The following is a 70,413-nucleotide window of genomic DNA, read 5'->3' on the forward strand; positions in this document are numbered from 1 at the left end:
TATGGGTCGGCACAACATGGAGGTCTGAAGGGGCTGTACTCTGCTGTAATGTTCTACGTTACATTGGTTCTATTGCAAAACCGTTGATTGGTTTGTTTTCAGTTACTCTATTGTTGGCTTCTTTATAATTGCACAGTTAGAGCGGCAGGGGTCACTGGCAAGAGAGTTGAATGTTCTTCTTGCAGGACATGGGACGGAAGAGAGACCTCCAGTCACAGCGACGACGTCACCTGTGTGAAGTGCATCCAACTGGAGCTTCTAGCACTCGGCGAACGCTAGGGGGCAGCACATTCTCCCGCCTGGTTGCCTCGCCACACCGCCCCACGTTGCACAGCCACTTCACTTTCCCTCCAAGCGAGTCACCTCTCAGTTTACACCTGAACTGGAGTGGAGATAACACCCCAGCGGGAGGTTTGCATTAAAAAGGAGGAGTGGTGGTGTTTAAATTACAGTTGCAGGTGAATGAAAACCAGACTGACACAACAGAGAGTGGAGTGGTTTTTGGGGCAGATGTTGGTAAGTCCTCAGACAAAGTCAGGAAGCAAAATGTTGACCCTGCTGGGTCTCACTGAGCTGCGAACGTTTCAATGCAGCAAGTTTTGTACGAAAGGCAAATGAGCTCAGGACTGGGACAAAGTCTGGAATTATGATATTGCAGTCATTAGAGGAGGTGTTTGCAGGGCGGGCAGGGCAGTTAGCTCAACATTCCGGATTTTGGTTGAAGAGGAAATAATTCAAGGGAGATAGGCGGCTTTAACTGTCATATCAGATGCATTGACAAACACAGGGGAAGAGGGGTTCAAGTGGCTGTTTCGCTCTGAGTCTGACTGATGGATTTTTTTTCATTGGGACAGCGTCTCGCGTTTCGTTGAACCACAAAAAATTAGGGAATCGGATTCATCAGCAAGGACAAAAATTTAAGAAGGTGGCCAACCTCTGATGGATTTGTTTTCAGTTTATTTATTGTTTCCTTCAGTTAGAGCAGTAGGCAATGCCTATCAGGAGAGTTGAATGCTCCTCTTGCAGGACGTGGTACGGCAGGGAGTCCTCAGTGTCTCTGACGACTTCATCTGTGAGAAGTTCATCCTGATGCAGCTTCTCGGAATCGGCATTAAGGGGATGGAACTGGATGAAATCGGTATCATTCGGGAATCTGAGGGGTGATAGGGAGGACATATTGGGAGGATGCTATTCCCAATGTGCAGTTAACAGGATACTGGGTGACAGTCAGTCGAATGAAAGTTGTTAAAAAGACCTGCCCAGATTAGAGCTCCCCCTGTGGCCAACCCTCTCAATAACAGGTCTACCACTTTGTTATATTTTGGATGGGAGGAGAGGGGTGAAATTACCAAGTAGAGGGAAGTATCTCAGGTCAGGTCTCTGGCATTGATTGTGTCTCTGTGGTTCAGAAGGGAAGGGGAAGGGCGAGATGAGGCGAACTGTAGTAATAGGGGATCATTTGTTAGGGGATTATAAAGGAGGTTCTGTGTGCAATTGAGAGATTCCTGGATGGTATTTGGCCTCCCGAGTGTCAGGAACACTACCACTCTGATGGGATCTTCAGCAATCTTTAGGTGGGAGGGTGAGCAGGCGAAGTTCGGTACGTGCTGGTGAGGCCTGAAACAGGAAGACAACACCGATTAACACGTGGCTAAGGTGTCGTGATATGAATGAGGGCTTCTGATAGTTGGATCATTGGGTTCTCTTCCGTGGAAGGTGCGACCAGTGTATAAGTCCTATTTCAATACAATGAAAAGTTTAATTTTCATTCAATCTTACATGAATAGCCATTAATACAGCTGGAAGAAACAGCGTTACTCCAGGACCAAGGTGCAAAAACACCTATAATATATAAGGCGCCCCACACCATGTTGCGCAGTCCCTTCATTTTCTCCGCTACTGAGCAAATCTCACCGTTTCCCACGCGACTGGACAGGACTAATATCCCAGCGGGAAGCTCTGCCAAGTATTGTACGAATGACCGATGAGCTCAGGGCAGGGGACAACGGCTGGAATTATGATATTGTAGACATTAGTGAGACGCCGTTGCTGCGGGCTGGAGCGTCAGCTCAACATTCCTGGTTTCGGTTGTATTAGTCGTGATGAAGCGGGAAGTATTCAAAGTTGAGGGGCGGCTTTACTAGTCACATGGGATTCATTGACAAACTTAGGGAGAGAGGGGTTCATGTGCCTCTTTGACAGGGACGTTAATGTACGGGGAATGAAGGGAGATGGTTGTTGTGCAGTCAGAAGTGAATTAGAGCAACTGGTATAACACATCATTGTGGGCCGAAGGATCTGTTCAGTTCGGTGACTTACGTTCACTGCTCTGCAGGAGCGGCAAAAAGACAGATTTAAACTCATCGAGTGGGCAGAGAAGGGAGTGGGGTAGGTCAAGGACTTTGACGATAGATTGCGAAACACAGAGAACAGCAACTTCACAGACAGCATAGGCAGTGAGCGAGCCACACAGCTGTCACTGTGACACCGACACATCCCTCACCATGACATAGACACAACCCCGACCGGACGCTAAGCGACTCCACACCGTGACACCCACACGCATCTCGCCGTCATACTCTGTGTAACAGCGTTGGAACTGGAACTGGATGAACTCGGAATCATTCGGGAAGCTAAGGGGATGATGTGGAAGACATGTTTTCAGGTATTTACAACCACGGTGTCGGATACAGAAAACTGGGTGACAGACAGGAACGTGAAAAGGGTTAATCAGCCAGGGCCAGTGCAGAGACCCCTTGTGGCCATCACACTCAATAACAGGTAGACCACTTTGGATAAATCTGGATGGGAGGAGAGAGGTGCAAATGACCAAGCTGGGGAAAGTCTCACCGGTCAGGTCTCTGACACTGACTATGGTTCTGTGGCTCAGCAGGGAATAAGGTGTGAAATCTGGCGAGCTGTATCTATAGGGTTGTCTTCGTCTGGGAACGGAAAAAAAGGTACTGTAGACGGGAACGAGATTCCTCAATGATATGCGGTCGTTAAGGTCACCAGTGTATAGGTAGGAAATGGGAGTCCATTCTCCAAACTTATGTATGGGCAAAGTTATAGAGAACATTCAGTTTAAAATGGGGCTAAAGGGTTTGGGTTGCAGCGTTCAAAATATGTATGAAATATAAAGATAGCCAGTATATGGAGGTTATCAGTAAGTACATTCACCCATTATGTACACACAGACAAGCTCACAGACACACATAGAGACACACACAGACACACAGACACACACACACACACACACACACACACACACACACACACACACACACACACAGACACACATACACACACACACACACACACACACACACACACACACACACACACACACACACGCACACACACACACACACACACACACACACACACATTTATGCAGCTTGAGGCCCTCTGGGCATCTTGAATGCCACAGTAATCTGCAATTGTTCACAACTGAGATTTTATTCTGCCGAGCGAACACTGAGGAGCAGCACAGACTCCTGCCTGGAGGCGGCGCCTCACCGTCTCCACCTTGCTCAGCTCCGTCATTTCGTCTCCCATGAGCAACTCTCTCAGTTTACACCTGAACTGGAACAGAACTAATATACAACAATATAACGATATAACAATTACAACACGGAAGCACCTTACTCTCACCTAGTCCCACTGACCCGCATTCAGCCCTTAACCCTCCATTTCTTTCCTGTCCATATACCTATCCAGTTTTCCCTTCAATGGCATACCGAACCTGCTTCTACCACCTCCACTGGAAGCTCGTTCCACTCAGCTATCACTATCCCAGCGGTAAGGGTTGCAATGAAAAGGGGAGAGTGGTGGTATAAACGAAAGTTTCAGAGGGATGTAAACAAGAACGCAATTACAGATAGTTGAGTGGCTGTTGGGACAAATGTTGTTAAGACCACTGACAAAGTGAGGAAGCAAAAGGTTGAGCCTGCTGGGACTCATGTTCTGAGCTGCCTCCGTTCCAATGCAGGAAGTGTTGTGCGAAACACCGATGAGCTCAGGACAGGGGTCAACGGCTGGAATTATGATATTGTAGAGACGCCGTTGCAGGGCGGGCAGGAGCGTCAGCTCAACATTCCCGGTTTCGGTTGTATTAATCGTGATGAAGCGGGAAGTATTCAAAGTTGAGGGGCGGTGTTGCTGGCCACATGGGATTAATCGAAAAACTCAGGTACAGAGGGGTTCATGCGCCTCTTTGACAGGGACGTTAATGTTCAGGGAATGCAGGGAGATGGTTGTTGTGCAGTCAGAAGTGATTTACTCAATTGGTATATCACAACATTGTGGGCCGAAGTGTCTGTTCTGTTCGGTGATTTACGTTCACTGCTCTGCAGGAGGGCAAAAAGACAGATTTAAACTCATCGAGGTGACAGATAAGGGGATGGGGTAGATCAAGGACTTTGACGATAGATTGCGAAACACAGAGAACAACCACTTCACAGACAACATAGGCAGTGAGCGAGTCACACAGCTGTCACTGTGACACCTACACACCCCTCACCATGATATGGACACAACCCCGACCGGACGCTAAGCGACCCCAAACCGTGACACCCACACGCATCTCGCCGTGACGCTCTGCATAACAACGTTGGAACTGGAACTGGATCAACTCGGGATCATTCGGGAAGCTGAGGGCGTGATAGAGAAGACATGGAGGGGTATTTACACCCACGGAGTAGGATACAGGAAACTGGGTGACGGACAGGAAGGGGTTAAACAGTCAGAACCAGTGCAGAGACGCCTTGAGTCCAACCCGCTCAATAACAGGTAGACCGCTTTAGATACTTCAGGATGAGAGGACAGAGGTGCAAATGACCAAGCAGGGGAAAGTCTGACCGGTCAGGTCTCTGGCAGTGACTATGGTTCTGTGGCTCATCAGGGAATAAGGGATGAAGCTTGGCGAGTTGTATCGATAGAATGCCCTTAGTTAGGGGAACAGAAAAGAGGTACAGTAGATGAGAACGAGATTTCTCAGATTGTCTTCTGCCGGGCGAACAGTAGGGGGCAGCACAGACTCCTGCCTGAGGGCAGCGCCTCACCGCCTCCATCTTGCGCAGCTCCTTCATTTACTCTCCCATGAGCAACCCTCTCACTTTACACCCGAACTTTATTGGAACTAATGTACGAAAGACCGATGAGTTCAAGGCAGGGATCGATGGCTGGAATTGTGATATTGTAGACATTAGTGAGACGTCGTTGCAGGGCGGGCAGGAGCGTCAGCTCAGCATTCCCGGTTTCGGTTGTATTTGTCGTGATGAAGCGGGAAGCATTCAAATTTGTGGGGCGTCTTTACTAGTCACATGGGATTCATTGACAAACTCAGAGAGAGAGGGGTTCATATGCCTCTTTGAAGGGATGTTAAAGTGCAGGGCATACAAATAGATGGTTGTTGTGCAGTGAGAAGTGATTTAGCTCAATTGGCATATCACAACATTGTGGGCCGAAGGGTCTGTTCTGTTCGGTGATTTACGTTCACTGCTCTGCAGGAGGGGCAAAAACACAGGTTTAAACTCATCGAGTGGGCAGATAAGTGTCTGGGGTAAATCAAGAACTTTGACGATAGATTGCGAAACACAGAGAACAATCACTTCACAGACAGCATAGGCAGTGAGCGAGCCACACAGCTGTCACTGTGACACCCGCACACCCCTCACCATGACATGGACACAACACCGAATGGACGCGAAACGACCACATACCGTGACACCCACACGGATCTCGCCGTGACACTCTGCGAAACAGCGTTGGAACTTGAACTGAATGAACTCGGGATCGTTCGGGAAGCTCAGGGGGTGGTAGGGAAGACATAGAGAAAGGCATTTGCACCCACCGTGTCGGGTACAGGAAACTGGGTGACGGATAGGAAGGGGTTAAACAGAACCAGTGCAGTGACCCCTTGAGGCCAACCCGCTCAATAACAGGTAGACCTCTATGGATTTTTCTGGATGGGAGGAGAGAGGTGCAAATGACCAAGCAGGGGAAAGTCTCACCGGTCAGGTCTCTGGCACTGACTATGGTTCTGTGGCTCAGCAGGGAAAGGAGTGAAATATGGCGAGTTGTATTGATAGTGTTGTCTTTGTTAGGGGAACGGAAAACAGGTACTGTGGACGAGAACGAAATTCCTCGATGGTATGCGGTCGTTACCGTCACCACTATACACGTAGAAAGAGGGGGCCGATATGCAGGTGTGCACAAAATTAGAAAAAAAAATACATTCAGTTTAAAATGTGGCTAAAGAGTTATGGTTGGAGCGTACATAATATGTATAAAATATCAAGATAGCAAGCATATGCAGGATATCAGTCAATACATTCAAGCATTATGTATACACACACGCACACACACACACACACACACACACATACACATTTATGCAGCTTGAGACCCCCTGGGCATTTTTGATGACACGGTAATCTACAATTGTTCAGAGCAGAGATTGTCTTCTGCCGAGCGAACACTGGGGGGCAGCACAGACTCCTGCCTGGAGGCCGCGCTACATCGCCCCCACCTTGCTCAGCTCCTTTATTTCCTCTCCCATGAGCAACTCTCTGAAATTGCACCTGAACTGGAATCGAACTAATATCCCAGCGGTAGGGTTTGCCATTAAAAGGGGAGAGTGGTGGTATAAACTAGAGTTGCAGGGACATGTATACAAGAACGGCATTACAGATAGTTGAGTGGTTGTTGGGACAGATGTTGCTAAGACTTCTGAAAATTCAAGAAGCAAAAGGTTGAGCCTGCTGGGACTCATGTTCTGAGCTGCGTACGTTTCAATGCAGGAAGTATTGTTTGAAGGGCAGATGCGCTCAGGTCAGGGGTCAACGCCTCTAAGCCTGACACGGCAGATATTAGTGAGACTTGATTGCAAGTGGGACAGTACCGTTTGCATAAGCTATGAACGAGGCACATAACCCTCACTGTGACACGGAGATGTTCTTCAATGGGACACTGAAAGTGTTTCGATGTCAATGCCACAACCCACATCTGACATGAACAAGCCCCTCATCGTGACACTGATACACTGACAGGCTCTGCACCACAGCAGGATCTCACCACTCAACGATACCAACACAGAGTCAGGCCCTGCACTGTAACTCGAATACAGTCTTCCCCGTATGCATAACACGCTCCCTCTCCAAAACCACACTCCGACTCCATCACCCTACTCCTACACTATTCCCAGTCACTGTCACACAGACTGCAGTGCACCACTCCCGTCTCCGTCACCCATCCCTCGCCTACAAGCAACCCCGTTTCGTGACCCACATCCTCTCCTGTACAACACACACAAAGTGCTGGTGGAACACAGCAGGCCAGGCAGCGTCTATAAGGAGAAGGACTGTCAAAGTTCCGGGCCGAGACCCTTCGTCAGGACTAACTGAAAGGAAAGATAGGAAGAGATTTAAAAGTAGTGGGGGGGGGGGGGAATGCGAAATGATAGGAGAAGACCAGAGGGGGTGGGATGGAGCTAAGAGCTGGGAAGGTGATTGGCGAAAGTGACACAGAGCTGGAGAAGGGAAAGGATCATGGGACGGGAGGCCTCGGGAGAAAGAAAGGGAGAGGTGGGGGAGCGCCAGAGGGAGATGGAAAACAGGCAGTGTGATCGCAGACAGAGAAAAAAAAACAAATTAATATGTCAGGGATGGGGTAAGAAGGGGAGGAGGGGCATTAACGGAAGTTAGAGTAGTCAATGTTTATGCCATCAGGTTGGAGGCTACCCAGCCGTTAATGCCCCTCCCCTGCTTACTCCATCCCTGATACATTTAGTTGTTTTTTTTCTCTCTCTGTATTACACCTCCCCCCGTTCCACGGGATTTCGATCGCCAGGATCTGAGCCTCTCCACAACTCTGCATGCAGAGGCCGGTCACGTGCTTCCACACCACTTGCATCAGTGTTTGCATTCTCACCACCCTTTCCTTGGCCTCCTCTCTCCTCCCCTTCCTTCCTCTAACGGCAGCACACAGTCCGCTCACACACACACACACCATCTCCGAGAGACACACACGATTCAAGACTACTGGAAAGCCGAAAGGCTGGGTATTGGTGAGTGGGGAGACCGGAGGAGGGAGAGGGCTGCGCACTTTTGCTGACTCCGGTAGGGTGTGTTGCTGTGGTGCGGGAGGTATTTCACATGTCTGAGTACGGGAGTGTGATGGGATAATATTTAGGGGGATTCGCTGGTTATCCGACCCAGGAACTGCGTGTTTGGACGGTGTGGACGAGCTTCACTCTGTGTGTGATCCCGGAGTGCGTGTTGAAACAATATGGAGAGAGTTGCACTCTGCGTATGATCCCGGAGTGTGTGTTGAAACAATATGGAGGGAGTTGCACTCTGTGTATGTTCCCGGTGGTGTGTGCTGGATCGTTGCGGAGGGAGCATTACTCAGTGTATGTTTCCAGGAGTGTGTGATGGGATTTTATGGAAGGTTTCTCACTCTGTCTGTGTCTCCTGGCCAAGGGTCAGTGGATTTCGGCGTTTAAACAGACTCAGATCAGAGATAGGGAGCAAGAAAATGGTGCCTCACACGTTCTGCTCCAACGGCTGCAAACTGAACACCCTTTCTGTGGCCCCACTCTCCTCCCCTTCCTTCCTCTTTTCTCTATGATTCTTTTTTATTTGTAATATATGTTATATTGAAGAAAGGTCACTGTACAGAATAATAATGGATTACATTTTCCTCCATTTTGCTTTTGTATCTGACCCCGAAACAAACCTCCCCTCACCCGCCCTCCCCGAACATACAATGACAGCTAATGTATTTACAATACAACACTTCACAAATACAAGTACGGACATTTCACAGCCATACCCCCACACTACTTCAAGACGAAGTCCTACACACATCTACAACATCTCAGATGATCCAGAATACACTCATATTACAATTCATCAACCACCCTGTGAGGTAAACCATATGCGTGTTAAAATGGAAGCAACTTCCCAAGTACAATCAAATGTCCTCAACTAGTAGGTAATTCCTTAAGACTCTCAAAGTAGGACAAGAAGGGACCCCATTTCGAATAGAACTTTCCCACAGACGCCTTCAGTGTGAATTTAATCTTTTCTATTTTTTGAAAAAAAACATTCCGTCCTCTAACCAAGCAGCGGCAGATTGGGGAGTGGCAGATTTCCAGACCAGCAAGATTCTCCTACGGGCCAAAAGCGATGTAAGTGAAATGATATCCAACTGGTTTGCATTTAAACACAAAACATCATCTGCCAGATCAAATAAAGCTATAAGCGGGCAAGGTCTCAGTGTCAGCCCCAAAACCTCCCTGATAATTTTACAAACCAGTGCCCAGTAGCCATCAAACCGAGGGCAAGACCAAAATGCATGCACTAAACCAGCCGGAGAGCAGGAACACCTGTCACAGCCAGCGTCTGTCCCAGGATATATGTCAGCACGCCTGGCTTTACTTAAGTGTACCCTGTGTAAAACTTTAAAATGTATGAGCCCGAGTCTAGCACATGATGACGAGGAATGAACCCTATTCAGTACTTTTGCCCAATATTCCTCAGCCAGATCTACACCAAGGTCATCCTCCCACCTGGTCTTTGTAAGGTCAGGGATTTAGCTTCTAAATTAAAGGACAGGACCTCCACCCGTCCCAGTGTGCCCAGACCTAGGAAGACCATACAGTTTAGCACGTGGCTCAAGCTACGGTGCAGATGGGAGGGCGTCAAATTTCATTGTGTTTATTCCAAGGAACGTGAGATCTGTACAGAAGAGAACATAGTCAGTTTACATATAAACTGGAGTGCAACTGATATCCTAGCCAGAAGGTTTGACAGCACTGTGCATGAGAGTTTTTGGGAGAGTTGCTGAAGTCGAATTGCAGGGAGGATGGGATTCAGATTTCGAGAGCAGACAGCGGATATGTTTCTCAGCCCAGTTTTGCATCTATCAATGTCCCGGTGTAACTTCTGACAGCCCGCCACTCTATCCACAACACCTCCAAACTTTGTGTCATCAGCAATCTTAATAACCCATCCCTTCACTTCCTCACCCAGGTCATTTATAAAAGTCAGGAAGAGTGAAGGTCCCAGAACAGATCCCTGAGGCACACCGCTGATCTCCGTCCTCCATGCAGAATATGACCCGTCTACAGCCACGATGGGCGACCGCTTCTGTGGGCAAGCCAGTTCTGGATCCACAAAGTAAGTCCCCTTGGATCCCATGCTTCCTTAGTTTCTCAATATGCCTTGCTTGGAGTACTTTAACAAATGCTTTGCTGAAATCCATATACACTGCATCTACTGTTCTTCCTTCATCAATGGGAATGAGAAAATGAGGAATCAGAAATGCATTGGCATGACATTGGAGCTACATTGTAGACCTGCGAACAGTCTGCTGGAAGAGGAGGAACAGATCTTCAGAGAGATCGCAGTCTGTTAGAACCATAGAACCATAGAATATTACAGCAGAGAAACAGGCCTTTAGGCTCTTCCTGGCTGTGCTGAAACATTTCTCTGCCTAGTCCCACTGACCTGCAGCTGGACCATATCCCTCCATACACCTCTCATACATGTACCTGCCCAAGTTTTTCTTAAATGTTAAAAGTGAGCCCGCATTTAACACTTCATCTGGCAGCTCATTCCACACTCGCACCGCTCTGTGTGAAGAAGCCCCCCCCCCCCCCCAATGTTCCCTTTAAACTTTCCCCCCTTCACCCTTAAACCACGTCCTCTTTTTTTTTCTCAGCTAGCCTCAGTGCTTGCATTCACTCTATCTATACACATTATAATTTTATATACCTCTATCAAATCACCCCTCATTCCCCTCCAGGGAATAAAGTAATAACCTATTCAACTTTCTCTGCAACTCAGATTCTCAAGTCCCGGCAACATCCTTGTAAACCTTGACAGCCTTTCACCCTTATTAATATCCTTCCTGTAAGCTGGTGATCAAAACTTTACATAATACACCGAATTCGGTCTCACCAATGTCTTATGCAACCTTCCAATACCACTCCAAATCTTATACTTAATACTTTAATTGATAAAGGCCAAGGTACCTAAAGCTCTCTTTACGACCCTGAGTACCTGTGAAGTCACTTTTACTGAATTTTGTATCTGTATTCCTAGATCCCTCTGTTCTACTGCACTCTTCAGTGCCCTACCATTTACCTGGTATGTTCTACTTTGGTTTGTCCTTCCAAAATGCAATACCTCACACTTGTCTGTATTAAGCTCCATCTGCCATTTTTCAGTCATGTTTTCCATCTGGCCGAAATCCCTCTCCAATCATTGATGCATCAGCAAATTTGTTGATCCAATTTACGACATTTTCATCCAGATCATTGATATAGATGACAAGCAACAATGGCCCCAATACTGATCCATTTGGCACACCACTAGTCACAGGCCTCCGCGCAGAGAAGCAATCCTCCACGACCACTCCCTGGCTTCTCCCTCTCCGTCAATGCGTAATCCAATTAACCACCTCATCATGTATACCTAGCGACTGGATCTTCCTAACTTATTTCCCATGCGGGACCTTGTCAAAGGCCTTACTGAAGTCTATGTAGACAACATCCACTGCCTTCCCTTCATCTAATTTACTGGTAACCTCCTCGATAAAATCCAATAAACTTGTTAAACATGACTTATCACAAACAAAGCCACTGAGACTCTGCCTAATAATTCCCTCTATATCCAAAGACTTGTAGATGCTATCTCTTAGTACTCCATCCCATAATATACCTACACAGACGTCAGACTTTCCGGCCTATAATTTCCCGGATTACTTTTAGAGCCTTTTTAAACAATGGAACAACATGAGTTCTCCTCCAATCCTCCGGCACCTCAGCCGTAGATACCGACATTTTAAACTTATCTGCCAGGGCCCCTGCAATTTCAACACCAGTCTCCTTTAATGTCCGAGGGAATACCCTGTCAGATCCTGCGGATTTATCTACTCTGATTTGCCTCAAGATAGCAAGCACCTTCTCCTTTTCAACCTGCATATGTTCCATGACTTCACTACTTGCTTTCCTTAATTCAATTGATTCCATGCCAGCTTCCTTAGTAAATGCACATTAAAGAACATTTAAAATCTCCCCCATTTATTTTTGTTCCATACGTAGAGGACCACTATGATCTTTAAGAGGACCAATTTTATTCCTGTCTATTCTTTTGCTCTTAACATAGCTGTAGAAGCTGTTTGGATTATCCTTTACCTTGATTGCCAAAGCAACCTCACGTCTTCTTTTAGCCCACCTGATTTCTTTCTTAAATATTGTTTTTTTTCAATTTTTGTACTCGTCAAGTACCTTATTTGCTCCCTGTTTCCTATGCATGATTTATATCTCTCACTTCTTCTTTATCAGTGTACCAATATCCATTGAGAACCAGGTTTCCTTATTCGTATTCAATTTGACTTTATTCCTGACAGGAACATAGAAACTGAAAATTTCCCCTTTGAAGGCCTCCCACATACCAATCACATTCTTGCCAGAGATCAACTTGTCCCAATCCACGGTTTTACATTCTTATTTCTTCAAATATGGCTTTTTTACAGTTTAGAACTTCAGCCCGAGGACCAGATCTGCCTTGTACATGATCAAGTTCAAACTAAAGGCGTTATAATCTCTTTAACCAAAGTGCGCCCCATACACAATTTCGTCACCTGTCCAAACTTGTTTCCTAATAAGAGATCTAATATTGCATCATCTCCAGTTGGTACCTCTATATAATGATTTAGGAAAATTTCCTGAACACATTTTACAAACTCTAACCCGTCTGGACCTTTAACAGTATGGGAGCCCCAATGAGTATGTGGAAAATTAAAATCGCTTACTCTCACAACTTTTTATTTCCTGCTGTTATCTGCTATCCCTCTGTAGATGTGCTCCTCTAATTCTCGCAGACGATCGGGTGGTCTATAATACAACCCATTTAATGCGGCCATACCTTTCCTGTTTCTCAGCACCACCCATATGGCCTCGGTAGACAAACCCTCGAATCTGTCCTGCCTGAGCACAGCATTAGCATGTTCCCTGACTGGCAATGCCACCGCCACACCCACCCTTCATTCCTCTGCCTCTATCACCTCTGAAACATCGGAACTCTGGAACGTTGAGCTGCCAGTCCTGCCCCTCCTGTATCCAAGTTTCAGTAATGTCTATAATGTTGTAATTCCATGTGTCAATCCACGCCCTCAGCTCGTCATCCTTTCCCCCAATACTCCTAGCATTGAAATAGACACACCTCAGAAGATTATTACCACCACACACAACCCTTCTATTTGTGACTTTGCATGAACTTTTAGCATCATATATTTTTTACCGCCGCTCCGCTACCTACCCCGGCACTCTATGTGCCAGCCCCTTGCAAATATGGTATAAACCTTCCCCAATAGCACTAAAAAACATTCCTGCAAGGATATTGATCCGCTTGTAGTGTAATCCGTCTCTCTTGTACAGGTCCCACCTGCCCCAGAAGAGGGCACAATGATCCTGAAATGTAAACCTGCCGCTGGACTAGTTCCTCATTCACGTGTTCATCCTCCAGGGCATCCTACTCTTACATTGATTGGCACGTGGCATTGGTAGCAATCCTATTACTACCCTCGAAGTCCAGCTTTGTAACTTCCTACCAAGCTCTCTATACTCAGTCCTCAGGGCCTCGTCACTCTTTCTTCCATTTTCATTGGTACCGACGAGGAGCATGACATCTGGCTGATCACCATCCCACTTCAGAATGCTGTGCACGCGATCGGAGACATCCCTGACCCTGGCACCCGGGAGGCAACAAACCATCCGGGAGTCTCTGTCACAACCACTGAACCCCTGTCTGTACCTCTAACTATCGAGTCCCTTATCACTACCGCTCTTCTCTTCGTCCACCCTCCCTTCTGCACTGCAGAGCCAGACTCAGTGCAGGAGATCCCGCTGCCGCAGCTCGTCCCAGGTAAATCACCCCCCACAACAGTATCCAAATCGGTATATTTGTTGTTGAGGGCAATGACCACAGGGGAACACTGCTCTGTCTCATCTTTCCTCTTCCCTCGCCTGACGGTATCCCGATTACCTGTGCCCTGCTCATTTGGGGTAACAACCTCCCTGAAACTACTATCTATAAACTCCCCATTCTCCCGAATGATCCGGAAGTATTCTTGCTCCAGATCCGGAAAGCGGTTTGTGAAGAGCTGCAGCTGGATGCACTTCCTGCAGGTGTCGCTGTCAGGGACACCAGAGGTCTCCCTGACTTCCCACAGCCTGCAAGACGAGCATTCCAAGATCCTGCCTGGCATTCCCTCTACTCTAAACGCACAAATCAAAAATTACCGGAACCTACCCTCACCTCGAGGTGTTCACGCCGGAGCCTGTGAGCTAATGCCATGCCACTCTGCTCCTTCTCATTCCATTGCCCGCTCTCAACGCTGCCCGCTGTATATGGCGGTCTTTTTTTAAAAAACCTTTGGCGCTCTACGTCACGCACCTACGCAGTTTAGTCTCATTTCCCCGAGCAGTAAAATACAAGATTTCTCTCCGAGATGCCTTTACTCCTTCACTCTCAGCCTCTTGTTTCGGTTTATAAAAGATTTTGGGCTTCATTGCTAGAGGGATTGAATTTAAGTATAGGGAGTTTATGCTGCAACTGCACAGGGTAGTGATTAGGCGGCACCTGGAGTACAGCATGCAGTTCCTGTCTCCTGACTTGAGAAAGCATGTACTGATTTTGAAGGCGGTGCAGAGGAGTTTCACCAGGTTAATGACACAAATGAGGGGGTTAGAATACGAGGAGAGATTGTATCTTCTGCTACTCTATTTGCTGGAATTCAGAATAGGAGAGGAGATCCTGTAGAAGCAGATAAAACAGGAAACGTGAGAGATAGGATAGAGGCAGGGAATGTTTTCTCTAATAGTAAAAACGAGCTGGATGAGTGGAGGGATGGATTAGCAAGTTTGCTTATGACACAAAGGTTGGAGGTGTTGTGGATAGTGTGGAGGACTGTCAAAGGTTACAGCGGGACATTGATAGGATGCAAAACTTGGCTGAGAAGTGGAAAATGGAATTCAACACCGATAAATGTGACGTGGTTCATTTTGGTAGGTCAAATATGATGGCAGAATATAGTATTAATGGTAGACTATTGGCAGTGTCGAGGATCAGAACGATCTTGTGGTGCGGGTCCATAGGACGCTTAAAACAGGTTGACTCAGTGGTTAAGAATGCAGATGGTTTAGTAGCCTTCATGAATCGTGGAATTGAGTTTAGGAGCCGAGAGGTAATGTCACAGCTATTTAGGACTCGAGTCAGACCCCACTTGGAGTACTGTGCTCAATTTTGGGTCGCCTCACCACAGGTTGGATGTGGAAACCATAGAAAGACTACAGAGGAGATTTACAAGGACGTTGCCTGGATTGGGGATCATGTCTTATGAGGATAGGTTAAGTGAACTCGGCCTTTTCCCCTTGGAGCAACGGAGGATGAGAGGTGACCTGATAGAGGTGTATAAGATGTTGAGAAGCAGTTACCGTGTGGGTAATCAGAGGGTTCTTTTTTTTTCCCAGGGCAGAAATTGTTGCCAGAAGAGGACACGTTTTAAGCTGATGGGGGGCAGGTACAGAGGAGATGTCATGGGTAAGTTTTTTTTTTACTCAGAGAGTGGTCAGTGCGTGAAATAGGCTACCGGCAAAGGGGTTGGATGCAGATAATAACTGTTGCTGAATTTGGTGCTGTGGCTCCACAGGCTCCTGTACCTCATTTCCGATGTCTGAGGGGTAATAACTGTTTCTGAACCTGGTGGTGTGGCTCCTGAGGCTCCTGCACCTCCTTCCCTGCAGTTGAGGTTGCTAAAATAGTCCTGAACATTTCGGTGTGGGTCTTGAGACTCTTATTCATTCCGCCCTGATGGTTGAGCGTTAGTAACTGTTCCTGAACCTGGTGATATGGGTTCTGAGGCTCCTGCACCTACTTCACGGTGGATGAATGGTAATAACTGTTCCTGAACCTTGTGGTGTTGCTAACGACACTCCTGTAGCTACCTCCAAGATGGTTCGGAGGCAATAATTATTCCGGAACCTGGTGGTGTGGGTCCTGAATCTCCTGTGCCTCCCTTCCGAAGGTTGAGGGGTAATAGTTTGTACTGATCCTGTGATCTGGGTCCTGATGCTCTTGTTACTCCCTCCTGATGGTTGACTGTTTGTAACTGTTCCTGAACCTGGTGGTTCGGTTCCAGAGGCTCCTGGATCCCTTCCTGCCGGTTGAGGGGAAATAACACTTCCAGAACATGGGTCGGAGAGGCCTGTGGCTCCTTCGCCAATTTCCTGATAGTTGAAGTTTAATAACATACCCTGAACCGGGTCGAGAGCGATTAGAGGCTCCTGTACCTTCTATCAGGTGGTTGAAGTATAATAACTGTTGCTTAACCTAGTGGCGAGGGTCCTGAAGGTCCTGTAACTCCGTCCTGATGATTGCAGTGTAGCAGCTTTTACTGAACATGATGGTGTGGGTCTTGAGGCTCCTGTAGTTCCTTTCCGATGGTTGAGCCGTAATGACTTTTTCTGATCCTTGTGGTGTAGGTCCTGAGGCTCCTGTAACTCCCTACTGATGGTTGACTATTTGTAACTGTTCCTGAACATAGTGGATTGGTTCCAGAGGCTCCTGGAGCTTCTACCCGATGGTTGAAGTGTAATAACGGTTCCTGATCCTGTGGCGTGGGTACTGATGATCGTGTTACCCTCTCCTGATGGTTGACTGTTTCTAACTGTTCCTGAACCTAGTGGTTTGGTTCCAGAGGCTGCTGGACCCCTTTCCTGCTGTTTGAGGCGGTCTAACTCTTCCGGAACATGCTGGTGATTGCTCTGGGGCTCCTGAAACTTCCTGATGGTTGCGAGTTAATATCTCTTGTTGGAGAGCGATCCGAGGATCCTGTACCTTCCTCTGAAAGTTGAGTGGTAATAGCTGATCCTGAACCTGGTGGGGTGAATCCGGAACCTCCTGTACCTCCTTCCTGATGGTCAAGGGGTAGAAACCATTCCTGAACCTGGTACTATGAGCCCTGATGGTCGTGGAACTACTTCCCGATACTTAATGGTGAATAACTGTTCCTGAACCTGCTGGTGTGCCTCCTGAGGCACCTCTACGTGCATCCTGATGGTTGAAGGGAAATAACAGTTCCTCAGCTTGGACTGTGTGTCTTCAGGCCAGTTATCTACAGTGAACGATTCTGTTAAAAAAAAAATGGATGGTTGCAGGGTAATCTCACGTCAGTGATGGTACCCGTGACTATTTATATCAGCGATGACATGACGTCTTTCTGTGGGTTCAGAATTTCTCTGTCAGCAAATCTCAGATCGTCACTCACTGTTCTCTGCTCTCCATTTACAGAACAATCTTGTAGACAGGGATGGATCAACAGGAAAGGCGCTTGTTATCTCATCAAACCTCACGTTGAGGCGAAGAAAGAATGTTAAAACAATGGTTCAAAGCTGCTGGAAATGAGCTCAATCGAGGAGGAGGTTTGTGCCGGAACATGTGAGGATGACTGCACACTGTCCGGGGCCTGACAAAGTGAATCTCCCTCCACACCGTCCCATCACACACTCCCGGGGTCAGACACAGAGTGAATCTCCCTCCACATCATCCCATCACACACTCCCGGGGTCAGACACAGAGTGAATCTCCCTCCACACCGTCCAATCACACACTCCCGGGGTCAGACACAGAGTGAATCTACTTCCACACCGTCCCATCACACACACCCGGGGTCAGACACAGAGTGAATCTCCTTCCACACCGTCCCATCACACACTCCCGGGGTCAGACACAGAGTGAATCTCACTCCACACCGTCCAATCACACACTCCCGGGGTCAGACACAGAGTGAATCTCCTTCCACACCGTCCCATCACACACACCCGGGGTCAGACACAGAGTGAATCTCCTTCCACACCGTCCCATCACACACTCCCGGGGTCAGACGCAGAGTGAATCTCCTTCCACACCGTCCCATCACACACTCCCGGGGTCAGACACAGAGTGAATCTCCCTCCACACCGTCCCAGCACACACTCCCGGGGTCAGACACAGAGTGAATCTCCCTCCACACCGTCCCATCACACACTCCCGGGGTCAGACACAGAGTGAATCTCCTTCCACACCGTCCCATCACACACACCCGGGGTCAGACACAGAGTGAATCTCCTTCCACACCGTCCCATCACACACTCCCGGGGTCAGACACAGAGTGAATCTCCTTCCACACCGTCCCATCACACACTCCCGGGGTCAGACACAGAGTGAATCTCCCTCCACACCGTCCCAGCACACACTCCCGGGGTCAGACACAGAGTGAATCTCCCTCCACACCGTCCCATCACACACTCCCGGGGTCAGACGCAGAGTGAATCTCCCTCCACATCATCCCATCACACACTCCCGGGGTCAGACACAGAGTGAATCTCCCTCCACACCGTCCAATCACACACTCCCGGGGTCAGACACAGAGTGAATCTACTTCCACACCGTCCCATCACACACACCCGGGGTCAGACACAGAGTGAATCTCCTTCCACACCGTTCCATCACACACTCCCGGGGTCAGACACAGAGTGAATCTCACTCCACACCGTCCAATCACACACTCCCGGGGTCAGACACAGAGTGAATCTCCTTCCACACCGTCCCATCAGACACACCCGGGGTCAGACACAGAGTGAATCTCCTTCCACACCGTCCCATCACACACTCCCGGGGTCAGACACAGAGTGAATCTCCCTCCACACCGTCCAATCACACACTCCCGGGGTCAGACACAGAGTGAATCTCCTTCCACACCGTCCCATCACACACTCCCGGGGTCAGACACAGAGTGAATCTCCCTCCACACCGTCCCAGCACACACTCCCGGGGTCAGACACAGAGTGAATCTCCCTCCACACCGTCCCATCACACACTCCCGGGGTCAGACACAGAGTGAATCTCCCTCCACACCGTCCAAGCACACACTCCCGGGGTCAAACACAGAGTGAATGTCTCAACACACTGTCCCATCACACACTCCCGGGGTCAGACACAAAGTGAATCTCCCTCCTCACCGTCCCATCACACAATCGCGGAAGTAGAGACAGAGCGAAGCTCCCTCCATATCGCCCAGTCAGACGCATCAATGGCCGGACACAGAGTGAAGTCCGTACATAATGTTCCATCAAACACTCTTGGTGTCAGACACAGGGTGAAACCCACTCCACAGTGTCTCATCACAGACTTCTGAGGCCAGATTAGGAGAGATGCTCACTGCACACCTTCCCATCACATTCTCCCGGAATCAGACATTGCGTGAATATCCATCCACATCATCCCAACAAATATATCCGATGTCAGGCACCGGCATTGTGAAGCATTGTACACACCGTCCCAGCACTGACTCCCGGAGCAGACAATGAAAGAAGATCCCACCACATTGTGCAATCACACACTTCCGATGTCATACTGAGTGAAACTCCTTCCACAACGTCACATTCACACATATTATGATCAGAGAGTGAACGAAGCTTCCTCCGCACCGACCCATCACACACACCCGGAGTCATGCACGAACGAACGCCCCTACACAGCATCCCATCACACTCCTCATCACACTTTAATGGGATCAGACAGAGTGGGATGCTCCCTCTGCACTGACCAATCACACCCACCCGGTGTCCGACAAGAGTGAATCTTCCTCCACACTGCCCCATCACTAAACTAGACTTGTTGGGAGGTGGAAACCCAACTGAAGTGACTAGGGAAGAGGAGGTTGTTTTACAGATAGAGAAAGCTTGGAGACAGTGCGAGATGGAGGACAGGGAGGTGATAGAGTAGCGACGCGCTCGGACCGAAGGTTTGAGATGCGTCTGTTTTAACGCAAGGAGTGTTGTGAACAAAGCGGATGAGCTTAAAGCGTGGATACGTACTTGGAAATATGATGCAGTGGCCATTACGGAGACTTTGATAGCTCAGGGACAGGATTTGTTAATTCAAGTGCCAGGTTTTAGATGTTTCAGAAAGGACAGGGAAGGAGAGAAAAGAGGTGGGGGCGTGGCACTGTTGATCAGAGTTAGTGTCACGGCTGCAGAAATGGTGGACACCATGGAAGGATTGTTTACGGAGTCTCTGCAGGTAAAGGTTAGGAAAACGAAGGGAGCATTAACTTTACTGAGTGTTTATTTTTTTGGCCGCCTAATAGTAAAAGGGATATCGAAGAGCAGAGAGGGGAACAGATCCTGGAAAGCTGTAATAATAACAGAGTTGTCGTGATGGGAGGTTTTAATTTTCCAAAAATCGATTGGCATCTCCCTAGAGCGAGGGGTTTAGATGGGGTAGAGTTTGTTAGGTGTGTTCAGGAAGGTTTCTTGATACAATATGTCGATAAGCCTACAAGGGGAGAAGCTGTACTTGATTTGATATCGGGAAATGAACCTGGTCAGGTGTCAGATCTCTCAGTGGGAGACAATTTTGGATATAGTGATCATAATTCCATCTTCTTTATAATGCCATTGGAGAGAGATACGAACAGACAAGTTAGAAAAGGGTTTAATTGGATTATGGGAAATTATGAGGTTATCAGGCAGGACATTTGAGGCTTAAATTGGAAACAGGTTTTCTCAAGAAAAAGTACGGATGAAATGTGGCAAATATTCAGGGGATATTTGTGTAGCGTTCAGTACTGGTACGTTGGAATGAGAGACACGGAAGTTATAGTAGGCTACTAGAACCATCGTGTACAAAGGCTGTATTAAATCTAATCAAGAAAGTAACGGAAAGCTTACAAAAGGTCTTCACATTCCCACATTCACATTCGGATTTTTCCATGCATGGCCTCCTCTACTGCCACGAGGAGGCCAAAGTCAGGTTGGAGGAGCAACACCTGATGTTCCGTCTGGTTAGTCTCCAGCCCGTTGGTATGAGCATCGAATTCTCCAATTTCCGGTAATTCCCTCCCTCTCCCGTCCATCATGCCACTTTCACTCTGCCTGCTCTTCCAGCTGCCTGTCACCTCTCTCATGGTTCTGCCTTCTTCTACTACCCATAGTGTTTCCCCCTTTCATTCATTCTTCACATCTCCGGCCTATCCCCTCTCTGCTTCCACTCCCCCACCACTTGATCTTTACTCTGATTGGTTTTTCACCTGACACCTTCCACACTCCCCCCACCACCTTTATAGGGTCCCTGTCCCCTCCGTCTTCAGTCCTGACGAATGGTCTCGACCCGAAACGTTGACTGCTCATTTCAACGGATGCTGCCCGACCTGCTGAGTACATCCAGCCGGTATGTACATCTTACAAAATGTCTTATAATCTAGAAGATTATAAGGCTAACACGAAGAAGCTCTAAGAGAAAATTAGGACAGACAGAAGTGGCCATGCGAAGGCCTTGGCGAGCAGGACTGAGGAAAACCCTAAGGCATTCTTCGAGTGTGTCAGAGGAAGGGGATAAAACGTTCACCATTGGGAAAGTTTGTATGGAACTGGAGGAAATAGCAGAGGTACTGAATGAATACTGTACTTCAGCATTCACAATGTATGAACATATTAGTGATTGTAGTGATGACTTGCAGCAGACTGAAAAGCTTGATCGTGTAGATGTTATGACAGAGAATGTGCTGGAGCTTTTGGAAAGCTTTAAGTTCTATCGGTCGCCGGAACCGCACGAATTGCACCCCAGTCTACTGTGTAAGGCGAGGAGGGAGACTGGTGAGCATTTGGCGATGATCTTTGTATCATCAATGGGGACGGGGGAGGTTCGGGGGGATTGGACGGTTGCAGATGCTGTTCCTTTATTCAAGAAAGGTTTAGAGTTAGCCCAGGAAATTATAGACCAGTGAGTCTTAACTCAGTGGTCGGTAAGTTGATCGAAAAGATCCTGAGAGGCAGTATTTATGAACATTTGGAGAGGCAAAATATGGTTAGGGATAATCAGCATGCCTTTGTCAAAGGCAGGTTGTGCCTTACAGATCCTGTGCTGCGCTGTAGATTTTTTTTCTTTTAATGTTTTCTTTTCTTTCCTGTTTAATGAAACAATAACTGGGGGGCAATGCCAAACGTCTTACCATTAATACTATATTCTGCCATCATATTTGACCTGACAAAATCAACTACTTCACACTTATCTGGGTTGGACTTCTTCTGTCACTTCTCAGCCCTGTTTTCTACCATATTAACGTCCCGCGGTGACCTCTGGGAGCCCAGCACACTATCGAAAACACCTCCAACCTTAGTGTTATCAGCAAAATAGATAATCCATCCCTCCGCCTGCTCTTCCAGGTCATATTTAATAGGGCAAACAAATTTACTGCCTCTATCTTATCTATCCCTTTTCATGGAGATAGAGGGCTTTATGTAAACTTAGTAGTATCTGATGTACGGTCATGTGGGGCACAACTTCCTGAGCTGAAGTTGCTGCTGGTTTTCTATTTTTTCTATATTTCTAAAGGAACTTATAAGCTAGTTAGACTAAGGTCAGTGATTGGGAAAGTTTTGGAGTCTATTAATAAAGTTGAGTTAAAAGTTGGGATGCACTTGGTGACTCATATATGTTATTCAGATTGGTTTCTGTCAAGAACTATTGCTGGCAAATCTGTAGGAGTTATTTGAGGAAGTAACCAGCAGCTGGACAAAGGACAGACAGTTGATGTCATTTACTGGACTTCCAGTAGGCGTTTGGTAAAGAGCCATCAATGAGTTTGTTTAACAAGATAAAATTCTATGACGTTACAGGAAAGACGCTGGCATGGAGAGAGGAATATCTGACAGGCAGGAGCACATATCTGTAAATGATTGCGTGGAATAGATGGCTTTTTGGCAAAGTTTGCCGATGAAACGAAAATAGGCGTAGGGGTCAATACCATTAACAGCATCTTAGTACAAAATTCCTATCTAACGGTCTGTTAAAAAACCCCATTGTATCCGCCTCGACCACCATCACTGGAAGTGCATTCTCGCTCTGTAGCAACCCACCACTCACTGTGTAAAAAAACATTTCTCCGACACCCCTTCTACCATCATCCAAGCACCTTCAAACTATGACCCTGCACCTCCAGAAAAGATTTATTATCAGTCGCAAACAACGTGAAACAACAGGAGGACGTCGAGGGAGTTTCACTCTGTGACTGACCCCAAGAATGTGTGATGGAACGGTGTGGAGGGAGATTCACTCTCTGTCTGACCCCGGGAGTGTGCGCGATGGGCTGATGGGGAGGGAGTCTCACTCTGTATCTAACGCAGGGAATGTGTGTTATGTTTGTCAGGAGGGAGATTCACTTTGTCTTTAACCATGGGAGTGTGCGATGTAACGGTGTGGAGGGATTTTCACTCTCTGTCTGACACCGGGAGTGGGTGATAGGACAGTTTGGAGGGAGATTCACTCTGTGTCTGACCCCGGGAGTGTGTGATGGGACGGTGTGGAGGGAAATTCACTCTGTGTCTGACCCCGGGAGTGTGTTACGGGACGGTGTGGAGGGGGAATCACTCTGTGTCTGACCCCGGGAATGTGTGATGGGACGGTGTGGAGGAAGCTTCACTGTGTGTCTGACCCCAGGTGTGTGTGATGGGACGGTGTGGAGAGAGATTCACTCCGTGTCTGACACCGGGGGTGGGTGATGGGACGGTTTGGAAGGAGATACAATCTGTATCTCACCCTGGGAATTTGTGTCGCTGGACGGTGTGGAGGGAGGTTCACTCTGTGTCTCACCCCGGGAATGTCTGTGATGGGACGGTGATGTTGCAGCTATAGTGTAACCTTGTCAGCCACAACTTGCAGTACTCTGCTCAGTTCTGGTCACCTCACTACAGGAAGGATGTCGATACCATGGAAAGTGTGCAGAGGAGATTTACGAGGATGTTACCTGGATTGGGAAGCATGCCTTAAGACATAGCTTGAGTGAACTAGGCCTTTTCTCCTTGGAGCGACAGATGATGAGAGGTGACCTGATAGAGGTGTACCAGATGATGAAAGACATTGATCATATGGATATTTTTTCTCCCAGGGCTGAAATGGCTGACAGTAGATGGCACAGTTTTAATCTGCTGGGAAGCAGGTACAGATGAGATGACAGAGGTAAGCTGCAATTTTACACAGAGAGCTGTGAGTGTGTGGATTGGGCTGCCGGCAGCTGTTGTAGAGACGGATTCGATAGAATTCTTTGAGAGACTCCTGTGCATGTACATGGAGCTCAGAAAAATAGAGCGCTACGTGTCACCCTACATAATTTCTAAGGTAGGAATACGTTCTGAACAGCATTCTGGTCCGACATTCCTGTACTACGCTGTCGGTGTTTTTTTCTTTTAATGTTTTCTGGTTTTGTTTTTCTGTTTATTGAAACTATAACTGGGGGAGAATGCCAAAAGTCGTTCCATTAATACTATATTCTGCCATGATATTTTATCTGCCAAAATGAACCACTTCACCCTTATCTGGGTTGATCTTCATCTGCCACTTCTCAGCCCTGTTTTCTACCCTATCAACGTCATGCAGTAACCTCTGGGAGCCTTACACAATATCGAAAACACCTCCAACCTTAGTGTTGTCAGCAAACTTGCTAATCCTTCCAGGTCATCTTTAATTGGGCAAAAAACTTTCCTGCCTCTGTCTTATCTATCCCCCTCCATGGTGATAGAGTGCTTTATGGAAACATAGTAGTTTCTGATGTAGGGACATGTCGGCATAACTTTCTGAGCTGAAAGTATTTTGCTGTAGGTTTTCTATTTTTTTCTCTATTTTTAAAGGAACTTATAAGCCAGTTAAACTAACGTCGATGATTGGGAAAGTTTTGGAGTCTATTAATAAAGTTAAGTGAGGTTGCGAGAAATTTGGTGACTCATGAGGAAATATGTCAGTCAGATTGGTTTCTGTCAAGTTGGCAGAATCAGTTATAGTTCTTTGAGGAAGTAACCAGCAGCTGGACAAAGGACAGTCAGTTGATGTCATTTACTGGACTTCCAGTAGGCGTTTGGTAAAGAGCCATGAATGAGTTTGTTTAACAAGATAAAATCCTATGACGTTACAGGAAAGACGCTGGCATGGAGAGAGGAATGTCTGAGCACATATCTGTAACTGAGTGAGTGGAATAGAAGGCTTTTTGTCAAAGTTTGCCGATGGAACGAAAATAGACGTAGTGGTCAATACGATTAACAACATCATAGAACAAAATTCCTATCTAAGGGTCTCTTAAAGGGCCGCATTGAATCCGCCTCGACCACCATCACTGGAAAGGGCCATAAGGATTAAGGAAACTTAACGAATACTTTGCGTCAGTATTCACTATGGAAAATAATCTTGGTGATTGTGGCGAATACTTGCAGCTGACTGAAAAGCTTCAGCGTGTAGGTATTAAGAAAGACGATTAGCTGGAGATTTTGGAAAGCATCAAGTTTGGGCGTCGCCGGGACCGGAAGTGATGTACTCCAGGCTACTGTGGGAGGCGAGGGAGGAGATTGCTGAGCCTCTGGCGATGATCTTTGCATCATGAAGGGGGACGGTAAAGGTCCCGGAGTATTGGAGGGTTGCAGATGTTGTTCCTTTATTCAAGAAAGGGTTAGACATAGCTCAGGAAATTATTGACCAGTGGATGCCGAAGATCCTGAGAAGCAGGATTTATGAACATTTGGAGAGGTATAATATGATTAGGGATAGTCAGCATCGCTTTGTTAAGGACAGGTCGTACTTTACAAGCCTGATTGAATTTTTTGAGGATGTGACTGGACACATTGATGAAGGAAGGGCAGTAGATGTAGTGCATATGAAGTGCAGCAAGACATTTGATAAGGTATCCCATGGGAGGATTATTGAGAAAGTAAGGAAGCACGGGATCCAAGAGGGCTAGTGAAGGGGTAAGTGAAGCGGGTGTGGAAATATGAGGGAAGAGGAGGAAAGAAAGCGGTTAAATCGTTAAAACAGTGATAGTGTAGAGGGGAGAGGAAGGGGAGCGGGAAGCTGCGTGATAGGGAAGCCGTGGAGGGGGGTGTGGTGAAGCCTGTGGGCGGCGATGGTGGGAGAAGAAAGTTAGCTACTGAGGGAGACGAAAGGAAGAGGAGGAGTTCGAAAGGAAAGGAGTAAGGTGTGGTGGGAGAGAACGGGAAGCCCGGAGGGAGGATGGGAGGAGGGGTGAAGACGGGGCGGGGAAGATGGGCCGTAGGAGAGGAAGGTGGACATTGGGAAGGGTCGGGGGAATACAGAAAGCATCTGTGAGTGTGTAAGCACATCTGCGTGTCAGGGCGACAGGAGTGTTTGGGGAAGAATAATAAGAGAGGAGCAGATGGGGGAGAGTGTTGAATAAGATAATGCGGAAGAGGAGACAGTGGGGCAAAGGTGAGCGAGAGGAGGTAGAGATAAAAGACAGGGTAGAGGACGGGAGGAAGATGGGATAGAAAGTGAGAGAGAGAATGTTGGGAAGGAAAGTGCTGCCTTGTTCCATCCTGATCTCACTCTCTTGGCTCCGTTCACCGACCCTCTCTCCCCAATCACTCTCCAACTCTCCGGCCTTCATTTCTCTAAGTCTCACCCTCTCCGCTCACTTTTCCCCATCTCCATCACAACTTTCTCCCTATTCTCTCCACATGCAACTTCTCTCCATCCCTTCTCCCGAATCTGTCCATTGTCACCCACCTCTCTATCTTTACCCGACCCTGAATCCTCCCCGCTTACTCCCCACTCTCATTACTCTTCGCTCAACCACTCTCATTTCTCACGACCACCCTCTGCAACACCCTCAAGCTCTCTGCTCCCCGCACTTCCTCCCCCTGCTCTCGGTTCCTCTATTCTTCAGCTCTTCATCCGGCGTTGGTTGGTACCGGTCCAACCCACTTGCTAACACAGGCTTCCTCTGACAACGGTTGCTTCCCCTATCTGAGTTCAGAGACGCAGAGAATCCTCGGCAGGATGGACCGGAACGAGAGTCACATGAATGTGAAGTTGGGAAAAACGGACTCACGGTCTCCTTCCCGAGGTGAGTGCGGCAGAGAGACAGGAGACAGCTCTATTCTGCAGCTTATTCCCGGTGTGTGTGATCGGACGGGTGGAGGGAGTTTTTCATTATGTCGGCCCGGGAGTGTATGATGAGTGAGTGTGGAGGGCACTTCACTCTGTGTCTGACTCTAAGAGTGTGTGACGTGACAGTGTGGACGGAGTTTCACACAATGTCTGACCACAGGAGTGCGTGGTGGGATGGTGTGGAGGGAGCTTCACTCTGTGGCTTACCCCGGGAGTGTGTGATGGGACGGTGTGGAGGGAGATTCACTCTGTGTCTGACCCCGGGAGTCTGTGATGGGACGGTGTGGAGGGAGATTCACTCTGTGTCTGACCCCGGGAGTCTGTGATGGGACGGTGTGGAGGGAGATTCACTCTGTGTCTGACCTGGGAGTGTGTGATGGGACGGTGTGGAGGGAGATTCACTCTGTGTCTGATCCCGGGATTGTGTGATGGGACGGTGTGGAAGCTGATTCACTCTGTGCCTGACCCCGGGAGTGTGTGAAGGGACGGTGTGGAGGGAGATTCACACTGTGTCTGACCCCGGGAGTGTGTGATTGGACAGTGTGGAGGGAGATTCACTCTGTATCTGACCCCGGGAGTGTGTGATTGGACTGTGTGGAGGGAACTTCAGTCTGTCTCTGACCCTCCCTGTTCTGTCCCCAGCTGAACCTGATGTATCGTACGCGGAACTTAATTTCAAAACCCTCTCGGCGCCCCGGGTCCGGACAGATGGAGGTCAGTTTCATCTTTGTTAGCTTGACCCTGTTTAGCTGACGTGTCCAATCCTGTCGAGAGATCTCAGGGAAAACGTACAGTCACACTAATGATTACTTGTTTGAGCATAAGACGCGGAGGGAACGCGAGGGAGAGACGATGGGTGGGTGTACTTTGTGGGAGGGACGGTGGGGAGTGTGCCTTTAGGTGTGAGCGCCCAGGGAGGGACAGTATAGAGGGAGCGCCGTAGGATGTTTTGAGGAGGGTGTGCTGAAGGGTCGGTGAGGAGAGCTAGCATTGGGTGTGCCGTGTGGGGGAAGGGGCGCTGAGGAGCGAGTGTTAAGGGGAAGGGTGTGCGGAGATGAGTCAGCGCCGCGTCCGTGTGGTGAGGAGGGACGCAGTGGGAGAAACGTTGAGGAGGCGCGGTATAAATCCATAATCGCTCTCTCACTTTCCTTATCCCCACTCTCTTTCCCCTCTTTCCCCTTCTCTCCGCTCCCTCACCTTCTCACATACTCTCCGCTCTCCGTTTCTCCCTTCCTCTCTCCCCGTTTTCCCTACTCTCTCCCACTGTCCCCATCTCTTCGTCCTCTCTCATTGGCCCCCTCCCTCCCGTCCCTCCTCTATCACAGTCACTGTCTCTACCACTCTCGGTCTCCCTCGCGTCCTTTCCATCTCTGTCCGCTCCCTCTCATCCTTCCCCGTCCGCCCCTCCGGTCTTCCAACCTGGCTCTGTCCCTAAGTTTGCCCCTGAAATCCTCTCACGCCCTCTCCTCCTGACTATCCATGGGTCATGCCCTTTCTCCTACGCTGCCTCCCCTCGCTCTTCGCTCTCTCTCTCAAGTTTTCTTCTTCTCGCTTCTCTATCCCTCCCACTTTTCTTCTCTCCTCACACTCTCTTCTCAATCCCCCTCTTTCGCCCTCTCTCACACCTCTCCCTGCCCTCTCACTGTTCTCGACTCTCTCCCCTGCCCCTCCCACTCTTTTTCCGCCTCTCTCACCCCGTTCTCCCTTCCCATTCTTTCTCTTACATCTTCTCGTCCAGCACCCCTGTCGCTACCTCCCCCTCTCTGTCCATCGCTCTCCTCTGCTGCCCCCGTGAGCCTCTCGACCTGACACTCTCCCTGACCCTCTCGAAATCTCACCCATTCTCTCTCCCTCACTTGCTTCTCTCTCTCTTCTCTCACCCCTCTCCTCTCTCTTCCAGACAACCTCCCCCACTCTCTACCGCTCTCACTCTCTTGCTTATCTGCTCTCTCTCTCTCTCCCCCAGACGGTCTGAACTCCACCTACTCAGATCTGAAATTTCGGAAAGAGGAACCCCGCATTGATGAGGATGACGATCCTCCCATTGCCTCGGGACCAGGCGGGTTGTCAACCACTGAACAAGCAGGTCAGTGATGACGTCAGCCTGGAGTGATCACGTGTCATACTCGCAATTGTCCACGTTTCTAATGCATCTGCTCTCGACCACTTCCTCTGTCTCCCAAAGACTGACCACCATCTGGGTAATAAAACGTTGTCACTCGGCACCTCAATTAATCCCTGTCTGTGAGGTATATAAATGATCTGGATGAAATTGTAGATGGGTGTGTCAGAAACATAGAAACATAGAACACATACATCACAATGCAGGCCCTTCGGCCCACAAAACTGAACGCTCATGTCCCTACCTTAGATCAACCTAGGCTTTACCCATAGCCCTCTATTTTTCTAAGTTCCATGCAGCCATTAGGAAGTCTCTTAATAGATCCTCTCGTTTTCGCTTCCACCACCGCCTCCGGCAGCCCATTCCATGCACTCACCACTCGCTGCGTAAAAAACTTACCCCCGACATCTCCTCTGTATTTACTTCCAAGCACCTTAAAACCATGCCCTCTCTTGCTAGCCATTTCAGCCCTGGGGAACGCCTCTGACTATCCACACAATCAATGTCTCTCATAATATTATACTGCTCTATCAGGTCACCTCTCATCCTCCGTCGCTCCAAAGAGTAAAGGCGAGATTCACTCAAACCTCCTGATGAAGGGTTTCGGCCCGAAACGTCGTCACTACTCCTCCCATAGATGCTGTCTGGCCTGCTGAGTTCTGCCAGCATTTTGTGTTTTTAGTCACTCAACCTATTCTCATCAGGCATTCTGTCCAATCCAGGAAACATTCTTCTAAATGTCCTCTGAACCCTTTCTATGGTTTCGACGTCTTTCCAAGGCGAGCAGAACTGAGCATAGTACTCCAAGTGGGGTCTGAACAGGATCGTATAGAACTGCAAGATCACCACTCGGCTCTTAAATGTATATAAATACTCTGCATGAAATTGCAGATGGGTGGGTTAGTCGCTTTGCTGATGATACGACCAGAGGTGGCGCTGTGCAGAGCGGAGAAGACCGGCAAAGTATTCAGTGTGACACAGATCAGTTACAGATATGGTTTGGAGACCGGGAGTTGGATGGAGTTTAACAGGGACAAGCCTAAGATGTTGCACCTTGCTAACTCAAATGAAAGAAATGACACACTGTCAAAGCCAAGACCCTGAACAATGCTGCAACATAGAAACATAGAGAACCGGCCCTTCAGAGTACAATGCTGTGCTGAACATGTCCTTACTTTAGATGGGCAGAGGATCTTGGGGTCCATGTTCACAGCTCAGTGAACGTGGCTGCACAGTTTGAAGGGGTGGTTAAGAAGTCCGATGGCATTCTTGCCTTTATTAGTCGGGACATTGAGTACAAATGTCAGGGAGTTACGTTGCAACTTTATAAAAATCACCATCTCGGATTAATCAGGGGTATTGTATACAGTTCTGGTCTCCCCATTATCGGAAGGATGTCAGGGCGTTGGGGAGCCTCCGGAGAGGTTTAACAGGACTCTGCCGGGATTCGGTGGCATGTGTTACAACGAGAGGTCGGACACCTGGGTTGCTTCCTCTGGAGCGGAAGAGGCTCAGGGGAGATCTGTCTGATCTCTAGGATCCGTCAGACACCTGTCAGCCTTTGCCAAGTCAAGGAATTTGGAATTTGTTGAGGTACCAAAAGGCACTCGTGAGAACACACTTAGAGTATTGTGTTCAGTTCTGGGCTCCTTATATATTCTGACATTAGAGAGGGTTCAGAGAAGATTCATGAGAATGATTCCAGGAATGAGAGGTTTGCTGTATGAGGAACATCTGGCAGCTCTCGGTCTGTATCCCCTGGGGTTCAGTAGAATAAGCGAAGATCTCACAGAAGGTTACGAATGCTGTAAGGCTTGAACAGACTAAATATGGAAAAGTTCCTTCCGTTGGTAAGCGATTCTAGGACAAGAGGTCAAATCTTCGGGATTGAAGGACGTCCTGCTAGAACTGAGTTGCGGAGAGATTACATCAGTCAGAGGGTGGTGAATTTGTTGCCACGAGAAGCTGTGGAACCCAAGTCATCAAGTGCATTTAAGGCAGAGAAAGATAGGTTCTTGATTAGCCAGCGTTTCAGAGGGTCTGGGCAGAAGGCAATGGAGTGGGGATGACAGAAAGAATTAGATCAGCCCATGATTGAATAGCGGAGCGGTGTCGATGGCCTGTTCGCACTACTTCGGCTACTATATCTTATGAAACATAGAAAACCTACAGCGCAATACAAGTCTCTTAAAATACCCTGTCTTATCCGGCTTCATCACAGTTGCCGGCCGCCAATTCCACGCACTGACCACTCTCTGAGTAAAACACTTACCCCTAACATCTTCTCTGTACCTACTCCCCAGCACCTTAAACCTGTGTCCTCTTGTGGCAACCATTTCAGCCCGGGCGAAAAGCCTCTGATTATCCAGACGATCAATGCCTCTCCTCATCTGGTACACCTCTATCAGGTCACTTCTCATCATCCGTCGTTCCAAGGAGAAACGGCCGAGTTCACTCAGCCTATTCTCAGATGGCATGCTCCCCAATCCAGGAAACATCCTCGTAAATCTCCTCTGCAACCTTTCTAAGGCTTCCACATTCTTCCTGTAGTGAGGCGACCCGAACTGAGCACAGTACTCCAGGTGGGGTCTGACCAGGGTCCTATATAGCTGCAACATTACCTCTGTGCTCCTAAATTCAATTTCACGATTGATGAAGGCCAATACACAATATGCCTTCTTAACCACAGTGTCAACCTGTGCAGCTGCTTTGAGCTTCCTATGCACTCCGACCCAAAGAACCCTCTGATTCTTCACACTGCCGAGAGTCTTACCATTAATACTATATTCTACCATGATATTTGATCTACCAAAATGAACCACTTCACACTTATTGGGTTGAACTCCATCTGCCGCTTCTCAGCCCTGTTTTGTATCCCATCAATATCCCGCTGCAACCTCTGACAATCCTCCACACTATCCACAACATCTCCAAACTATGTGTCATCAGCAAACATACTAACCCATCCCTCCACTTCTTCATTCGGGCCATTTATAAAAATCACGAAGAATAAGGGTCACAGAACAGATCTCTGAGGTACTCCACTGAGGACCTTCATGTACACTGTGATCCGTCTAAAAATCACTCTTTGTCTTCAGTATGCAAGCCAGTTCTGGATCCACTAAGCAATATCCCATTGGATCCCATGCCTCCTTATTGTCTCAATTGGCCTTGCGTGGTGTACCTTATCAAAAGCCTTGCTGAAATCCATATACACTAGATCTACTGTTCTTCCTTCATCAAAGTGTTTAGCCGAATCGTCAAAGAAATTCAAATCGTTCATAAGTCTTGCCTCTCAGGATCTTCTCCATCAACTTACCAACCTCTGAGGTAAGACTCACTGGTCTATAATTCCCTGCGCTATCTCTACTCACTTTGTATAATCATGGAAGAACATTCGCAACCCTCAAATCCTCGGGAACCTCTCCCGTCCCTATTGATGATGCAGAGACCATCGCCAGAGGCTCAGCAATCTCCTCCGTCGCCTCCCGCAGTAGCCTCCATTACATTTCGTCCACTCCAAGCGACTTATCCAACTTGAAGTTCTCCTAATCCTCCAGCACATCCTCTTTCCGAATATCTACATCGTCAAGCTTTTCAGTCTGCAGCAAGTATCACTACAGTCACTAAGTTACTGAAGTGAAGTATTCATTAAGTAGCTCCTATGGATTTATAATTTATATATTATGGTCTTATGGTTGTATGGTCTCTCCGCAGCGGCGCAAGAACAGGAGTCGAAAGTGAAGATCGGAAATAGACCGTACCATCTGATCTGCCTACTCTGCCTAGTTACATCCGCCTTCGTCGTGACAGTGGTCGGTCTCTCGATCCATGGTGAGTGGAACGGTCTCCGGATGGAGACAGACCATAAATAAAGAGAGTGGAATAAAGTGTTATTGTAAAACACAACAGTGAAACCAACACCGCCCCCCACCCCCTTTACGGTAACACGGATTAAAAACAGCTCACCATAGGGAAGTGGGATAAGGTCCTGAATTGTGAGTTTAGGGCAATAGGCAGAAGGCTGAAGCACAGGACCTTAAGGGTGGTGTTCTCTGAATTGCTGCCTCTGTTGCGTGATAGTGATGGTAAGAAATGGAGGAGATGACCGTTGAATGTGTGGCTGTGGGGTTGGTGCAGGGGGCAAGGTTTTAGATTTTTGGATCATTGGGATCCCTTTTGAGGAAGGTGGGAACTGTACAGATTAGATCAGTTGCACCTGAACTCGAGGGGAAGCAATATCCATGCTGGTAGGTTTGCTAGCATGGTTCGGGAGGATTTAAACTAATTTGCAAGGGGGATGGGACCCGGAGTGATAGAGCAGTGAATGAAGTGCATGGAATAAAGCCAGATCTAACATATAGAGAGGCATTGAGGAAAGAGAAGACGAATAAAGTGTGTAAAGGTAGTAAGGAAGAAGGGCGAAAGTGCGTCCACTTCAATGCAAGAAGCATCACGAACAAAGGTGATGAATTGAGAGTTTGGATACATACATGGAATTATGATGTAGTGGTTATTACGGAGACTTGGCTGGCACCAGGGCAGAAATGGATTCTCAATATTTCTGGAAGGGGTGGAGGAGTGGCATGACTGGTCAGCTGCAGAAAGGGTGGGTAATGTAGCACTATCCTCTTTTGTGTCAGAATGAGTGGAATTCAGGAACAGGAAGGAAGAAGCTACTCTATTGGGAGTATTCTATATGCCCCCTGGTAGCAGTAGAGATAGCGAGGAGCAGATCTTGGAAAGGTGCAAATTTAAGAGGGTTTTTATCATGGATGACTTTAACGTCCCGAATTTTGATTGGGAATTGATTAGTTCCAACGGTTTAGACGGGGCAGAGTTAGATAAATGTGTCCAGAACGGATTCTTGTCACATTGTGTTGACAGGCCGACTGGGGTAATGCCCAACTAGATCTAGTATTAGAAAACGAACTGGGTCAGGTCACAGATCTCTCAATGGTGGAACATCTGGGGGACAGTAACCACCGCTCCCTGGCCTTTAGAATTATCATGGAAAAGGCTAGAATCAGAGAGGACAGTAAATATTTTAATTGGGGAAGGGAAAATATGAAGCTATAGGAATAGAATTTGCGGGTGTGAATTGGGATGATAATTTGCAGGGAAATGAACTATGGACATAGAACCGCAGAACATTGAGGCACAGAAACTGGTCTTGTGTCTTTTCTTGGCTGTGCCCAAACATTTTTCTGGCCAGTCACACTGACCTACACTTGGACCATATACCGCCATACACCTCTCATCCATGTACCTGTCCAGGATTTTCTTAAATGTTAAAAGTGAACTTTTCCCCCTTCACCCTTAACCCATGTCATCTGTTTTTTTTTCCTTTCCTGGCCTCAGTGGAAAAAACCCACTTGCATTCACTCTATCTATACCCATTATAATTGAATATACCTCTATCAAATCTCCCCTCGTTCTTCTACGCACCAGGGAACGCACACTCCTAATCTAAACTATATAACAATTAAGCAATTACAGCAAGGAAACAGACCAGCTCGGTCACTCTAGTCCGTGCCGAACGCTTACTCTCACCTAGACCCACCGACCTGCACTCAGCCCATAACCCTCCATTTCTTTGCTGTCCATATACCTCTGTAATATTACTTTCAATTACAATATCGAACACGCCTCTACCACTTCTACTGGAAGCTTGTTACACACAGCTACTACTCTCTGAGTGAAGAAGTTCCCCCTGGTGTTTCCCCTAAACTTTTACCCCTTAAATCTCAACTCATGTCCTCTTGTTTGAATCTCCCCTGCTCTCAATGGAAAAAGCCTATCCACGTCAACTCTATCTATCCCCCTCTTAATTTTAAATATCTCTATCAAAGGCCCCCTCAATCTTTTACGCTCCAAAGAATAAAGGCCTCACTTGGTTAACCATTCTCTGTAAGTTAGGTGCTGAAACTCAGGTAATATTCTAGTAAATTTTCTCTGTACTCTCTCTATTTTGTTGACATCTTTCTTATAATTCGGTGACCAGAACTGTACACAATACTCCAAATATGGTCTTACAATGCCTTGTACATTTTTAACCATACATCCCAACTCCGATACTCAATGCTCTGATTTATAAAGGACAGCATACCAACAGTTTTCTTTACCATTCTATCGACTTGAGATTCCATCTTCAAGGAACTATGTACCATTATTCCTAGAACACTCTGTTCTACTTCATTCTTCAATGGTCTACCATTTACCATGTATGTCCTATTTTGATTAGTCCTACCAAAATGTAGCACGTCACACATCAGCATTAAACTTCATCTGCCTTCGCTTAGCCCACTCTTCTAACTAGACTAAACCTCTCTGAAATCACTCTGCAAGCTTTAAAAACCTACTTCATTGTCCACAACGCCACCTATCTTAGTATTATCTGCATACTTACTAATCCAATTTACTACTCCATCATCCAGATTATTCATGTATATGACAAATAAAATGGTACCCAGTACAAATCCCTGAGGCACACCACTGGTCACCGGCCTCCAACCTGACAAAGATTTATCCATTACTACTCTCTGGCATCACCCATCCAGCCACTGTTGAATACATTTACTACTTCAATATTAATACCTAACGATTGAAACTTCCTAACTAACCATCCATGTGGAATCTTGTCAAATCTATTCAAACTTTCTTTGTAACTCAGTTTCTCAAGTCCCGCCAACATCCATGTAAACCTTCTCAGCATTTTTACCTTATTAATATCTTTCCTGTAATTCGGTGACCAAAACGTCACGCAATTCTCCAAATTCTTCCTCACCAATGCCTTATACAACCTCATCATAACGTTCCAATTCTTATACTCAATACTTTGACATATAAAGACAATGTACCAAGAGCTCTCGTTACTACCCTATCTACCTGTGACGGCACTTTTAGGGAATTTTGTATCCGTATTCCCAGATCGTTCTGATCTACTGCATTCTTCAGTGCCCTACGATTTACCTTGCATGTTCTACCTTGGTTTGCCCTTCCAAAGTGCAATAGTTCACTCTTGTCTGTATTAAACTCCATCTGCCATTCCTCAGCCTATTTTACCAGCTGGTACAAATACCTCTGCAAGCTTTGAAAATCTTCCTCACTGTCCACTACACCTCCAATCTTTGTATCATCAGCACATTTGCTGATCCAATTCACTTACTTATATTCCAGATAATCGATATAGATGACAAATAAAAATGGACCCAGCACTGATCCCTGTGGCACACCACTAGTCACAGGCACACAACTAGTCACAGGACATATGGTCGATGTTTAGGGATCTCTTGCAGGATGTTAGGGATAAATTTGTCTCGGTGAGGAAGATAAAGAATGGTAGGGTGAAGCAACCATAGGTAACAAGTGAGGTGGAAAATCTAGCAGGTGGAAGAAGGCAGAATACATGTTGTTTCGGAAGCAAGGAACAGATGGGTCTATTGAGGAATATAAGATAGCAAGAAATGAGCTTAAGAGGGGGCTCAGGAGAGCCAGAAGCGGACATGAGAAGGCCTTGGAGAGTAGGGTAAGGCATTCCTCCGTTATGTGAAGAATAATAGGAAGACAGGAGTGAAGGAAGGACCGATTAGAGATAAAGGTGGGATAAAGTTGTGCCTGGAGAATGCGGAAGAGAGCGAAGTCTTCAATTAATACTTATCTTCGGTATTCACCAATGAGATAGAACTTGATGACAGTGAGGACAATATGAAGGTCGTTGAATGTGCTGGAGCATGTTGATTGCAGTGGAGATGAAGTGTTGGAGTTGTTAAAATTCATGAAAACGGGTAAGTAAAGGGGCCTGACGGAATTTTCCCCAGGCTGCTCCACGAGGTGAGGATAATGATTGCTGAGCCTTTGATTAGGATCGTTATGTCCTCGTTCTCCACCGGAATGGTACCGCAGAATTGGGGGGAGGCGAAAGTTGTCCACTTGCTCGAAAAAGGTAGTCGGGATAGTCCGGGTAATTATAGACCAGTGAGCTTTACGTCGCTGGTGGGAAAGCTGTTGGAAAAGATTCTTAGACAGAAAATCTATGAGAATTTAGAGAATAATGGTCTGATCAGAGACCATCAGCATGGCGTTATGAAAGACAGATCGTGTCTAACAAACCTGATAGATTTACTTGAGGAGTTGACCAAACTTACAGATGAGAGTAGTGCAGTAGATATGATATAGATGGCGTTTAGTAAGGCGTTTGACAAGATTCCACACTGTAGGCTAATTCATAAAATGAGAAGGCATGGGATACAGGGACTTTTGGCCAGGTGAATGCGGTATTTATTTTTTTCTGAAGAAAACAGAGGGTTGTGGTGGGGGGAGTACATTCAGATTGGAGGGTTGTGACCAGTGGTGTCCCTCAAGGATCTGTTCTGGGACCTCTACTTTTCGTGATTTTCATTATCGACCTGGATGTGGGGGTAGAAGGGTGGATTGGCAAGTTTGGAGACGCCACAAAGTTTGGTGGCCTTGTAGATAATGTCGATGATTGTGGAAAATTGCAGAGAGACATTTATTGGATGCAGAAGTTGGCTGAGAAGTAGCAGTTGGTGTTCAAAACGGAAAAGTGTGAGGAGATACACTTTGTAAGGACAATCTCCAAGGCAGTGTAAAAAGTAAATGCCAGGCCAGATGGTAGTGTGGAGGATACAGAGGGATCTAGATGTACAAGTCCACAGACCCCTAAAATTTGCCTCACAGGTAGATAGGGTACTTAAAAAAGCTTATGGGGTATTAGCATTCAAAAGTCGAGGGATAGCGTTTAAGAGTGGTGAGAACATAGAAAATAGAACAGTACAGCACATTACAGGCCCTTCAACCCACAATGTTGTGCCGACGCTCAAGCTCTGCCTCCCATATAACCCCACACCTTAATTTCCTCCATATACCTGTCTAGTAGTCTCCTAAACTTCTCTCTTGGATCTGCCTCCACCACTGACTCAGGCAGTGCATTCCACGCACCAAACACTCTCTGAGTGAACAACTTTCCTCTAATATCCCCCTTGAACTTCCCTCCCCTTACCTTAAAGTCATATCCTCTTGTACTGAGCAGTGGTGCCCTGGAGGAGAGGTGCTGGCTGTCCACTCTATCTATTCCTGTTAATATCTTGTACACCTCTATCATGTCTCCTCTCATCCTCCTTCTCTCCAAAGAGTAAAGCCCTAGCTCCCTTAATCTCTGATCATAATGCATACTCTCTAAACCAGGCAGCATCCTGGTAAATCTCCTCTGTACCCTTTCCAATGCTTCCACATCTTTCCTATAGTGAGGTGACCAGAACTGGACACAGTACTCCAAGTGTGGCCTAAGCTGTGTTTTATAGAGCTACATTATTACATCGCGTCTCTTAAACTTTATCCCTTGATTTATGAAAGCTAACACCCCATAAGCTTTCTTAACCACCCTATCTACCTGTGAAGCACTTTTGAGGGATCTGTGGACATGTACCTCCAGATCCCTCTGCTCCTCCACACTACAATGCATCCTGCCATTTACTTTGTACTCTGTCTTGGAGTCAATCCTTCCAAAGTTAACCACCTCACACTTCTCCAGGTTGATCTCCATCTGCTACTTCTCAGCCCACTCTTGCATCCTATCCATGTTTCTTTGCAATATTTGACGATCCTCTACATGATCTACAACACCACTAACCATTGTGTCGTCTGCAAACTTGCTAAACCACACTTCTACTACCATATCCAGGTTGCTAATAAAAATCACGGAAATTATAGGTCCCAGAACAGATCTTTGTGGTACACCACTAGTCAAAACCCTCCATTCTGAATGTACTCCCTCCACCACGACCCTCTGCCTTCTGCAGGCAAGTTAATACTGAATTCACCCGGCCAAACCTCCATGGATCCCATGCCTTCTCACTTACTGAATACGCCTACCGTGTGGAACCTTGACAAATGCCTTACTAAAATACATGTAGATCACATCTACTGCAGTACTCTCATGCCTGCTCACCAATTCAAATAACTCTATCAGGCTTGTTAGACGCTTTCTGCCTTACACAAAGCCATGCTGACAGTCCCTGAACAGACCATGATTCTCTAAATGCCCATAGATCCTACCTCTAAGAATCTTTTCCAACAGCTTTCCAATCACAGTCGTATGTCTCACTGTTCTTTAATTAATATAATTATGGCTGCCACTCTGTCTATTCCTCTTAATATCTTGTACACCTCTATCATGTCTCCTCTCATCCTCCTTCTCTCCAAAGAGTAAATCCCTAGCTCCCTTAATCTCGGATCATAATCCATACTCTCTAAACCAGGCAGCACCCTGGTAAATCTTCTCTGTATCCTTTCCAGTGCTTCCACACTTTCCACATCCTTCCTACTGGACACGGTACCCCATGTGTGGCCTAAGCAGTTTTTTATATCCCTACTACCCTATCCCTATACCTGCTATTTTTTTTTTTGGATAAGGGGTCAACATTCGCCTGACCCCAATCCTCTGGTACCTTTCCCGTGGACAACGAGGACATAAAGATCCTAGCCAGAGCCTCGGCAATCTCTTGCCTTGCCTCGTGGAGCAGCCTGGAGAATATTCCGTCCGGCCCCGGGAACTTATCCGTCCTAATGCATTCTAACAAATCCAACTCCTCCTCTCCCTTAATATAAACATGCTATAGAACATCAACCTCACTCATATTGTCCTCTCCGTCATCAAGATCACTCTCATTGGTGAATACCGAGGAGAGGTATTCATTGTGGACCTCGTTCACTTCCACAGCCTCCAGGCACATCTTCCCACTTTACGTTGAATCGGTCCTATCTTGACTTCTGTCACTCTTTTTTTGTTCACATGATAAATAATGCCTTGGGGTTTTCTTTTACGCTACACGCCAAGGCCTTCTCTTGCCCCCTTCTTGCTTTTCTCAGCCCCTTCTTAAGCTCCTTTCTTGCTACCCTATATTCCTCAATAGACCCATCTGATCCTTGCTTCCTAAACCTCATGTATGCTGCCTTCCTCTACCTGTCTAGATTTTCCACATCACTTATCACCAACTGCTCCCTTCCGTTTCCTGACTGACCCATACTGACTCAAAAGAGGATCCTGCTACAATACCCATCCTTTCTTCAGCTGTAATAGTATCCCTGACCAGCAATGCCACCCCTCCTCCCCCGTTCCCCCATCTCTATCCCTTTTAAAGCACTGAAGTTCAGGAATATTGAGAATCCATTCCTGCCCTGGTGTCGGCCATGTCTCTGTAATAGCCACTGCATCAGAATTCCATGTATGTATCCAAGCTCTCAGTTCATCACCTTTGTTCCTGATGCTTCTTGGATTGAAGTACATGCACTTTAGCCCTTCTGCCTTACTACCTTTACACCCTTTAATCTGCTTCTCTTTCCTCAATGCCGCTCTATATTTTAGATCTGGCTTTACTCCATGCACTTCTTTCACTGTTCTGTTGCTCCGGGTCCTATCCCCCTTGCAAATTAGTCTAAACCCTTCCGAACCATGCTAGCCAACATACTTGCAAGGATATTGCTCCCCCTCGAGTTCAGGTTCAACCCATACAATCTGCACACGCCCTAACTTCCCGAGAATAGATCCCAATGATCCAAAAATCTAAAACCCTGCCCCCTGCACCAACTCCTCAGCCACGCATTCAACTGCCATCTCCTCCAATTCTTACCATCACTATCACGTAGCACTGGCAGCAATCCTGAAAACGCCATCTTGAGGTCCTGATCTTCAGCCTTCTGCCCAGTTTCTGAAACTCACACTTCAGGACCTCATCCCTCTTTCAGCCTATGTCGTTAGTACCAACATCTATCACGACTTCTGGTTGCTTTCCCTCTCGTACCAGGATGTCTTGCACACGGTCTGATTCATCCCGGACCCTGGAACCCGGGAGGCAACAAACCACGCGGGTTTCCTTTTCACATCCACAAAATCTTCTGTCCGCTTCCCTGACTATAGAGTTTCCAATGACGACAGCTCTCCTCTTCTCCGTCTCATCCTTCTGCACCACAGGGACAGACTCAGTGCCAGAGGCCCTGCCACCGTGGCTCACACCTGGTCAGTCATCCTCGCCAACAGCATCCAGGACGGTAAACTTATTATTCAGGGAAATGGCTACAGGGGTGCTCTGCACTAACTGTCTAACCTCCTTCGCTTTCCTCCCTCTGACTGTTACCCAACGACCTACTTCCCGCGGCCTAGGTGTGACTACCTCCCTGTAGCTCTCGGCTATGACTGCCTCGTTCTCCCTAATGAGTCGAAGTTCATCCAGCTGCTGCTCCAGATTCCTCACGCGGTCTTGCAGAACGGCCAGCCGCAAGCACTTCTGGCAGATGTGACTCTGCGAGAGAGGGGAGTTCCCCCAAGACTGCCACATCTCACAGGAGAGGTACATCACCGTCTCAGGAGGCATTGCAAAGACTAACTGGGAACAAGCTCGTCCTCCGCCTCTTCTCGTCGATATCTCTCGAGTCAAAGCCTCAAATCTACACACCTTCACTGGCCCACTCACTCACTGGCCACTTTCCAAAGGAAAGTGAGGTAATGGTGTAGCTCTATAAAACTCAAGTTAGGCCACAGTTGGAGCACTGTGTCCGGTTCTGGTCGCCTCACTATAGGAAGGATGTGGAAGCATTGGAAAGGGTACTGAGGAGATTTACCAGGATGCTGCCTGGTTTAGAAAGTCTGAATTATGATCAGAGTTTAAGGGAGCTAGGGCTTTACTCTTTGGAAAGAAGGAGGATGAGTGGAGACATGATAGGGGTATACAAGATATTAAGAGGGATAGGTAGAGTGGACAGCTAGCGCCTCTTCCCCAAGAGCGCACTGCTCAATACAACAGGACCTGGCTTTAAGGTAAGGGGTAGGAAGTTGAAGGGGGATATTAGAGGAAGTTTTTTTTTTATTCGGAGAGTGGTTGGTGCGTGGAATGCACTGCCTGAGTCAGTAGTGGAGGCAGATTCATCAGTGAAATTTAAGAGGCTGCTGGACAGGTATGTGGGGAGTTATATGGGAGGCAGGGTTTATGGGTCGGCATAACATTGTGGGCCGAAATGCCTGTACTGTGCTGTACAATTCTATGCTCTATCTTCTATAACAGGGACACTAAAAACACAATGCAGACTCATGCTGACTCCGACACGCCATTCACAATAACATAAACAATTCTCTTAACTTATTACGGTCACGACCTTTAACGAGACACAGATACACTCCTAACCCGACACCGACACGACCATCGCCTGGACACGCCTATGGCTGTCACACTGACCGCATGGTACCCTTCAGTAATATCGATATGCCCCTGATGGTGTTTCTGATAAACTCCTCAAGGAAGCACCGAAACCCACCTCACAATGACACGGACACGTTCTTCACCGGGACGCTGAGGTTGCGTACACCGTGACATCTTCACGCTCCTCAATGTGATCAGCTCCGCATCGCATCGTGAAAAAGACTCAGAAGTGACTGTAACACCCCTTACCGAGACAGTTTAGCTTCTCAACATAAGACCAATGCACCGCTCACTGAGGCAATTACCCACACCTCACCCTGACACAGGCAAACCCCTTAACAGATACCGACACCTAAATTCACAATGACACCGACATAGTCCTCTCCGGGACACCTCTCCGTGACCCTCTCACACACAGCGTGGCCATGACGTCTCTCACCGTGACACAGACTTACACCTCTCTGTGAAACCAGCCCACCCCACACCATGGCACAGACACTCCACCCACCGTGTCTCAACAAGCCCCCTCACCCTGACATTTTCCACGTCTTGACATCGAGATACACTTCATTGTGATCTGGCACAACTCTGGCCGGGGCACAGAATCTCCTATCACAGTGACACCGACACGTTCCCCACTGAAACTCGGACATGTCCCGCACGATACTGATGCAGACCCCCATGGTAACAACAAAACCTTCACCAGGACATTGATATACCACACAGCGTGACACAAACACGCCCCTCAAGGTGGTGCCGACGCCTCTCACTGTGACGCCAGCACGTCCTTCACTGTGACACTGGCACAACACTCTCTGTGACCTGTTCGGTAGCGTGACGCTGATTCACACGTCACTGTAAACGCTAAACACCCTTCACCATCTCTCTCAGTATCACAGATTCGTCAGTCGTACGAAACATGTCACCGGAACTCAAATCTGTCCGTTCTCAAACGAATGAACAGTGATCTCCGTCACCAGTTCACTGAGATGGAAACGAAGTACAGATCTGTCAACGAAACCAAGGCTCAAATCTGTGAATTGTTGACCAGCAAAAGAGGTGAGGCATCATCCCCCTCTTTCACCCGCTCCTCATCACAGGGCAGGCATGGAGAGAGGAAGCGTCACTCTGTGCGTGACATCGGGAGTTTGTGAAGAGATGGTATGGAGGGTGATTCACTCTGTGTTTGACCCGGCGAGCGTGATGGGACTGCATGGAGGGCGTTTCCCTCTGTCACTGAACCAGGAGAGTGTGATGGGACGTTGTGGAGGTGGATCCACTCTGTGTCTGACCACGGATTGTGAGACGTAACATTACAGCTTCACTCTATGTCTCACTCCGGGAGTGTCTGATGGGACAGTACGGATCCAGCTTCACTCTGTGTCTGACAGCGGGATTGTCTGATGGGACACTGCCCAGAGAGATACACCCCATGTCTGACACCTCAAGTGTGTTATGGCACCGTGGAGAGATATTTTCACTCCGAATCCGGGAGTGTTTGACGGCACGGTGTGGAGGGAGATTCAGTCTGTGTCTGACCCCGGGCGTGTGGGATGGGAACGGTGTGGAGGGAGATTCAGTCTGTGTCTGAATCCGGGAGTGTGTGATGGGACGTTGCAGAGGGGGTTTCAATCTTCGTCTGAATCCGGGAGTGTGTGATGGGATCGTGGAGAGACAGCTACAGTATGTGTCTGATTCGTGTAGTGAGTGATGGGACATTGCAGAGGGAGCTTCACTCTGTGTCTGACTCCCGGAGTGTGTAATGGGATTGTAGAGAGAGAGAGCGTTTGTGTTTGATTCCAGGAGTGTGTGATGGGACAGTGCAGATGGATGGTTAGTCTCTGTGACACCGGATTGTCTGATTGGATATTGTGGTGGGATTCTGACCCCGTGAGTTTGCCATGGGAGGGTGTGAGCGGAGTTTCGCTTTGTGTGAGAACACAGGTGGGTGTGATGGAACGGATCAGAGAGAGCCTCACTCTGTGACCTGCCAGGAATTGCGTGATGGGACGTAAGGATGGAGATTCACACTGTGTTAGATTCGGGAGTATGAGATGGGGTCGTGTGGAGGCAGCTTCACTCTGTGTCAGAAATTTTCTATGTGGTGCGTTGAGTAGCAGACGATGGAGAATCACTCTCACTCCGATATTCGTCGTGTGCGCTGAGGGAGTTTCTTTCTGTGTCTGAACGCTGGAGTGTGTGATGGGGCCGTGGAGAGAGAGATTCAACTATGTCTGATCAAGCTGTGTGTGATTGGACATGGTGGGGTATCTTAATTCTGTTCCCTGATCCAGGAGTGTGTGAGGGGCGGTGTTGAGGGAGCTTTACTCTGTGTTTAATCCAGGGAGTGTGTGAGACGCTGTGTGCAAGGAGTAAAACTCAGAATCTGACAACGGAAGAGTGTGACAGGACGGTGTGCAAGAAACTTCACTTCGCGTCTGAACGCTGGAATGAGTGTCTGTGTCTGACTCCGAGAGTGTTTGATGCGACATTGCAGACGGAAGCTTCACTCCACGTCTGACCCCGAGCGTTTATAAAAGGCAGTGTGCACGGAGCTTCATTCCACGTCTGACCCCGGGCGTTTATAAAAGGCAGTGTGCACGGAGCTTCACTCCACGTCTGACCCCGGGCGTTTATAAAAGGCAGTGTGCACGGAGCTTCATTCTACGTCTGACCCCGGGCGTTTATAAAAGGCAGTGTGCACGGAGCTTCACTCCACGTCTGACCCCGGGCGTTTATAAAAGGCAGTGTGCACGGAGCTTCACTCCACGTCTGACCCCGGGCGTTTATAAAAGGCAGTGTGCACGGAGCTTCACTCCACGTCTGACCCCGGGCGTTTATAACAGGCAGTGTGCACGGAGCTTTACTCCACGTCTGACCTCGGGCGTTTATAAAAGGCAGTGTGCACGGAGCTTCACTCCACGTCTGACCCCGGCAGTTTATAAAAGGCAGTGTGCACGGAGCTTCACTCCACGTCTGACCCCGGGCGTTTATAAAAGGCAGTGTGCACGGAGCTTCACTCCACGTCTGACCCCGGGCGTTTATAAAAGGCAGTGTGCACGGAGCTTCACTCCACGTCTGACCCCGGGCGTTTATAAAAGGCAGTGTGCACGGAGCTTCACTCCACGCCTGACCCCGGGCGTTTATAAAAGGCAGTGTGCACGGAGCTTCACTCCACGCCTGACCCCGGGCGTTTATAAAAGGCAGTGTGCACGGAGCTTCACTCCACGTCTGACCCCGGGCGTTTATAAAAGGCAGTGTGCACGGAGCTTCACTCCACGTCTGACCCCGGGCGTTTATAAAAGGCAGTGCGCACGGAGCCTCACTCCACGGCTGACTCCGGGCGTTTAAAATAGGCAGTGTGCACGGAGCTTCACTCCACGTCTGACACCGGGCGTTTATAAAAGGCAGTGTGCCCGGAGCTTCACTCCAGGTCTGACCCCGGGCGTTTATAAAAGGCAGTGTGCACGGAGCTTCACACCACGTCTGACCCCGGGCGTTTATAAAAGGCAGTGTGCACGGAGCTTCACTCCACGTCTGTTCCCGGGCGTTTATAAAAGGCAGTGTGCACGGGGCTTCACTCCACGTCTGACCCCGGGCGTTTATAAAAGGCAGTGTGCACTTAGCTTCACACCACGTCTGACCCCGGGCGTTTATAAAAGGCAGTGTTCACGGAGCTTCACTCCACGTCTGTTCCCGGGCGTTTATAAAAGACAGTGTACACGGAGCCTCACTCCACGTCTGACCCCGGGCGTTTATAAAAGGCAGTGTGCACGGAGCTTCACTCCACGTCTGACCCCGGGCGTTTATAAAAGGCAGTGTACACGGAGCCTCACTCCACGTCTGACCCCGGGCGTTTATAAAAGGCAGTGTGCACGGCGCTTCACTCCACGTCTGACTCCGGGCGTTTATAAAAGACAGTGTGCACGGAGCCTCACTCCACATCTGACCCCGGGCGTTTATAAAAGGCAGTGTGCACGGCGCTTCACTCCACGTCTGACCCCGGGCGTTTATAAAAGGCAGTGTGCACGGAGCTTCACTCCACGTCTAACTCTGGGCGTTTATAAAAGGCAGTGTGCACGGCGCTTCACTCTACATCTGACCCCGGGCGTTTATAAAAGGCAGTGTGCACGGAGCTTCACTCCACGTCTGACCCCGGGCGTTTATAAAAGGCAGTGTGCACGGAGCTTCACTCCTCGTCTGACCCCGGGCGTTTATAAAAGGCAGTGTGCACGGAGCTTCACTCCACGTCTGACCCCGGGCGTTTATAAAAGGCAGTGTGCACGGAGCATCACTCCACGTCTGACCCCGGGCGTTTATAAAAGGCAGTGTGCACGGAGCCTCACTCCACGTCTGACCCCGGGCGTTTATAAAAGGCAGTGTGCACGGAGCTTCACTCCACGTCTGACCCCGGGCGTTTATAAAAGGCAGTGTGCACGGAGCTTCACTCCACGTCTGACCCCGGGCGTTTATAAAAGGCAGTGTGCACGGAGCTTCACTCCACGTCTGACCCCGGGCGTTTATAAAAGGCAGTGTGCACGGAGCATCACTCCACGTCTGACCCCGGGCGTTTATAAAAGGCAGTGTGCACGGAGCCTCACTCCACGTCTGACCCCGGGCGTTTATAAAAGGCAGTGTGCACGGAGCTTCACTCCACGTCTGACCCCGGGCGTTTATAAAAGGCAGTGTGCACGGAGCTTCACTCCACGTCTGACCCCGGGCGTTTATAAAAGGCAGTGTGCACGGAGCTTCACTCCACGTCTGACCCCGGGCGTTTATAAAAGGCAGTGTGCACGGAGCTTCACTCCACGTCTGACCCCGGGCGTTTATAAAAGGCAGTGTACACGGAGCCTCACTCTACATCTGATCCCGGGCATTTATAAAAGGCAGTGTGCACGGAGCTTCATTCCACGTCTGACCCCGGGCGTTTATAAAAGGCAGTGTGCACGGAGCTTCATTCCACGTCTGACCCCGGGCGTTTATAAAAGGCAGTGTGCACGGAGCTTCACTCCACGTCTGACCCCGGGCGTTTATAAAAGGCAGTGTGCACGGAGCTTCACTCCACGTCTGACCCCGGGCGTTTATAAAAGGCAGTGTGCACGGAGCTTCGTTCCACGTCTGACCCCGGGCGTTTATAAAAGGCAGTGTGCACGGAGCTTCACTCCACGTCTAACCCCGGGCGTTTATAACAGGCAGTGTGCACGGAGCTTCTCTCCACGTCTGACCCTGGGCGTTTATAAAATGCAGTGTACACGGTGCCTCACTCTACATCTGACGCCGGGCGTTTATAAAAGGCAGTGTGCACGGCCATTCACTCCAGGTCTGACCCCGGGCGTTTATAAAAGGCAGTGTGCACGGCGCTTCACTCCACGTCTGACCCCGGGGTTTATAAAAGGCAGTGTACGCGGACCTTCACTCCACGTCTGACCCCGGGCGTTTATAAAAGGCAGTGTGCACGGAGCTTCACACCACGTCTGACGCCTGGAGTGTGTGATGGGTCCGTGGAGAGGGAGATTCAATCTGCGTCTGACCGTGTTAGTGTGTGATCGGAAGGTGCAGGTATCTTAAAACTGTGTCTCACCCCGTGTATGTACGATGGGACTCTGTGTTTGACACAGTGCGCCTGTGATGAGTAGCTATGTCGGGAATGGGGGTGGGTGAGAGGTTTTGGGTTTGGGGTCATGCGTGTGTCTGACACAGGGAACAGTGCCGCATGCCTGGAGAGGAGACATGACAGTGGTATACAAGATATTAAGTGGAATAGATAGTGGACAGCCAGCGCCTCTTTCTCAGGGCACCACTGTTCAACACAAGATGACATGGCTTTAAGGTAAGGGGAAGAAAGTTCACCGGGGCTATTAGAGGCAGGTATTTCACTCACTGAGTCAGTGGTGGAGACAGATACACCAGTGAAGTTTAATAAACTACTAGACAAATATATGGAGGAATTTAAGGTAGGGGGTAATATGGGATGTAAAGATTGAGGGTCGGCATAACATTGTGGGCGGAAGGACCTGTAATTTACTGTGCTATTCTATGTTCTATGTTTTAGAGTTGCGAGGTAATGATGCTGCTCTAGAAAAGTCTGGTTAGGCCACACTTGGAGTACTGTGTCCAGTTCTGGTCGCTTCACTATAGAAAGGATGTGGAAGCATTGGAAAGGGTACAGAGGAGATTTACCAGGATGCTGCCTGGTTTAGAGAGTGTGGATTATGATCAGAGATTAAGGGAGCTAGGGCTTTACCAAAAGAGAAGGAGGATGAGAGGAGACATGTCGGAGGTGTATAAGATATTAAGAGGAATGTATAGAGTGGATAGCCAGCGCCTCTTCTGCAGGGCACCACTGATCAGTACAAGAGGACATCGCTTTAAGGTAAGGGGTGGGAAGTTCAAGGGGGATATTAGAGGAAGGTTTTTTTACTCAGAGAGTGGTTGGTGTGTGGAATGCACTGCCTGAGTCAGTGGTGGAGACAGATATACTAGTGAAATTTAAGAGACTACTAGACAGGTATATGGAGGAAATTAAGGTAGGCGAATATATGGGAGGAAGGGTTAAAGTGTAGGCACAACATTGTGGGCCACACGGCCTGTACTGTGCTGTATTATTCTATGTCCCATGTTCTATTCACCCTGTGTCTTGATCCCGCAAGAGTGTGATGGATGATGTGTAGAGAAATTCACTGTGTCTGATGCTTGTTAATTTACGATGAGACGTTGTGCGGGATGGTACCCCGTGGAGGGAATTTCACTTTGTGTGTCTCCCCGGGTGTGTGTGACAGGAAAGTTTGAAGGGAAATTCACTCTGTGTCTCACTGTTTCTTGTTCCTGATTTCCAGAGCAAACGTGTTCCAAGGACTGGCTCACAAATAAAGACCGGTGTTATTACGTATCCACGTTTCATACATCTTTCCAAAAAGCGAAGCAAGAATGTTCAAACCGTGATTCAAGGCTGCTGGAAATCAATTCAAGGGATGAAGCGGTATGTGTCACTGCACTAGAAGATCCCACAGTAACACGAGAATCATCACACTCTCCCGGGGTCAGACACAGCGTGAATCTCCCTCCACACTTTCCCATCACACACTCCCGGGGTCAGACACAGAGTGAATCTCCCTCCACACCGTCCCACCACAAACTGCCGGGGTCAGACTCAGAGTGAATCTCCCTCCACAGCGTCCCACAACACACTGCCGGGGTCAGACTCAGAGTGAATCTCCTTCCAGGCAGACCCATCCCAGATTTCTGTTGTAATCAGCTGAGAGAAGCTCAGTACATATTTTTCGATTCTAGGCATTAATCAAGTAAATTTAACTTCCCAGCGCTTTGTATCCCACAATCTTCAGGACAACAACCTTGTTTACTGGATTGAAAAATGCGAAAACGGGTGAGATTATCACTAATCTGTGGGGTGAATATTGGTTATTGAGATAGTCCTGACGGGAGAAAATGGGATTAGTTTACGGACTGAAGTAGTTTCTTGGGAAAAGGGAGGGGCATTGGGATTTGTTTGTAGACTGTACGTGGGTAGGGGCTAGCGTGGTACAATGGGAACATTTTGGGTCCGACACGTGTCTGTCGGGGAAGGACAGGGCAGTGGGAATATTTCGGAAACTGCCAGGGGGCCGTGGGGAGAGATCAGTACACAGGGATTATTGTGGTACTGACGCAAGTAGGTGAGGACAGCGCGGTGCAGTGGGATCATTTTGGTGATCGTCGCCGGGCTGTGGGGAGAGGGATCAACAGTGGGATTAGTTTGGTGAATGACACGGATCTGAGGGGCGAGAGTAGGACACCTGGAGTAGTGTGGAGACCGATACAGGGCGGTGGCAGTCAGTGGGTTAACGGAATTAGTTTGCGAATAGAGGCAAGGATGTGGGGGAGAGGGTGCCAGTGGTATAAGTCTGGAGGCGGACCAGAGGCGGTGGGGAGAGCGCGGTGTAGTGGGATATGTCGGGAGACAGACACGAAGCTCCGGGTAGAGGAAGGGACAACGAGATGAACCTGGAGCCACACAGGGCTGAGGGAAGAGTGTGGAACAGTGGGATTCATTTCGGGACAGACATAACTGTGGTGAGACGGTGGGACAGTTGGGTTTGTTCGGGGACAGAAACAGATCAGAGGGGGGAGGGTGGGCCTGTTCGATTCGTATGGGGACTGAAAGGGGTCTGTAGCGGGGAAGCGGTTCGGTGGGATTAGTTTGGGGGTTACGGGGCTGTGGGGAGACATTGGGTCAGTACGATTAGTTTGGGAACTGACATAGGATTGTGGGGAGACATTGGGACCGTGGTATTTTTCTGGGTGCCGGCACGGGACTGTGGGGAGAGAGTGGTTGACTGGGATGAGTTTGGGGACTGAAAGGGAACTGTGATGGGAAAGCGGTTCGGTGGGATCAGTTTGGGGGATACGGGGCTATGGGGAGACATTGGGTCAGTACGATTAGATTGGGGACTGACACAGGATTGTGGGGAGACATTGGGACCGTGGTGTCTGCCTCGGTACTGACACTGCCGTGGGGGGAGAGTAGTTGAATGGGATGAGTTTGGGGACTCACACAGGCAATTAGGAGAGATCGAATTCATGGGATTAGCTTGGGGACGGTCTCGGCTCGGGTCCTCCACTGAAGCTGTTTTGTCTCTGTTGAAATTTATTAACCCTCCTGGTTAGGACTGTGGGCTGGAGTCTCCTGTACAAGGCGTCCCCGGGAACGCCCGAATGCATTCAGTGCGGAACGAGTAACACTTGTGATGGTGATCGAAATTTCATCTGCGAGAGGTCGGCACCTTTGTTCCCGGACGTTCCTGAAAAGATCCTGGGTCTCTGTCAACAGCCAGTGGAGTCAACATGAATCAAGTGACTACCCCCATTTTCTCCTCCTTCTGTCCCCTTCACTCTCCCTCCTAAATCCTTTCAAATTCGCTCCCCACCCTCTCTGTCCCTCCGTCCTACTCCATCTCCTCCTTTTGTCACCATCATATTATCCCCAGCAGACACCGACAAACCCCTCTCGCCGTCTATCCCCTTCGTTCTCACCACTGCCCCCGTACCGCTCTTCCTAGTTTCCTCTACTTCCTCTCTACCCCTCAGCTCCCCTTATTCCCTCGAACATTCACCGCCTGCACTTTCTGTGCTCCCTCTGCACTCCTCTTACACCTCTCTGCCCTTCCCTCCTCAGGAACTCTCTACCTCCACTCCCCGTTCTCTCTATACCCTCCGTCTCCCTGATCTCTCTCTCTCTCTTTCTCCTTTCCACTCACTCTCACCTCAATCCTGTCCCCTCTGGTGCTCGATAACCCAACCCTGAGTGAGAGTCTGTGCGCATTCCCACTGTCTGTGCCCCTCCCGGGTTTATGGAACTCTGTGAAGGTTATAACTACGCTCCAGTGAATAAAGTCCCAACCTTCCCTCCCTCCAACCATAAATCAGTCCTTCGAGTTCCGGCAATATCCCCGTAGAACTCCTTGTACAATATATCCAGTTCACTGACATTTTTCCTAAAGCAGGGCGGCGTCACCGCCGTCTTGTACCAAGGGAACGTGACCTCCCGACTCCTGTACTCAGTGTGACTGGTAAAGACCAGCGTGCCAAGTGCCCTGTCCACCCTATCGGATGTTTTCCACCGGAATCGCTATTTCAATTATTATCTGAAGCTTATAACCCCTGGAATTTGTTCTTTTGAAGCATCAGTACGGAGCAAAGATGTACAATTAATGTAAATTTGATATATTAATAAACACCGCAGAAATGTCGACTTCTTGCTGATTCATTGAAAGATTTGATGGGGCAGGGGAAGAAGCGGTTCCTGAATCGCTGTGTGTGGGTGTTCTGTCTCCCGGAGCTGTCAAATACTCCTCCTGTAATACTACGTCCAATCCCGTTATCATTCCTGTGAACCCTCTCCAATGTCTCACATCCCCTGTGAGATACGCGATCGAGACCTGTCCACAAAACTCCAAATGTGACCTCAACAGTGAAGTATTAAGCCTGAGAATGACGTCCTTGCTTTGACGTTCCAGCCCTCTCGAAATGAATGCTGTCATCGCATTTGCCTTCCTCACCACCGGCTCAAGCTGCAGGTTAAACGTCCGGGAAAGCTGCACGAAGTCTCCCAAATCCCTCTGCACCGCAGATTGTTATTAACCCTTACATACTGTGCATGTCATGTTTGACCCGTTTTGACATTTGACAACAGTAAAAGCACCCTGAAGGTTTATACTTTTGTACAGGTGCTACAAATGTTTGTACATTGAGGCTGCTTCGGGTCGGATTTGACCCGTATCTATTGAAATTGATTTTAGATCTCTGAAAAATTAATTAAATTTTCATCACCCATTTATTAACGTCAGATAGGCTATTTATACATACGAAATAGATCTGCGGTTCAAACTTTGTATAGACACATGTTATGAGGGGATTCTTGGGCCGGTTCAAAATTGACCCAGACCATTCTGTGAAGGTATAGAATATGAACAGGTTGCCTGGGTTAAAAATGAAATATCCCTCCCTTTAGAAAATATTCTACGATTTTTTTTGAATGACCATACGATTCCCAGCACTGTATTCATTCTGCCACGTCTATTTTCATTCTCCTAATCTCTCTGAGCTCTTCTGCAGCCCCCCCTGCTTCCTCAGCACAACCTGTCTCTCGGTAACGTTGGTACCGTCTGTGGTTTCCGGATGAGGGAGTCTATCATCCCGTTGCAGAGGGACGGACCCCAGCCCGGGATTTGGAGTCGCTGATTAAAACCGGGAGCACGTGCGCGCTGAATAATCCACATCCCGTCACGCGCACTCACAGTATCCGGGACAGAATTCCAGACGACTGGGATGGCGGAGCGCTGGGGATTGCTGAGAGGGGAGAGTGGAGGACGGAGGGGGTTTAGCTCTCCTATTGACCTGGGTAGTGTGTGATGCTATTGTGCGGGTTTTGAGCTGGGGAGTTGCTGATGAACTGAACAATATCTGAACGGTGAGTGTGTGAAGGGAGGGGGAACAGGGAATTCACTCTGTGTCTGTACCAGAAAGAATGTGATGGGACAGTGTCGAGGGAGCATCACGTGTTTGATGCCGGGGATCTGCCATGGGACGGTGTGCAGGGAGCTGTACTCTGTGTCTGCTCCGGAAAGTGTGTGACGGGACGGTGTGGAGGGATCTTCACACTGTGTCTGATCCCGGGAGTGTGTTTTAGCACGGCGTGCGGGGAGACGCACTCTGTGTCTGAGCCCAGCAGTGTGTGATGGGACAGTGTGGAGGGAGATTCAGTCTCTCTCTGACTCCGGAAATACGTTATACGACTGTGAGTGGGAGCTTCACTCCTTGTCTGACCCCGAACTTGTGTGATGTAATGTTGGTGAGGGAGCTTCACTCAGCGTCTGACTCCGGGTTCGGGAGCGAGGAAATGTGTGCATTATAAACCAGTGCCTCGCGTTTGTTTGAACAACAACCGATCCGCAAGGCGGGTTCATCAGCAAGAGAAAAGAAAGGTAGAAACATAGGACATAGAAAACCTACAGCACAATGCAGGCCCTTCGGCCCACAATGTTGTGCCGAACACGTCCCTACCTTAAAAAAAATTACTAGGCGTACCTATCGCCCTCTATTTTTCTAAGCTCTATGTACCTATCCAAAAGTCTCTTAAAAGGCCCTATCGTAACCGCCTCCATCACCGTTGCCGACAGCCCATTCCACGCACTCACCACTCTCTGAGTAAAAGACTTACCCCTGACATCGCCTCTGTACCTACTCCCCAGCACTTTAAACCTGTGTTTTCTAGTGGCAACCATTTCAGTCCCGGGAAAAAGCCTCTGACTATCCACAGGATCAATGCCTCTCATCATCTTGTAGTTATATGATGACTCTCTGTCAGGTCATATTGGGAGGAAAATAGACCGAATGTTCAGTTTCGCTGGAAACTGGGTGATGGCCCGGAGATTCAATGGGTTAAATAATCCAGGCCCAGTACAGTGCCTCCTTGTGGCCAAACGGCTCAATAACAGGTATACCAGTTTGTCTACTTCTAGTCGGGAGAGACAGGTTAAAATGGCCAAGTGGAGATATATCTCACAGGTCAGGACGACACAAGAACATCCATGAATACAGCCAAACGAGACAGCGTTACTCCAGAAACAAGGCGCAAAACACATTGTCAGCATTCAAACACGGCAGAAAGCACAAAAACATGTATAAAATAGAAAAAAATTCCAACGCAGTTGGAGGCCTTGGGTCAACTGAATACCACTGATATCTGCAGTCGCCCTCAACAGAGGCTGTCTTCTGCTGAGCGAACATTGGGGGGCAGCACAGACTCCTGCCTGGAGGCCACGCCACACCGCTCTACCGTGTGCAGCTCCTTCACTTCCTCTGCCAGCGAGCAACTCTCTCAGTTTACACAGCAACTTGAGTTGAAATAATATCTCAGCGGCAATTCCTGGCATAAAAGAGGTCATAAAACTAGAGTTACAGGGGGGTGAAAACCGAAATGCCATCACAGATAGAAGAAAGGTTGTTGGAACAGATGCAGTTAAGGACTCAGACGAAGTCAGGAAGTAAAAGGTTGAGCCTGCTGGGGTTCATGTTCTGAGCTGCCTCCGTTTCAATGCAGGAAGTATTCCACGAAAGGCAGATGAGCTGAGATGAGCTCAGGGAGGGGGGTCAAAGTCTGGAAGTATGGCATTGTAGCTAGTAGTGAGACGTTGTTGCAGGAGAGGCAGGACCGTTAGCTGAATATTCTGAGATTCGGCTGTTTTAGTCGTGCTAATGCGCAAACAATGCAAACATGAGGGGCGGCTTTGCGTCAGGGAAAATGTCACGGCGGTGCTCAGTCAGGACAGACTGGGGAACTCGTCCCGGTGAGGTTTTTTGGGAGGAACTGAGGTTTAAGAAAGGTATGAACTCGATCATGGGGCCATATTATCAATCACCTAATAGTCCCCGGGATTCAGAGGAACAAACCTGTAGCAAAACATTAGGTTGTGATATCGGGTGATTTTAACAGGTATTATCTGTGAGCTCCATTCCGTGAAAGGACCAGTGGGGTAGTTTCTCAAATGTTTTCAAGAAAGTTTCCTTAATCAGTAGGTAGATAATTCCAACCCGAGAGTGCAATACTGGATCTCCTCCTGCGGAATGGAACAAGGCAGGGGACAAAAGTTTGTGCAGGTGACAAATTTGCATCACGTGATGATATTGCCATAAGTTTCAAGGTGATTATGGAAAAGGGTATTTATGACCTCGGGTTTAGTTCTAAATTGAATGAAGGCTGACATTTTTTGGAGGCAGGAATGATCTGGCAAGTGTGGATTCGGCCAGGCTGTTTTCTGGCAAAGATGAACCTTGTACGTTGAAGCCCAAGCGCTGTTTCATAAGAATACTGGGAGGTGTCGGATCACAACCCACAGTGCTGGAAATGGATTTCCTACGGTTGAGCACAGAGTGCTCAGCACGAACTCTTGAATTACAAACTTTGAGGAAGATTGTGACAGACAGAAATTGGCAGTCCGAGTCTTAAAGTGAAAGTGACAGCGAAGCGCACTCCTAATGAGGCCACAGCAGAGACTTAAAATTAAATCCTTGCCCGGGAAATGAATGAGAACCTTTTATTAACCTTCCTCACCACCGAGTCCTTGAACAATCCAGCCTGTTGGTGGCAAAGGTTTTCAGTGCCCTACCTGGTACACATTCGGAACCCCATGATCTGCGAGGTTCACCTACCTGAGGGATGATTCTTACATCGGCCTTCGAGACGGAGGTTACAGAAGAGAAGCGGGCGAGCAGATCCGAACCTGGTGCCCCTCTCGAATGTCTTTTTCAACAGCAACGTGACTTCTCAACCTGAATACTTACTCAACTACAACCTTCTTCGTCTCCGTCATCTCCTCTCTCTCCGACATCCGAACAGTTTTATGTTACCCCATCCATCCGCTAAAACCTACCCGGACTCCCTGACTCCTCCTTACTGTGCATCACTACCCATTTCAGTTGTTCCTACTTCTCCTGCTATTCCTCACCTCCGTCTCGGTCAATCTCTCCCTCTCCCACTCTCGGTTGGTCTCAGGACAGATCCACTGAGATGCTGACACCCGGCAACACAGGAACCTAAAATCAGACCATGAGATATCGGAGCAGAATTAGGCCATCGAGTCTGCTGCGCCATTTCATCATGTCTGATCCAGGTCCCCCTCAGCCCCAATCTCCTGCCTTTTCACCGTATTCCTTCATGGTCTGAGTAATCAACAATATGTCCACCTCTGACTTCAATATATCTAAAGTCAGACTCCACAGCCGCCTGTGTAACCTGTTCTACATATTTACCATACTGTGAGGAAATAAATTCGTCCTGTGATGGGATCTTATGTTTCATTCACTATGGACTGTGCCTTTAAGGAGAGAGAGAGAGAGAGAGAGAGAGAGAGAGAGAGAGAGAGAGAGAGAGAGAGAGAGAGAGAGAGAGAGAGAGAGAGAGAGAGAGAGAGAGAGAGAGAGGGGGGGGGGGGGAATACAGTGTTACGAAAAGCAGCTTGTCTTCTGCTGCTGCCCGAGTTGCTATGGAGAGAGAGGAGGAGTTACATGATGGACATCTGATGTTCAGCGTGTGTAAGGCCAACTGTCTTTCTCGCAGACAAACAGAAGAGACTCACAGAGGCTGGTGACGAAGGAGTCACTGGATGAACTCTTCGAGTGCACACGAGGGTGGTTTGAGGGTCGATCAAGTGAGATTGATCAGAGGCCGTCACAGTGATTGCAAGGGTGACGCTGTGCAAACTACCGGTGTGATTAACCCTGGCCTGGGTTAGTAGATTTTCCACTGAAGACGGTACCCTTAGGGGAGTCACATTTGACTAACTTGAAGAATTCAGAGGAGAACGGCAAGTCCGACGACCCCTGTTTATTCAGATTACAAATTCCTCTCTCTCACCTCTGTTCTGTGGATTGAACTGAACTTTCTTACAGACCATCGTCAGACTGTAACTCTTGCCTGCCGAACTTGAATGAGTTTGGGAACTTTATTTTATTCGCCTATATCAGCATAACTCTGCTAACTTTCGATTTACCTGGTTTAAGATGCTATATTAAGTGGTTGCTAATTGGATAATGTTTGCTAACAGCAAAACCAGACTCCAGGTCTGTTCTATTGCTGCTGATGGTTTTATCACACACATTTCCGTGTACCTGACACTCCCAATCTCCGTTCTGAAAGGACGGACCTCCATTCCGATGTGGGTCCGCTGGTATTGACTGTCCCGCCACGGGGAACCTTCTCTCCACATCTACTTTATCGATGCCTTTAAACATTCGATCATTTCCAACAACAACATCCGTCCCCCTCATTCTTCTGAGATCCAGCCATCAAAGGCATTACATGTTTGACTATTTTGCCTTAACTCTGTGTAATGTTCAATTCAATGGGCATCGCAAACCCGCTGACACCCCTACACGCACCATACAGTGTCACAGGGCAAGAATAATCTCGAACAGCTCACAAAATGCCTGCCTCCAGCATAAAGTTACAAGAATACTGGTGAAAAGTTCAAGGTGCATTGGTTCTGAAATTATCTCGGAATGAAACAACCTTCAGATATCTAACAACTCCAAATCACTAAATCTGTTCGCATCCTCAGATTAGTGTGTGAGGACATATTTGCCGAAACCTGTAAACATTCACATACTGGCCTGCACACTCCTCGCTCATCAATGAGCGTTTCAAATAAGTGTGCATCTCTGTATTGTCGGACACATCACTAAATCTGTTCGCATCCCCAGACTGGTGTGTGAGAGCATATTTGCCGAGACCACCCTAAATCTGCGTAATCCCAAAAATCAGTGCTCTATCCATACACGCTGACTCTCCAACATGCATAATAGGTTATCTCAGAGCGGGAATCATTTCAAATCGATCAGAAAATGACTGCTTCGACATTAAAATCAGCACGCATCCAGAAATGCATCTGCAATTCCAGATCGTTTGACACACACAAATCTGGGTGTAACCTGTGCACCTCCATGTTAGACAACAGACGCCTAAATCTGCGCACATTCCCAAGTCCGTATTCAACCATAAATCTGTGTGCATGACCGAGTAAGAGCTCGCCCTAAATCCATATGCACCCCAGTACTGACGACAAACCCACATGCACGCTGGATTATCCGAAATCACGAGTCAGGTCAAACAGTTCACAAAATAGCTTCGTGTTCAAAAATCTAAAACAAACTTCCAAGTTCTATTATTAAAGTTTCTATAATTGAAACAACCTTGTAATTCGTCACGGCCCCCCAATCCACCGACAAACCCAAATCCGTGTGTACCCAAACTCGCCGCGCACATGTCAAAATCTCTGAGAACCCCCAAATTCGAGTCCGCCACTACATGTACAGTTGTTTATCCTAGAGAGAGAAACATTTCAAATATTTCACAAGATAGCTTAATTCACTTTAAAAAATAGCAAGAACAAGGCTGAACGTTAAAGTGCATTATTTATCCGAGTATCTGTAAAATAAACAGTTTGAATTTTGGCATTATACCCAATTCCTCCGACATCCGAAATCCACGTGCATTCCCAAATCCGTATGCACACACAAATGGGTGCGCACTCCGAAACTGTCAACACCTCCCACTTACAGATTAGGTTATCCGAGAGGAGAAATAATTTCAAATAGTTCAGAAAGTAGCAACTTCCAACTTAAAAATCACAGCAAGAGCAGAGTAGAAAACCGGAAGTGTATTTATTAATAAAGTACCTATCAATGAAACAACCGTGAGATTTGTCAGGACCCCAAATCCAAAGACACTCCCAAATCCGTGAGCATCTAAGACCGTGTACATCACCAAACCTGCTGATACTCACGAATACACATTTGATTTTCCCAAAGGAAGGGTCACTTTAGAGTGACAGCATTCACCTTAAAGAAATCGCGAGGACATAGTGCAGCTATTATTAAAGAGACTACAACTTTGAAATTCACCACAACCCATAATCGACCGACACTAACAAATTCATGAGCACCCATACGCGCCGACACGCACCTAAACCTGTCCTCATCCTCAATCGTCAGGCACCCGTGTGCACCCCAAATCCATACTGACGTCCTGTGCACCCATATTGTTTGATACATTCCTAATCTTGTGCGACCTCCCAATCAGAAACAGTATGTGGTTCCAAATCCACCCATCACTGTGCACACGTACTCGCCGAAACTCTCCTAAAGAGACCAAATCTGTGTGTACCCCCAAATCCGCTGATTTCACTAAATCCGTTCGCATCGCAAATCGGTTGTCGCCCAAATGTGCCTAAGCAGCCCTAAATCTGCACAAACCCAAAATCGGTGCGCACCCCAAACTCGCTGACACCTGAGAGGCATAATGGATTATCCCAGACAAGCAACATTTCAATCAATGCAGAAAATGACCGTCTCGAGGCTAGCAAGCCATATGTGCGCCAAAATCCTTTTGCAGATCGGCGACACACCCAAATCTGCGTGTCAACTCAAATCCGTCTGCAGCCCCATATTCAAGACTACACCCCTAACTGATCACTAAAATCCGTCCGCACCCCCACATCTGCGCACATCCTCAAATACGAGAGCACCCCACAGGCATATTAGATGACCCAGACGGATAATCATTGCAAACACAAAATGGCTGTCTGGTAAACACCACCACGTATCCCAAAGTCCCTACGTACGTCACCAAATCGATATGCACTCACAAAAACGTGGAGACTGCGACCCTAAATTTGTTATCCCTATAAAGGTGCGCACCCTTATATCGGAACACTCCCCTAAATCAGTTTGCAACCCTTTATTAGAGAACGGTCCTAAATCCATGAACAACCCTAGATCCATATGAACCAGAAGATCGTATGCAACCCACATTCGACGACCTCAGTGCGCACCCTAAACCCGCGGACTCCGCCACTTGTACATCAGATTTTCCGGGAGCAACAATCAATAAAAAACAATAGAGAAAATGGCAGCCTTGACATTAAAAATCCGCACGCAAATTTTGATCCGTCAATTCACCAAATCTATGTGTGTCCCGTGATCGAAAAGGCAACCCAAATCAGCGAACAACACCATGTGCATCGTCAAATTGGTGCGCATCACCATGCGCAGCCCAAACACGCTGAAACCCCCACATTCATTTGTGGGGCTCTTTGTACACAGATTTTGTCATCTTGTGAATGTCTGAAATTATTCTTTTGAGATATCCTAATTAGCGGGTGTGTGTCTACGGTTTTGAAATTGTGCGGATGCATTTGCATTTGGAGATGCACACGGATTTCTCACGTATTTGAGGTGTCTGCGGTTTTGGGGTGTGCCGAATCTCAAAGTTGTTTCATTTCGATCACGTGAATAATGAATTTAATTTGAAATTTGACGTGAAGTATTTTAAATGATACTTCCTCTGGGATAATCTAATGTGGAAGTGGGTTTCTCCGCAGGTATGATATTCGCATGAATTTTAGGGTAGTATAGCCATCAGTAAGACTTGGTTGTAGGAGGGGCAGGTTTGTTAGCTCAAACGTCCTGTTTACCGCTGTTTTTGCCGTGCTAATGTATGTATAATTTAGGCTGAGGCGAGGCTTTAAGGGTGGAACTGAGGAATAAGAAAGATATGAACTCGTTCATGGAGCTTATTATCGACCACAGAACAGTCTGGGGATTTAGAGGAGCAAATCTGTGGAGCATTCAGAGTCTGTTGTAAGAGACATCAGGTTGTGTCATTGGGTGACTTTAATATTTTTTGGTATTGTCTCTGAGCCTCATACCGTGAAGGAAACATTGGACAGTTTTCTTAATCAGTTAAGAAAGTTTCCTTAATCAGTAGACGGAAAGTCCCAAAGAGAGTGCAGTACTTGATCTCATCCTATCGAACAGGACACACCATTTGTGCCGGGGACCACTTTGCATCGAGTGGTGGTAATGCCATTAGATACAGGCTAATTACGGAAAAGGAGAGGTGTAACCTCGAGTTAAGTTTATTTTTGAGGTTTATAACAATACGAGACGCAGGTTGACCAGATAGCTTGTATCTTTTAACCCCAGCGTGGAAATGTCTCATACCAGAGGACCTGCATTAAGGTGAGAGAGAGTAGGTTGAAAGGAGATGAGTTTGACAGGTTTTTGTTGTTACAGAGATTGGTGGGTGATTGGAAAGTGCTGGCAACGCTCGTGGTTGAGGGAGATCCATAGAGGCGTTTTAGTGGCTCTTTAACAGGCACGCGGGTGGGCAGGAAAGGAGGCGGGCGGATGTTGTGTCGGCAGAAGGAATTCAGAATTGGTATATCACAACTCTTGGACCGAAGGGTCTGCTCTGTTGTGTGATTTACGTTCTCTGCTCTGTAAAAAGAGCAGAGTGATTTGAGCTCATCGGGTGGGAAGAGTAGGGGGTTGGGTAGAACATGGAACTCGACTATTTATCGGCAATCAGAGGGAACGACCAATTCGCAGATGCCATAAGCCGTGAAAAAGATACACAGCGACACCATCTTCAAAGGGACACTGAAATACCCCTTACAGTGTTTCTGTGTCACCGACACAACCCTCGTCGTGATACGAACTCGACCCTCACAGTGACACCCACACACTGACAGACCCTGCACTGCAACAAGGAAACTTCCTCGCTCATAACACCCTCCCTCCACACAACCCCTCCCCGAATCCGTAACACACGCCCTCTCCAACACTACTCCTCGTCCCCGTCACACAATCCCTCCACTACCCCACTCCAGTCTCCGTTATCCGTCCCTCCCTTACCAGCTACATTCTCTCCGTGATACAGTGCCTACCCTGCACACATTCTCCGTCCGGGTCATTCCTAACATTCACTGCGCACCTCCCCGTCCGCCTGACCCACCCCATCACTTAAACCGCAACCCGTCTTCGTCAACCTCTCCTTCTCCTGCACCGCTCCCTGTCTCTGTCACACACTGCTCACACAACACCGATTCACTTTCATTCAGCCCCTTTCCCTTACAGGCTACCACGTCTCCGTGACCTATTCCCTCCCCTGCACACGTCTCGTCTCATTTATCACCCACCTTCCTGTGGCACCTCCCACGTCTCCGTTACCTCCTCAATCCCCTAAAACTATCCCTGTCTCTGTCGCCGCCCCATTCGCCTCCCTTACTGTGTTCACAGGCAATTGTTGGGACTATGAGGAGAGATGACGTCTGTTGCTACACCTCCCGCCTTCCACCGAATATCTCTCACCCTTAACAACAGTTATATTACTGTGGATACTGTCGGAGAGGTTACCTAATGATGGAAAATCGCAGTGGGATCTTTCAAGGAAGGTGCGCCATCTAAGGGCGAGACAGTTTCACTGCATTTCAATTCAATTCAATTCCAGCGTTAGACATCACAAAGCGGAAGGAATTGAAGGAGGAGGGGTGAAAATCCTAGGCAGAGAAAATGTCACCGCCCTGCTCAGTCACGACAGACATGAGAACGCGTCTAAGTAAGGTCCTATGGGTGGAGATGAGGAATAAAAAATAAATGACCATTTCCTTGGGGCTAAATCCTATATTATTACGAGAGACACAGATAGCCCAGACAACCGGTAAATTTTTCTGGAACGGTGTAGTGTGGGAGGTGGGCAGATACCTCATTTCGAAAGACATAGACAGACGAGATTACCTGTACATTTCTCCCCTAGGATAGAAATTTCAAATGCTGCAGAGTTTAAGGTGGGGGGTCTATGCTTATAGGAGCTGTGATGGGCAAGCTCTTGTTTACACAGACAGCCTGGGTGACTGGAATGTGCTGCCAGGGTTTGTGGGTGAGACAGATCGATAGAGGTGTTTAAGTGCTTCTTTGACAGGCGCGTGGATGTACAGGGAATGGAGGGAGATGGACATTGTGATGCCAGAAAGGATTTCATTCAACCCTCCCATCCTCTCAAATTCAGCCCACAGCCATGGAGGCGAGTGTTCGCCATGATAGAGTTGGTTGTGGCTACATCCCTCTGCAGCCTCTTGCGACCCTCTGAGTTGCAGGCTCCAGACCAGATCCTGATCCTCTCCACTGTACCTCTGGAGAAATTTCTGAATCTTCAGCGAGAGACTGCAGATCCCCAGACTCCTAAAGTTGTCATCCCTTCGGCATCTGAGTGCTATGGACGGTGGTGAAGGTTAGTGCAGAGCAAGGTGTAGAATACACTCAGACTCAGACGCGAAATAAACAAAAACACATTGAAGAAAACCAAAGACAGATTCACAAACACTGGTAACAGAAAGGGATCTCTTCTGGTTGAGGAGCCCATTAACTACAGACATTCCAGGAATGAATGTGGCGGGCAGAAAATGGCAGCCTGAGTCTTAAAGGGGAAGTGACAGCTCACCACACTCCGGGGAATGGGCGTGCCGAAACTTGGATACGCGTTCACATTAGCCTTTTCGCTTTATGTAATTAGAAAGCGTTTTACTGTCCGTTTTTATATTAGAAAAGAGGTTCTGTGCGTGATAGAGAGATTCCTGGATGGTATTTTGCCTCCCGAGTGTCGGGGATACTACCACTCTCAACGTATCCTCAGCACTCTTAAGTGGGAGGGTGTGCAGGCGAAGTTCGGTACGTGCTAGTGTGGCCCGAAATGGGAAGACAACACCGATTAACACGTGGCTAAGATGCCGTGATATGTATGAGGGCTTCTGATAGTTGGACCATTGGGTTCTCTTCCAAGGAAGGTGCGACCAGTGTATAAGTCCTATTTCAATACAATGAAAAGTTTAATTTTCATTCAATCTTACATGAATAGCCATTAGTACAGCTGGACGAAACAGCGTTACTCCAGGACCAAGGTGCAAAAACACCTGTAAAATATAAGGCTTAAAATCGGCCACAACGCAGCTTGAGTCCCGGGGTCCACAGAATGCGACCGAAATCTGGATTCGACACCAACAGAGGTTGTCTTCTGCCGAGCGAACACTAGGGGGCGGCACATACGACTGTCCGCAGGCCGGCGCACACCACCCGCCCCGCCCCCCCCCCCCCCCCACCACATGTTCCGCAGTCCCTTCATTTTCTCCGCCACTGATCAAATCTCACCGTTTCCACCGGGACTGGACACGACTAATATCCCAGCGGGAAGCTCTGCCATTAAAGAGGAGGCAGGAAGGTATTGAACCAGAAATGCAGGGGGATGAAAAACAGAATGCCAAAACGGTTAGTAGATTAGTTTCAGGGACAGATGTTGTTAAGACCAGAGACAAAGCGAGGAAGCAAAAGGTTGAGCCTGCTGGGACTCATGTTCTGAGCTGCCTCCGTTTCAATGCAGGAAGTATTGTACGAAAGGCAGATCAGCTCAGGGCAGGGGTCAACGGCTGGAACTATGATATTGTAGAGATGCCGTTGCAGGGCGGACAGAAGCGTCAGCTCAACATTCCCGGTTTCGGGTGTATTAGTCGTGGTGAAGTGGGAAGTATTCAAAGTTCAGGGGCGGCTTTACTAGTCACGAGATTCATTGACGAACTCAGGGAGAGAGGGGTTCATGTGCCTCTTCGACAGGGACGTTAATGTGCGGTGAATGCAGGTAGTTTGTTGTTGTGCAGTCAGAAGTGATTTAGCTCAACTGGTATACCACAACATTGTGGGCCAAAGTGTCTGTTCTGTTCGGTGATTTACGTTCACTGCTCTGCAAGAGGAGCAAAAAGACATATTTAAACTCATCAAGGGGGCAGAGAAGGGAGTGGGGTAGGTCAAGATCTTTGATGATAGATTGTGAAACACAGAGAACAACCACTTCACAGACGGCATAGGCAGTGAGAGAGCCACACAACTGTCACAGTGACACGTACGCACCCCTCACCATGACATGGACTCAACCCTGACCGGACGCTAAGCGACCCATACCATGAACCCACACGCATCTCGCTGTGACGCTCTGTGTAACAGCGTTGGAACTGGAACTGGCTGAACTCGGGATCATTCAGGAAGCTGAGGGGATGACGTGGAAGACATGTATTCAGGTATTTACAACCAGCGTGTCGGATACAGGAAACTGGGTGACAGACAGGAAGATGTAAAGGGTTAATCAGCCAGAGCAGGTACAGAGACACCTTGTGGCCAACCCGCTCAATAACTGGTAGACCACTTTGGATACTTCTGGATGGGAGGGGAGAGGTGCAAATGACCAAGCAGGAGAAAGTCTCACCGGTCAGGTCTCTGGCACTAACTATGGTTCTGTGGCTCAGCAGGGGGTAGGGGTTGAAATCTGGCGAGTTGTATCGATAGGGTTGTCTTTGTTAGGTGATGGGAAAAGAGGTACTGCAGACCAGAACGAGATTCCTCGATGCTATGCTGTCGTTATCGTCACCAGTATATATGTAGGAAAAGGCAGCCGGTTTTTCAAACCGGGTATGTGCAGGGGTGGAAAAAATTAGAAAAAACATTTTGTTTAAAATGTGGCTAAAGAGTTAGTGTTGAAGTGCACATAATATGTATAAAATATAAATATAGCAGGATATATTTAGGATATCAGTAAGTACATTCACAAATGATTTATACACACACACACACACACACACACACACACACACACACTCACACACACACACACACACACAGACACGCGCACACACTGACACACACACACACACACTCACACACACACACACTCACACACACTCACACACACACACACACACACACACACACACACACACACACACACACACACACACACACACACACACACACTCGTTTATGCAGCTTGAGGCCCCTGGGTATTTTGAATGCCACGGTAATCTACAATTGTTCACAACATAGATTGTATTCTGCCGAACGAACACTGGGGGGCAGCACAGACACCTGGCTGGCGACCGCGCCACACCGCCCCCACCTTGCTCTCCCATGAGCAACTCTCTCAATTTACACCTGAACTGGATTGGAACTAATATCCCAGCGGTAAAGTTTACCATTAAAAGGGGAGAGTGGTGGTATAAACTAGAGTTACAGGGACATGTAAACAAGAACGCCATTACAGATAGTTGAGTGGTTGTTGGGTCACATGTTGCAAAGACTTCTGAAAAAGTCAGGAAGCAAAAATTTGAGCCTGCTGGGACTCATATTCTGAGCTGCGTACGTTTCAATGCGGGAAGTATTGTTTGAAGGGCAGATGCGCTCAGGTCAGGGGTCAACGCATCTAAGGCTAAACACGGCAGATATTAGTGAGACGATTGCAGGTGGGACAGTACTGTTTGCATAAGCTATGAACGGGGCACACAACCCTCACTGTGACACGGAGATGTTCTTCAATGGGACACTGAATGTGTTTCGGTGTCGCTGCCACAACACACATCTGACATGAACACGCCCCTCATCGTGACACTGACACACTGACAGGCTGTGCACCACAGCAGGATCTCACCACTCAACGATACCAACATAGAGTCAGGCCCTGCACTGTAACTCGAATACAGTCCTCCCCGTATGCATAAAACCCTCCCTGTCGAAAACCACTACCAGTCACCGTCACCGTACTCCGACACTACTCCCAGTCACCGTCACACAGACTACAGTACACCACTCCCGTCTCCGTCACCCATCCCTCTCCTACAAGCAACCCCGTCTCCGTGACCCACATCCTCTCGTGCACACTTCGCCGTCTCCGTCATCGCGTACATAACCATACGCCCCGCCCCGTCACTGTGATAAACTCCACCCGCTAAACGCTCCCCATCTACGTCGTCCCTCCACTCTCCTCCCACTCTGTGACACAGGCAATTGTGCGGAGTATGAGGGAGAGATGATGGCTGGTGTTTCACCTCCCCCCGTACCACGGCTATCGATCGCCAGGATCTGAATCTCTCCACAACTCTGCATGCACAGGCCGGCGATGTGATTCCACACCACTTGCATCAGTGTTTGCAAACCAACCACCCTTTCTCTGGCCTCCTCTCTCCTCCCCTTCCTTCCTCTAACGGCAGCACACAATCCGCTCACACACACACGCCATCTCCGAGAGACACACACAATTCAAGACTACTGGAAAGTCGAAAAGCTGGGCATTGGTGAGTGGGGAGACCGGAGGAGGGAGAGGGTTTCGTACTTTTGCTGACTCCGGTAGGGTGTGCTGCGATGGTGCGGGAGGTACTTCACATGTCTGACCCCGGGAGTGTGATGGGATAATATTTAGGGAGTTTCGCTGGTTATCCGACCAAGGAACTGTGCGTTTGGACGGTGTGGACGGAGCTTCACTCTGTGTGTGACCCCGGAGTGTGTGTTGAAACAATATGGAGGCAGTTGCACTCTGTGTATGATCCCGGGGGTGCGTGATGGATCGCTGAGGAGAGAGAGTTATTCAGTGTATGTTTCCAGGAGTGTTATAGGATTATATGGAGGAATTCTCGCTCTCTCTGTGACTCCTGGCCATGAGTCAGTGAACGTCGGCCTTTAAACAGATTACAAACAAAGACAAGAAGATGGCGCCTCACACGTTCTGCACTAACGGCTGAATCTGAACATCCTTTCTGTGGCCCCACTCTCCTCCCCTTCCTTCCTCTTTTCACAGCACACCGTCCCTTCTCTATGATTCTTTCTTTATAATATATTTTACTGCAGGAACGGCATAATATAGAATACATAATGGATTACATTTTCCTCCATTTTGCTTTTGTATCTGACCCCGAAACAAACCTCCCCTCACCAGCCCTCCCCGAACATACAATGACGGCTAATGTATTTACAATACAACACTTCACAAATACAGGAAAGGACATTTCACAGCCATAACCCCACACTACTTCAAGACGAAATCCCACACACCATCTACAACATCTCAGATGATCCAGAATACACTCATATTACAAATCATCCACCACCCATATGCGTGTTAAAAGGGAAGCAACTTCCCAAGTACAATCAAATGTCCTCCGCTAGTAGGTAATTCCTTAAGACTCCCAAAATATGACAAGAAAGACCCCCATTTCGAATAGAACTTTCTCACAGACGCCCTCAGAGTGAATTCAATCTTTTCTAATTTCAGAAAAAAAAATTACGCTCTCTAACCAAGCAGCAGCAGATGGGGGGAGTGGCAGATTTCCAGACCAGCAAGATTCTCCTACTGGCCAAAACCGATGTAAGTGAAATAATATCCGACTGGTTTGCATTTAAACCCAAAACATCATCCGCTACAGCAAATAGAGCTATAAATGGGCACAGTCTCAGTGTCACCCCCAAAACCTGACTGATAATTTAAAAAAAATACCCAGTAGACATCAAGCCGAGGGCAAGACCAAAATGCATGCAATAAACCAGCCGGAGAGAAGGACACCTGTCCCCGTATATTTGTCTGCACGCCTGGCTTCACTTAAATGTACTGTGTAAAATTTAAATTGTATGAGCCCGAGTCTAGCACATGATGACGAGGAATGAACCCTATTCAGTGCTTTTGCCCAATATCCCTCAGCCAGATCCACACCAAGGTCATCCTCCCAGCTAGTCGTAGTTTATTTAGATCTTGAACTCCCAAAGACATCAGCTGAGCGTATAGTACAGAGATCAGCAATTTATTATTAGAGCTAAGAGTGAGTTTGTCCCACAACATAGCAAGTGGTAGATCAGGAACAGAGGGAATTTTTTCATTGACAAAGTGGAGAATCTGCAGGTACTGAAAACAAATGATTGTGCGGAAGGCCATATTTACTGCACTGATTATCAGAACTATTAAATATATCATTATGTTTAAATATATTAAACATAAATCCTTAATGCACATAAGACCGTTCAAACCCCATTGTGTAAAAAACTGAATCGAGAGTGGAGGGAAGAAAATAGATGGTTTCTATGAACGGGACCCAAAACTGGACTGATGTGAACGTATAGTGGCAGCGAAATTGATTAAACATTTTGAGGGTGGAGAGCACGACAGGGTCAGATGTGAATTGAGAGGATTTCAATGGCAATGTTCTGTGACCCCTCCTCCTAACACCTTGAAATAATGTAGTTGACTTAAGTGCAATAGAAGAGGCTCAACTGAAATTGCAAAAAAAATTCTATGATTCTTTAGTGGGTGAGTGAGCAGCTCGACGTCTTGGTCCATATATGTTCCAATTAAATCGGTATGTGTGGGGAAGTGGTTCTGCAGAGTGAGGTCAGGGATTTAGCTATTAAATTAACGGACAGGACCACCACCCGTCCCAGTGTGCCCAGACACAGGAAGACCATACAGTTCAGCACGTGGCTCAAGCTACGGTGCAGATGGGAGGGGTTCAGAATTCATTGTGTTTATTCCAAGAAACTTGAGGTGTCTACAGAAGAGATGGAATACTGTTTACACATAAAACTGGATTGGAGCTAATATCCTGGAGGGAAGGTTTGTCAGTACTGTGCATGAGAGTTTTTGGGAGAGTTGTTGAACTCGATTTGCAGGGGGATGGGATTCAGAGTTCGAGAGCAGATAGCGGAGTCGATATGGAGACAGAAGTGTTATGACCTCAGAAAAAGTCAGGAGTCAAAAAGTTGTGCATCATGCGACTGGTGCCCTGAGCTCCGTATATTTCAATGCAGGAAACTTCTGAAAATCGCAGTTGAGCTCAGGACATGAATCAACACAGTGAATATGATATTGCAGCCATTATTGAGAATAGGGTGTAGGAGGAGCAAGCAGGACAGCACGATATTTCGGGTTTCCCTATTTTTAGACGTGAGAAAACGGAAGATTTAAAGGAGGAGGTGTGACATTACAGTGATGAGCAAATGTCACCGCAAAACACAGTCAGAACAGACAAGACAACTTGTCTAAGTAATGGTTTTTATGGTGGAAACATAGAAACATAGAAAACATGCAACACAATACAGGCCCTTCGGCCCACAAAGTTGTGCCGTACATTTCACTGCCTTAGAAATTACTAGGCTTACCCAAAGCCCTCTATTTTTCCATGCTCCATGCATCTAACCGAAATCACTTTAAAAATGTTAATATATCCGCCTCCACCACCGTTGCCGGCAGCCCATTCCACGTACTCACAAAACTCTGCGTAAAACACCTACCCCTGACATCGCCTATATACCTACCCCACAGCACCTTAAACTTGTGTCCTCTTGTGTCAGCCATTTCAGCCCTAGGTTAAAGCCTCTGACTATC

At 48.0% G+C, this 70,413-nt stretch overlaps 1 protein-coding gene across 1 annotated transcript; it reads left to right on the forward strand.

The window, feature by feature from the left end:
* Positions 1-28,056: 28,056 nt before the first annotated feature.
* On the forward strand, positions 28,057-51,350 carry LOC140720427 (oxidized low-density lipoprotein receptor 1-like). The gene is made up of 7 exons (XM_073035278.1): positions 28,057-28,120; positions 28,969-29,088; positions 32,842-32,958; positions 43,230-43,397; positions 49,175-49,317; positions 49,658-49,722; positions 51,003-51,350. The coding sequence occupies exons 1-7, from the start codon at positions 28,057-28,059 to the stop codon at positions 51,181-51,183; spliced, it is 858 nt and encodes a 285-aa protein (XP_072891379.1). The 3' UTR covers positions 51,184-51,350.
* Positions 51,351-70,413: the final 19,063 nt, after the last annotated feature.

The sequence above is a fragment of the Hemitrygon akajei genome, unplaced genomic scaffold, assembly GCF_048418815.1.
Source record: "Hemitrygon akajei unplaced genomic scaffold, sHemAka1.3 Scf000042, whole genome shotgun sequence".
NCBI lineage: Eukaryota > Metazoa > Chordata > Chondrichthyes > Myliobatiformes > Dasyatidae > Hemitrygon > Hemitrygon akajei.

Excerpts from the sequence above, each read along its gene's own strand:
- LOC140720427 (XM_073035278.1), top strand. The coding sequence starts at position 28,057 with ATGAGTCAGCGCCGCGTCCGTGTGGTGAGGAGGGACGCAGTGGGAGAA. Across the intron at positions 28,121-28,968 it reads AGAAACGTTGAGGAGGCGCG|ACGGTCTGAACTCCACCTAC; the intron begins GTATAAATCCAT and ends TCTCTCCCCCAG. Across the intron at positions 49,318-49,657 it reads TCAATTCAAGGGATGAAGCG|CGCTTTGTATCCCACAATCT; the intron begins GTATGTGTCACT and ends TTAACTTCCCAG.